Raw genomic sequence first — 72,089 nt, forward strand, 5'->3', positions numbered from 1 at the left:
TTCTATGTTCTAGTTGTAGATTGCTGCTCTGATTGCTGAGGCATGGGCATGGAAGCTGGCTGCCATTGTTTTAATCCCCATGAACTGCAGTGATTTCCAGGATATTTAAAGGGCTATTGGACATTTAAAAACAATTATGAATGTAGGGAAATTTAGAAACCATCACATATGCTCAGAGAAATACATAGACTCAGAAAATATCTGAAAAGGCATTCAACTTTCACTTTAGGCTGATCCTGGCATAGAGACACCCTATAAGAATCAGAAAGACAGCAAACTCTGGGACAGGAGGAGAATCTAGTTTTCATAGTTACCACCTTTTAAGGTTCAAATATTTACTTTACAAGAAAAATTCATAAGGCATACAAAGAAATAAGAAAGTATAGTCCATTCGAAGGAACAAAATAAGTTTACGGAAAAGGTACCCAAGGAAGTACAGATATCAGACTTACTAGGCAAAGCCTTTAAGTCAACTTTTAAGTCTGCTCAAAGAACTAAAGAAAGTCACAGAAAAAGACAAGAAACAATGTGTGAACAAAAGGAGAATATTAATAAGGAGATAAAAATTGTAAAAAGGAACCAAAAAGAAATTCTGGAGCTGAAAAATAGAATAACCAAAATGAAAAGTACAATGGAAGAGTTTAAAAGCAGATATGAAATAGCAAAAGAAGCAGTGATTTTAAAGATAGCACAACTGAAATGATCTTCTGAACAGAAAGAAGAAAAAGTGAAGAAAATTGAGCAGAGTATCAGAAACCTGTGGGACACCACCAAGTGGACCAACATACACATTATGGGAGTCCCAGGAGAAAAAGAGAGAGAGAAAGTGGCAGAAAGAACATTTGAAGAACTAATGGCTAAAAGATCCCCAAATTTGATGCAAACTATAAATCTACAAATCCAAGAAGCTCATAAATTCCAAGTAGAATAAACTCAAAGAAACCTATACTGAAAGACGTAACCAAATTGTCAAAAGTCAAAGACAAAGAGAGAAGCTTGACATCAACAAGAGACAAATGATTCAGCAAATACAAAGTGTCCTCAATAAGATTATCAGCCAAATTCTCTTCATAAACCTTGGGTGCCAGAAGGTAGTGGGTCAATATGTTTAAAGTTCTGAAAGAAAAAAAAAAGCTCAACTAGGTACTCTATAACTGGCTAACTGTCCTTCAAAAATGAGGGAGAAATTCCTAGATAAAGACATTCCCTGCTAAACAAAAGCTGGAGTTCATTCCCACTACACCTGCCTTGCAAGAAAGGCTGACGGAAGTTGTTCAGGTTGAAATAAAAGGAAACTAGATAGTAATTTGAAGCCATATGAAGAAATAAAGATCTCTGGTAAAGGTAAATACATGGGAAATTGTAAAAGCTAGTGTTGCCTGGCTGGTGTGCTCAGTGGTTGAGCATCAACCTATGATCCAGGAGGTTGCAATTCGATTCCTAGTCAGGGCACATGGCCAGGTTGCAGGCTTGATCCCCAGCAGGAGTCATGCAGGAGGCAGCTGATCAATGACTCATCATTGACGTTTCTATCTCTCTCTTTCTCTCCCTTCCTCTCTCTGAAATCAATAAAAATATATTTTAAAAAAAAGAGTATATTGTAATTTTGTTCTGCAACTCCACTTTTTACTTTGTACATGATTTAAAAGAAAAATGCATAAAAATTATCAATTCATGTTATTGGGCATGTAATGTATAAAGATGTAAACTATGAAATCAATAACAGAAAGATGGGGACAAAGCTGTATAGTAGCAGAGTTTTTGTATGCTAATGAAGTTAAATTGGTATACATTCAAATTAGATTGTTATAACTTTAGGGTGCTAAATGTGATGCCCATGGCAACCATAAAAATATTTATAGAATATACAAATAAGAAAATGAGAATGGAACCAATTTTTTCTCACTGGAAAAAATTAATCAAACACAAAAGAAGACAGTAATGGAGGAAATGAGGAACAAAATGGCTATAAGGCACATAGAAAACATAGCAAAATGGCAGCAGTTTCTCCTTATTAGTAATTACTTTATTTTTTTTATTTTTTATTTATATTTTAAAATTTTATTTTTGTTTAAAATATTACAGATGTCCCTCTTTCTCCCCAATGACCCATTCCACCCCGTCCCATCCCACTCCCCAGTCCCTCTCCCCACCATTGTCCGTGTCCTTGGGTTGTGCATATATGCATATAAATTCTTTGGTTACTCTCTCCCCCTCCACCCACCCACCCTCCTCCATCCCTCTGACATTCCTCAGTCTCATCTATGCTTCCATGTCATTGAGTCTATTCTGTTCATCAGTTTATTAAGTTCTTTAGATTCCATGTATAAGTGAGATGATGTGATGTTTGTCTTTCTCTGCCTGGCTTATTTCACTTAGCATAATTTTCTCCAGGTCCATCCATACTGTCCCAAAGGGTACGAGATCCTTCTTCTTTACAGCTGCATAGTATTCCATGGTGTAAATGTCCCACAGCTTTTTTATCCGCTCATCTACCGATGGGCACTTGGGCTGTTTCCAGATCTTAGCTATTGTAAACTGTGCTGCTATGAACATTGGGGTGCATATATCCTTTCTGATTAGTGTTTCAGGATTCTTTGGAAATATTCCTAGGAGTGGAATCACTGGGTCAAAAGGCAGCTCCATTTTTAATTTTTTGAGGAACCTCCATGCTGTTTTCCATAGTGGTCGCCCCAGTCTGCATCCCCACCAGCAGCGTACCAGGGTTCCCCTTTCTCCACACCCTCGCCAGCACAGGTTGTTTGTTGATTTGTTGATGGTGCCATTCTGACAGGTGTGAAGTGACACCTCATTTGGTTTTAGTTTGCATCTTTCTGATGATTAGCGACGTTGAGCATTATCTCATGTGTCTCTTGGCCACCTGTATGTCCTCTTTGGAGAAGTGTCTATTCAAGTCCTTTGCCCATTTTTTAATTGGGTTGTTTGTCTTCCTCTTGCTGAATAATATGAGTTCTTTGTACACTTTGGAGATTAGCCCCCTATCAGACACATCCTTGGCAAATGTTTTCCCAGACTGTGGGGTTCCTTTGTATTTGGAGGCTGTTTTCTTTTGCTGTGCAGAAGCTTTTTGGTTTGATGTAGTCCCATATGTTTATTTTTTCTTTTGTTTCTCTTGCCCTAGGAGATGTATCAGTGAAAAGTCCACTACATGGGGTGTCTGTGACTTTACTGCCTATTTTTTCTTCCAGGATTTTTATGGTTTCATGACTTCCATTAAAGTCTTTTATCCATTTTGAGTTTATTTTTGTGTATGGTGAAAGTTGGTGGTTTAGTTTCATTTTTTTTGCATGTATCTGTCCAATTTTCCCAGCAGCACTTATTGAAGAGACTGTCTTTACTCCATTGGATGCTCTTCCCTCCTTTGTCAAATATTAACTGACCATAATGGCGTGAGTCTATGTCTGGGGTCTTTGTTCTGTCCCATTGTTCTATATGCCTGTTGTTGTACCAATACCAGGCCATTTTGATTACCGTGGCTTTGTAATACAGTTTGAAGTCTGGTAATGTGATCCCTCCCACTCAGTTCTTTTTTCTCAAGATGGCTGCAGCTATTCAGGGTCTTTTTTGGTTCCATATAAATTTTCAAAATGTTTGCTCTAGGTTTGTGAAATATGCTGTTGGTATTTTAATAGGAATTGCATTGAATTTATAAATTGCTTTAGGTAGTATGGACATTTTAATGATATTAATTCTTCCAATCCATGAGCATGGTATATTTTTCCACTTGTTTAAATCTTCCTCTATTTCTTTTTTCAGTGTCACGTAGCTTTCTGAGTACAGGTCTTTTACATCCTTGGTTAAGTTTATTTCTAGGTATCTTATTTTTTTAGTTGCAATGGTATTGCTTTTTTAGCTTCTCTCTCTGAAAGTTCATTGTTGGTATATAAGAATGCCATTGATTTCTGGTTGTTGATTTTGTATCCAGCTACCTTGCCAAATTTGTTTATCAAATCTAGTAGTACTTTGATGGAGTCTTTAGGGTTTTCTATGTACAGTATCATGTCATCTGCAAATAATGACAGTTTTACTTCCTCCTTTCCAATTTGGATACCTTTTATGTTTTCTTCCTGTCTGATGGCTGTGGCTAGGACTTCCAGTACTATGTTGAATAAGAGTGGTGTAAGTGGACATCCTTGTCTTATTCCTGTTTTTAATGGAAATGGTTTTAGTTTTTGCCCATTGAGTATGATGTTGGCTGTAGGTCTCCCATATATGGCCTTTATTATGTTGAGGTATGATCCCTCTATTCCCACTTTGCTGAGAGTTTTTATCAGAAATGGGTGCTGGATTTTGTCGAATACTTTTTCTGTGTCTATTGATATGATCATATGATTTTTGTCCTTCATTTTGTTTATGTGATGTATCACATTTATTGATTTGTGGCTGTTGTACCAGCCTTGCATCCCTGGAATAAATCCCACTTGGTCATGATGTATGATCTTTTTAATGTATTGCTGGATCTGGTTTGCTAGTATTTTAGTGAGGATTTTAGCATCTATGTTCATCAGGGATACTGGCCTGTAATTTTTTTTCTTTGTAGTGTCTTTATCTGTTTTTGGGATTAGGATGATGCTGGCCTCATAATAAGAGTTTGGGAGTTTTCCCTCCTCTTGAATTTTCTGGAATAGTTTGAATAGAATAGGTGTTAATTCTTCTTTGAATGTTTGGTAAAACTTGCCTGTAAATCTATCTGGTCCAGGGCTTTTGTTTGCTGGGAATTTTTTGATTACTGCTTCAATTTCATTAGTTGTTATTGGCCTATTCAGGTTTTCTGCCTCTTCTTGATTCAGCTTTGGAAGGTTGTATGCTTCTAGGAATTTATCCATTTCCCCCATGTTGTCCAATTTGTTGGCATATAGTTGCTTATAATATTTTCTTACAATCGTTTGTATTTCTGTTGAGTCAGTTGTTATATGGCCTCTTTCATTTCTGATTTTATTTATTTGGGTCCTCTCTTTGTTTCTTAGTGGGTCTGGCTAAAGGTGCATCAATCTTATTTACCCTTTCAAAGAACCAGCTCTTGGTTTCATTGATTTTTTTGTATTTTTTTTTTTAGTCTCTATGTCATTAATTTCTGCTCTGATTTTTATTATTTCCTTCCTTCTACTTCCTCGGGGCTTTTCTTGCTGTTCTTGTTCTAGTTCTTTTAGTTGTTGTGTTAGATGGTCCATTAGATCTTTTTCTTGTTTCTTGAGATAGGCCTGTAATGCTATGCATTTTCCTCTCAGGACTGCTTTTCCGAGTCCCATAGATTTTGGGTTGTTTTCTGTTCATTTTAGTTACTTTCCATGAAGTGTTTGATATCTTCCTTGATCTCATCGGTAACCTATTCATTGTTTAATAACATGTTATTTAGCCTCCATGTGTTTGAATACTTTTGGTTTTTTTTATAGTGTTTGATTTCTAGTTTCATGGCATTGTGATCTGAGAAGATACTTGATATGACTTCAATCTTCTTATATTTGTAGAGACTTGCCTTGTGCCCTAACATGTGGTCTATTTCTGAGAATGTTCCATATGCACTTGAGAAGAATGTGTATTCTGCTGCTTTGGGGTGAAATGTTCAGTAAATGTCAATTAAATCCATTAGGTCTAGTGATTCATTTAAGGTCTGTGTTTCCCTGTTGATTTTTTGTCTTGATGATCTGTCCAATGCTGACAGTGTGGTGTTAAATTCCCCCACTATGATTGTGTTGCTGTCGATCTCCTCTTTAAAGCCCCCCCCCCCAATTTTAAAAATATATTTAGGTGCTCCTATATTGGGTGCATAAATGTTTATAAGGGTTATTTCCTCCTTTTGGATTGATCTCTTTAGTATTATGTAGTGACCATCTTTGTCTCTTGTTATGGTCTTTATTTTGAAGTCTGTTTTGTCAGAAATAAGAATTGCTACTCCAGCTTTCTTTTCCTTTCCATTTGCATGGAATATTTTACTCTATCCCTTCACTTTTAGCCTGTGTGAGTCTTTTGCTCTCAGGTGGGTCTTTTGTAGACAGCATATATTTGGGTCCTCCCATATATCCATTCAGCTACCCTATGTCTTTTGATTGGACCATTTATTCTGCTTACATTTAAGATTACTATTGATATCAACTTATTTCATGCCATTTCCCCCCTTTATGCTGATGTACCTTTCTCTCACTGTTCCTTCTTTTTCTTAAAGCAGTCTTTTTAGCATTTTTTGCAATGCTGGTTTGGTGGTACTGGACTCCTTTAGCCTTTTTTGTTGTTGTTGTCTGGGAAGCTCTTTATTTCACCTTCAATTTTAAATGATAGCCTTGCTGGATAAAGCAATCTTGGTTGCATGTTCTTGCTTTTCATTACTTGCAGAACTTCATGCCACTCCCTTCTGGCCTGAAGAGTCTCTGTTGAGAAATCAGCTTTCAGCCTTATGGGGCTTCCCTTGTAGGTCACTGCTTGTCTCTCTCTTGCAGCCCTTAATATTTTCTCTTTGTCCTTGACATTTGCCATTTTAATTATGATGTGTCTTGGAGTGGGTCTCTTTGGGTCCCTCTTGTTTGGAACCCTCCGTGCTTCCTGAACTTGTGTGGCTTTCTCCTCTGCCAGCCTAGGGAAGTTTTCTATAATTATTTCCTCCACCAAGTTCTCTATCCCTTGCTCTCTTTCCTCCCCCTCTGACTCTCCTATAATGCAAATCTTGTTTTGCTTCATGTTGTCCCAAAGCTCCCTTAGACTGTCCGCATGCTTTTTAAGTGTTTTTTCTTTTTGCTGCTCTGATTGTGATTTTTTTCTACCTTGTCTTCTAAGTCATTTATTCTATCCTCTGCTTCATTGAGCCTGCTTTTAATTCCTTCCAGTGCATTCTTGATATAAGATACAGCATTCTTTATCTCTGTCTGAGTTTTGTTTATGGTATGTATCTCTTTTTTCATATTTTCACTAAGGTCCTCGATCTTATCACCTAGTGTCTTCTTAAGTTCCTTGAACATCTTCATAATCAATACTCTGAACTCCGTTTCTGATAACTTGCTTAACTCCATCTCATCCAAGTCTTTTTCTGGAGATTTTTCCTTTCCTTTAATTTGGGGGTTGTTTCTTTGTCTTCCCATTTTGGTAGGTCTTAGTGTTTGTATCTATATATTAGATATATTTGCTGTCTCCTAGTCTTGTGTGATGGGATTTTGTCTTGTGGGTCCAGATGAGCCCAGAGGTGTGTTTTCCTTATACTTCTGAGCTCTTTGCTCTAGGCGTGTCCCTCTTGTGGGTGTCCCTTTTGTGGTTTCTTTATGTTCTCCTTTTGTGGTTGGGTCTAGATTGTCGTTGATCAGTCCTTGGGAGGATCCTCCTCTCAGGTTGGCTGTGTCTCAGCCCCAACCTCGTCGTGTAAGCTGTTGTACGGGTGCTGGCAAGGCAGGACAATACACAACTAAACTTCCAGGAAACAAGAGGTATCTTACAAAATATCTTGACAGTCACAATGAAAACAACCCATGTGAAAATAGAACTGGGAGAGTGAAGGGAGAACACACACACACACACAAATGCTTAAAAAAAAGAGAGAAAGAAAAGTAATGCTTAGAGAGAGAAAGATGTATATTGTTAATACTGGTGAAAATTTAGAAAATAATAATAAACTGTAAAAAATAATAATAAAATGTAAAAAATTGAGAAGCTACTGGGAGATAACAGAAGCAGAGAAAAGATTCTGAAAGAAGGGCCAGCAAAAAATTAGGTGAGAGAATAGGAATAGAATAATAGTTGAAAATGAGAAAACAAAAATACAATAAAGAGAATAAGAGAAACTAACAGTTGAACAAAAGGACAGGAAGACAGAAGGGAGGATAACAAAAGAACGAAAGAAAAGTAGAAAAAGAAAAAAGAAAAAGAAAAATAGTTATGCCAATGGATCGAGAGGGAGGGAGTCCAGTAAGAGATTTAGGGGAAACTATAGAGGAAAGCAGTAAACTTGGTTATAATGATAAAGTCCCAGTCGTTAAGCAGGGATATCAAGAAAGTCTTGATAGTAGAAACAAGGATAAAACAAAACAAAGCAAATAAAACTAAAAACAAGCTAAGCAAGACAAAATTCTTTTATAAACAAGAGAAAAAAATTTAGTTAAAAAATGTTTTTAAAAAAAATTATTGTAAAATTTAAAAAAGAAGAAAAAACAAATTTTCTCCCCTTTCTTCCTAAGGAAAAAAGAGAAAAAAACAAACACACAAACAAAAAACAAACAAACAAAAGCAAAAAAACCAAAAACCAAACCAAACCAAACCAAAAAAATAGAAGAAAAAAAAAAGTCAATCAGGTGAGTTTCTTCTGGGCAACTTATGTTGTCTGAGGGTCACTGTTTTGTGTGCTGATTCCCGCTGTCCTGGGAGCTGCTTGTGTATCTCCCAATGTTAGGAGCCGTCTAGGTTTGGCTCTGGTGTCCTTAGGTAGGTGGTCAGTCTGAGGCTCTCTGTGGACCACCTCCTCTTGTCAACTACTTTGCAACCTTGTAGTTGCCTGGTCTTGCTCCAGAGTCTTCTGTAGAGTCTTTAGGGTGCAGGGTGGCTAGTGTAGCTCAGGGTATCACTCCCCTTACTTAGAGGTTTCGCTGTCAGGCAATCACTCTGCGGGAGTTAGTCTCTGCTCCACAGCCAGCTCCTCAGTCCCTCCCCTGTCCTCTGATTCTAGTTCCCCATGCTCTGGCCTGCTGCAGTTCCAGACTCACTTCAGTCTGTTGCCTTTTCTGTATGGTCCGTTTCAGCAGCCTGGGCTGAGTGGGTTTGATTAAAGAACATTCCAGTGAGCTCTTTGCCTGCCCAGCCCCCAGCAGGGGTTTTCAGCGTTTCCTCCAGTTCCCAAACAACAGTCCCTGAGAGTCTTGTTCTTGTAAAGTCCTCTTGTGAGCTGCCCTCCCTTCCCCCTCAGGACTGTGCCCTGCGGGGTGTCTGGGGCCTCAGTGAGCGGGACCCACCCCTTTCCTATTGGGGGCGGTGCTCTCGGCTGCAGGAGAGGCCGGTGGGCTCCGCCCCTCCCTGCTCAGCTCTGGTTGGCCGGTGGCACCAGGCCCGCCCCTCAGACCGTCCACTGTGCAGACCCCAATCCCAGCCTCCTCTGGTTGGTCCTCGCAGTGCACGCCGGGAAGGTGGGGAACAGTTTCACGAGCAGACTCACAAACGCACAAAGAAACACACAGGCCGAGAGTCCGCCCCGCAAGGTCCCGCTGCCCACGCACCAAGGCCCCCAGCGGGAGGGGACCCAAAGTCAGCTCCACGCAGCTCTCCACACCGCTGGTCTCAGCAAAGCAGGGGCGGCTTCACACACTACCAGGGCACCCTCAAAGCTGGTCACAAATCCCAGACGCTCCTCACTGGGAGCTCAGGGCCACCACAGCAACCCCTCCGGCTGGTCACAGGTCCCAGCCTCTCCGCACAGGGAGCTCAGGGAGGGAGGGCTCCTCCCCCGCGCCCCGCAGAGTCAGTGCTTCCTGGGGCTCAACACAGTGCCCCACAGGGAGGCAGAGGGCCCCCGTGTGCGGCTGCTCAGCGCAGTCCCCTGGTCCCTCACCACTTGGGTGCCACAGACCTTCGGCCAGCCTTCCCTATGGTCGGCACCCCGAGCATTAGACGCCGGTCAGAGCCGTTACTAGAAGCTTTGTTTCGCTTGGAAGGCGCCGTCCGCCATTAGAGGCCCAGTTTCCCAGGAAGGCGCCGATCCCTCCGGGACTCACCGCTTCCCCGGGTCCTTTTGCCCTGTGCGCGGGGCGCTCCTTCCCCTCTCGTCGCTCCGGGCGTGAGATCCCCGCTTTTGGATGCCGGCCGCACTCCCGAGGGGAGGGAGCTTTGTGGCCTCCAAGCCTCCGAGCCTGGAGTCCAGCACAGGCTTCAGGGGCCTCCCCCTTCCTATGCCCCCCCTTACTGGACTCCGTGACGTGTCTTCAGTGCTCCCCACTCGCGCTCCGTCCACTCAGGTATGTCTCTCTGGTTTTTCCAAGCTGGCTACGTAGGATTTTAGGAGTAAAGCGAGTCCATGGCTGGGAGCAGGGGCCTTGGCTGCTTCTCACAGGGCCCCCATCTTCCCCTCTCCCCCTAATCCTTTTGAATAGTTCTTTCCCTGGCCTCAGGAAGTCTTTCCAGAAGCATGTGCCGATCAGTATTCTGCTGAAAACTCAACGGGGACCTGATGCAGATCTCCAGAGTTTTCCCCCTGTGCAGCTCCCTCCTTTCGGATATTCTGTCCTATGAATCTTAACCACCTTGGGCAGCTTAGTTTTCTCAGTTCAGCGAGTCCCCTGGGCTCTGTCAAGTTGCCCCTCCCCTCATGCTGTGACCTGGAAACCCCCTTAAGGCAGTATCCTGGGGCCATGGTGGGGCTAACCTCATTTGTTCCCCATCTTTCAGGAATCACTGTCCTTCACCACCTGATGTCCAATTGCTTGAAAACTTATATTCATATTCTGTCTTTTTGTTTGGTTTGGTTTGAGTGTTTCAGGCAGGAGGCTAAATCTGGTCTTCGTTACTCTGTGTTGGATGGAGGCTGAACACCATTTTGATCACTTGTTAAATACTTGCACATAATACAGAATTAAAGAAGATATACTGCAAATAAGCAAAAACATCTGGGATTGCATTTAGCCCTTAGGTCATCAGTTTGTGATCTCTGAAGAAGAGCATCACATGGACAGGCAAAAATGGCACTTTTTATACAATATGGTAAAAGCTAAGATAGAAGTTGCTGTGGGAGCTCATAAGTGAGGCTATTCACCCACACTGGGCATTGAACTACGCCTTCTTAGAAGAAGTGACGCTTGAGTGAGCCTTGAAGACTGGGCAGGTGTTACCCAATAAAGCAGACATGGTGGGGAAAGCGGATGGTTCAGGCCAGAGGTCCTCATGACTAAAGGCATGCTAGTGTGGAATCGCATGACATAAGTTGTGAACGACAAGTAGTTTGATTTTACAAAAGCGTAATAGACAAGGTAGGAAATGGTAGAGTGAGACTAGAGAAATAGGCTGCCACGTCATGACAAGATTCATATGTCGTGCTAAAGCGCTTAAACTTCATCTGGTAAGCCATGGAGAGCCACTCAAGTATTTTAAGGGGGGAATTATACGTCATGTTAGCATCTTACAGAGGTCACTGTGGTGGCAACGTGGAGGGTAGAATTGAGGTGTGAAGATTGACTTCGGGGAGGTCATTACATTAGCCCAGAGAGGAGACAGTGGGGCCTGAACTATGGTGTGTGGCCAGGGGAGGATATTCAGGGAGAGATGTGAGAATTCTTTAGGGTGTAAAATGTCTGGACATCTTGACTTACTGTGTGTGAGGGAGTGAGGAAATGGGTGTGGATATAAAATAAGTTCCAGGCCTTTGACTAGAATTGCCAATGCTGAGATGAACTGTTAGGAGGTGTTATGGGAGAGGAAGAGTTCTGGTATGAGAGTTCGGGATGCTGAGCAGGACATGGCTCTGAGAGGATACTGTTTTTATGACCTTTGACCCTTGCTCTTACTCTCTCTCCTCCTGCCCCCATTCATCCCTTTTGAAGTTAAGCCTGCCATAGTGGTAGGGCAAAAAAAAAAAAAGTGGATTTACTACCTGGTTCAGTTCAACTTTGTCCCCAAATCAGTTTCCTGGTTGTAGAACTCTGGTCCTTGGTACTTTCATCCATAGCCTCTGGGGAAGCATTCTAGGGCTGCCAGGCTAGACTATGAAGATCGTCTGCGGCTCTTCTCTGGAGCCATCATTCATATTGCAGTTCAGTGACTGATGCTCCCTGGAATCGGACAGGCCGCGCTCTAAGCAGCTGTACACGGCGGCACATTGCTGTGTCATAGAGACAGCCTGATCTTGGCTCTAGCTGCATCACTTACGTACACAATGGGAGACCTTCGTCAACTCGCTTATATTTATGACTTTCAGTTTCCTTGTTTTACAGGGCTGACTGTGAAGATGAAACATGTTGCAAATTCTCAAAGTGCTCCCCATTATTCATATTTTCATCCCATCTTTTAAACCTTTGATGACAAGCTTTGGATCACATATTTGCTCCATGGCAAAGGTGGCTGCAGCCAAAGTAAAAGGGGAGGAAAGAACAAATCAAGATGCAAAACCTGAGGACAGAAGTGCAACAAATCTTATTTCTTTTTGCTGCCTTCCCTCCTTTCCCCAGCCACCTGATTTCTAAATCTCTCTAAAGCTTCTGCAGGGGCTTGGGCTTGCTCTGAAAACGGTCTGTAAAGGCTGACAGTTGTTTTTAACTCTGGAAGCATATTAAAGCACATGGAGAGCTTTAAGAACCACTGATGTAGGAGAATCACCCCAAGTGACTGTGATGTGATCGGTCTGGGGTGTGGCCTGATTATTTGAATATTCAAATGATTCATGAGTTTAATGTGCATCTGGGAAGCCAGGGTTAAAGTTGATGCTGGAGCAGGGAAGGGCTCTATTTGTTTTCTTTTTGTTTTGAGGTGACTGTTTGCTATTTGGAGAGCCTGGGGTGGAATCTGGGTATGAAGATAAGAAGGGGGGCTGGAGAGTGAGGCTTTTCTAAGCTCTGAGCTTTTTACCTTAGGAGTCTTGTTCTGAGAAAAACACTGGACTGTGTTTATGAAATAAACACATAAATAAAAAGACACCCTATGTTTTTAAGAAGAATAAAATTAGCAGCTGATGTCTCCCTGTTCTAATGTTGGAATCAAAAGTCATATTTTGACTGTAATCATAAATGGGTTGTCATTGGCTTAGGTTTTGGGATTAGTCTGGCTCTGAAAGAAAGAACTGAGTACTAAGTAGCCCGCAAAGCTGTTTTAATAACATGATCTCTTACATTGATATAATACATATGCTTTTCCAAAGTACGTTCACAATGCATTCTTTCATGTTTTCCTCCAAACCACCAGAAGTTTAGCTCCCATTAGCCATAGTTTAACAGTGGAAAAACCCAAGGGCTAGAGAAGAGAGGCTACACTGAAGTCCCCAAATGGGTTGGTATTAAATAAAGATCTAGGTTGGTATTATATATATATATATATATATATATATATATATATATATATATATATATATATATATATAAACATTTCCTGCTTGTAGCCCATAGTCATCTCTAGATGAGGCATTAACAGTCTTAAAGTAGAGGTGCCAGGGTTCAGACTGTGTATGTGTGTGTGTGTGTGTTTGTGTACACGAATGTGTGTGCCTCTGTGTGTGTGTGTGTGTGTGCGCGTGTGTATGTACATGGGCAAGTAATTGTTACTGTGTTGACATTCCTAGCAAGAGAGGAATAACCTGCTTACTAAGTGCCTAATCCTGTGAGTTTAAGCCAGGCTACCCTCCCCACTCCACACTTCATAGCTGAGAACGGAATAGAAGTCAGCTTTGGGCATCACAGCTCTGGCAGAGGCATTTCTCTCTGCCATGCTCACCTCACTTCAGGTCTTGTTTCCCCCTCTGTCACTGCCTCTCTTTGCCTCCCAGCTCTTGGGTTTATCTCCCATATCTGGACCCACAAAGTCAGATTTCAGGTTCCCGGGTTTCATCGCCAACATCCTCTCGCTGCAGCCTGACTTGCTCTCACCCTCCGGTATTTGCTGTTTATGCATCTTGACTGAGCTCCAACACGACGCTGGAGGGGAAGCCAGCCTGCTGGTGACTTGGTGAGCTGACACTCCAGCCAGGGCAGGGCGTTTGAAAGAAGTAGGTGGGTAATAATCTTGATCTATGAGGGGGTGCTTTGGCAGCAGCCAGTTAGCTAGAGATCCTCTGAAACTGGTCTGTTGGCCATTTCTGGGCCTTGTCGCCGCCCACCTATCAGCAGGGAGTGCTGTAGCACAGTGCAAACCCCCGAAGGCAGGAGCGTCCTGCGACTGGCTCTAAGTGTTTACTTAGCCCAGGGTCATGTACATAAGATCCCTAAAGTTTACTTCTTCAGCTGCCAGCAAATGTTTAATAGACATTTTATTTTATTAATTTGTTTTCCTTCTCTTTCTCCCCTGTTCTCTTTTTGCCCTCTTTCCCCCCTTTCTCTCTCTGCCTCTCTTCCCTACCTTTCTCTTTTCCTCTCTCCAATCTTGAGTCATTTGGATGGAAATAGGGAGCATACTACAGCATGGAAGGTACAGTTCCATCCAGCAATATTTTTTACTTTTCCCCACTTCATATCCATTATGCCCCAAACTCAAGTACTCAGCCAAACCTGGAGATGTCTCTACTAGCTATGCATTTTATCAACTGCTTTGAGCTAAAGGGTAGAATAAAATGGTTGCTTGCATTGGAAATGCGTACTGACCCTAATACTAAGGAAAAGCAAAAGGTAAATGGGGGTTGTGAAGTAATCATTTGTATACTGGTCAAAGAAACTCCTGTATTTACTCCCAAGTCTAAAACTATTAGGAGAAAACCATACACAGGAGCCCAAATTCTCTTGGTACCAAGTAACTTTGGAGTTGGAAAGGGTATTGTAGACCCTGAGATATTAAATGAGGTATAGTCAGGACACATTCAAAGCCCCTGGGCTTTATGACCATCTGCTGTTACAATATACTTCTTTTTATTTTCTGAATTTTTAATTTCACTCTGTGAGGTTAAGAAATTTCAAAATAATGTGGTGGAGTTAGATTAGGGGGGACATTCCAGCTAAGAGTCCATCTCTGCCTGCCTTTAGGATTTTGTACTGTAGGGCAAATTCCAAACTCCTTGCTTGGCCATTTAATGTCCTCCAGGGGTGAGCTCTACCTGCTGTTTCTTCTAAACTCCTGATGAATGTCATCTGCTTATGCAGATTGGTTCCCTTGCTGGCCACTGAATACTCCTCATGCTTTGCCTCCCCTGGATCTACCTGTATTTCTGGAATGGGCTCCTCTCTCCATACTCTACATCCTTTACCATCTCAAAGCCCAGCTCAGAGGTCACCTTCTCTATGAAACATTTCTGACATCCTCTAATCTCCTAGGACATTTTTGTCTGCACCATTCTTTGAAGATTTATTATATACCAGGAATGACATTCAAGATAGTAGGCACTGATTGATCAAAAGGACACAGCTCAGGGCTCTAAATGCTCTCCTTGTACGTCAGATACTTCCCCTTAATTGCTAGGAGCTGAGGAAGTCTTTAGGAACTGGGAGACGGGCCAGAATGGCCAGAGTAACAGGAGCACAGAGATGGTAGGGCTTTGGGAAAGATGACATTTAACATCCAGAGTAGAGACATTTCAAGATTTTAATAGTAAGCTATACAATAAGGCCATAGTGATCAAAACAGCAGGGTACTGGCATAAAAACAGGCATATAGATCAATGGAACAAAATAGATAACCCAGAAACAAACCCACGCCTTTATGGTCAATTAATATTTGACAAAGGAGGCAAGAACCTACAATGGGGTAAAGACAGACTATTCAGTAAGTGGTGTTGGGAAAATTGGACAGATATATGCCAAAGGAATAAAAAAGATTTTAATAGTTGGCATAGACTCAACAGTATATAAGAAATGAATATCATTCTCCACATATTATCTGATTTTCTTAACCTGCTTTATCTGTGTATATTTTACATAGTTTTAGAACTAAAAATTTATTTCAGAAATCATCCAGTCAAGGGGTTCTTAGCCTAGGGTCTGTACTGTAGACTCAAAGGGAGTTAATAGCTTTCATCAGATTTTCAAAGGTATGTGTAACACAGAAAAGGTTAGGAACCAATGGTCTGTTCCAACACTCCCATTTATGGATAAAAAACTATAGTTGAGTGAGGTTGAGCATAAGTGCTCTGCATGCAATAGTTTTCAGGGGGATGTTTGCTGCCTGTAGTCCAAGTGCTGGTGGAGGCACCACCTCTCACCTAAAGCAATAGGTGAGGCTTGCACTGAAGTGGTGTGGAGACTACCCAGCCTATGGGGAGATGCATTCAGAGACCCAGAGCAAAGAGTCTAAAGTGGGTTGGTAGGCCATGGAAGGGGTTGAATGCAGATATTAATAGTTTATATCTTTTCTATTATATGGAGCTGCTTATGCTTTGTGACAACCTTATGAGGTGGGAACTGCCATCTACCCTCCTACAGATGAAGGATTTGAGGCTCAGAGAGGATATGTAACTTACCCAAATTCATACAACTGGGAGCACTAGGATTGGAGCTGACATAGTCTGGTTCTAGCGTCTTCACTTCCAACTACACCACCAGCTACTGCCACTCCCCCCTTCTCTCTTTTATTGATTGTTGTCAGTATTACAGATGTCCCCCATTCCCCCCCTTTGCTCCCCTCTACCCAGCCCCCACCCTACCCCAGGCCTTCCCCGCACTATTGTCTGTGTCCATGGGCTATGCACATACGTGTCTATGTTCTTTGGTTAATCTCTTCCTGTCCCCCCCCCCCCCCGAGATCTGTCAGGCTGTTCCATGTATCCATGCCTCTGGGCTTATTTTCTTTGTCAGTTTACTTTGTTCATTAGATTCCACATATGAGTGAGATCATATGATATTTGTCTTTCTCTGTCTGGCTTATTTTGCTGAGCATAATCATCTCCAGGCCCATCCATGCTCTTGTAAAGGGTAAGAGCTGCTTTTTTTTAGCTGCATAGTATTCTATTGTGTAAATGCACTACACCAGCTACTGCCTCTTGAGCCGGGATGTGGAGCCAGGGAATGAAAAGCAAGGAAGTATAGGTTTAAGTGGCTGGTCTAGTGGAGGTTGGGGTGGGGACGGGGGGACTGGCAGATGCCTCCATCAAGTGCTGTTGCCCACACCAGCTTTCACGTGGTGTGGTGCTGGGATGCTGGCCAGGTGTAAAGGGCAGTGATGGGGTGGATGGAGTCTTTTGAGTCTGAGAGCAAATGGTATTCACTTATTCATCCATGTAGGTCTTGTGCACATGAGATGCATCTACTGCCTGAAAGAACTTGTGGTTCTTTCCAAAGGGATAGAGAACTGAGAATCTGACAGTTTAACTTGGGGTTACACCATCCCCTTTCTGGGGCTGTCCTGCCTCTTGATACCTTTCTCTTTGCTATCCTCCATGGCTCGGTGCCCTCACCTTGGCTTCTCCTCTGCTAAACATCCTGCTCTCAGCAAAGGTAGGGAAACCCTGAGGCGTATGTAACTGAGGGAGCACGAACTATTATACTTCCTGGATATTATTTTAAGCATGTTCTGCCCAGCTCTTCACTTTGAATGTCTGTGCCTCCCTAAAGAACCATGTGCTCATTCCCACTATAGCTAAGCTACAAACACCCCTGCCTCATTCCCAACCCAAGCCGTAGGCCCTCCTCCAGCACTGTGTCTGGCCTTACCTCCCCTTTCTGTTCCTGCACTCCTCTTGGATCTGATGACAGCATCTATTTCTTTCCTGGCACTGCTTGGCTGCTGTCCTTGTACCCCCAACCTGCCCTAGCTGTGTCAGGATGAACCTGGCTGGGAATGGGAACTGGGCTGGGCTGACTTGTGCCAGGGCCGCTACCTAAAATGCCTGGGATTGGGAGCAGCTAGGGGATGAGTTGGACCATTTCTGAGGTCCATCCAGCCTCTGGAATTTACATACTTGATCTTATCTTTCCAATAAGACTACGTGGCCACTGTTAGTGATCTGATGAAGGAACTGAAGATAGCTCGTTTAAGCTTACATAGTGAACAAATGGCAGAGCTGGGACTCCACCATTCTCTGTCCAATTGCAAAGAAGAATCCCATTGTCTAGTCCCAGGTGGTAAGGACCAGAAATGAAAAAGAAAAGTGAAAGGGTTAGAAGTTGAGTGGATGCTGAAATGGAGCAGCTAGGAAAAACCAGTGAGGGCAAGGACAGAACTAGAAAGTCCAAGACAATTACAGTGAATGGAGCTAGAGTGTCTGAGGCTTTATACATTTGGGCCCCATGGTTTGTGGGAAGGGCGGCCTGGCATGGGGGCACAGGACAGGGTGAGAACTCCTCCACCATGCTTTCACCCTCACTCCTGGGCCTGTTCTGCTTACAATGATCATTTCCCCTGACTCAGCTCCAGCCCCCAGGACAGTGCAGTAAGATAGGACAAAATGGGAACAAGGACTGTAAGCCCACGAGTAGACCTGGCATCCCGGGATTTTAGACATTAGCAAGTTTGTAGGGAAGATATTCTTTTTCATTGTGGTTGGGGGGAGCCCTTCTCAGTATCCCTAAAACCCTACACTGGGTGGGCAGCTCCCTGTTTTCCATAAGCTTGAGGCTGGCCTCAGCTAAAGTTATGGAGGTGACATTGGCTCTGTGGATGGCCACATTTTGGTTTTCTGACTCTATAGTTCCTTTCTAGGGAGAATGATAGCCTCCCCTTTCCTCCCCAACACTATATACTTCCTGGCTGAGCCATGCAATGGAGTCTACAGATGGCCTGGAGGAGCCCCAGTGGTCTCCTGGCTTGGCTCTTGAGGCTGGAAGAGGAGGATTCCGGCTCTGCTCTGAGAGGCAGACTACACTCATCTCCACTTACAGGGCTCAGGGTTGTGCTGTTCTCTGCTTTTGGGCTTTAGGCAGTGTCTTGAGAACCACATGGCTGAGAGAGAGGAAACAGGTGGACACCACGTGGGCTGGAGGAAGCTTGAGGTCACCAACTCCCCCTGGGCCAGGAGGTGATTGCTCCCTTTGGAGAATGGTGTGTTAATCATCAAATCTGGGAGATGTCAGGCTGCAGAGAGAGGAAAGTTAGAGTCAGGGCTTGTTAGGTTTGCGATCAGGAACCAATTTAGCACCGGCCAGAGTCACTTTCAGTTCCTCTTGTCCTCAGCAGTGAGTTAGATGTTGGAAAGAAATGAACATTGTAATTTACATCAGGCAAATTGCAATGCACTCTATAGTTCCAAGGTGCTTTCCTAGAGCTGTAGAACTTGAAAGCTGCAGAGGCTGCCTGGTCCAGTGCCGGGTACGGAGTGGCTCTCTATCAATGTTTATTGAATCATAATTTTCTGGAGAAGGGAAGTGACCTTCCCAAGGGTGGATAGCATATTAGGGTTTGAGGAGGCGGGTCTCGGGCAGGGATGCCCTTCTCCACAGGGGCTCATTGAAATCCAAACCCAGGGAGACATCTGTCATAAATAGGCTTACCAGAGTGAACTGAGTGGAAGGGCAAATGCAAATAAGAATTTCACACAGCACGTGTTTTTTCCTATGGACTTGTTAATGTTACAGCTAATTTATCTCATTTATTATTTTTAGCATTACTAGGCATTTAGACTTCTAATCCTCCCTTAGCTGCGCTGCCAGGTTTGTTTGTTCGGCATTTAATACTCAACAAACATCACATGTTCTATGGGGGTTACATATTAGTTGGGGAAGCAGTATGGCTTAATGGGAAGAGAACTGGGTAAGGAACTAGGCAGTCCTGGGGTTCAGATCCTGTCTCCACTACGAAATTTCTGGCTAGTTTCTTAATTTCTCAGCATTTCTGTTTTTTTTTTTGTCTGTGAAATGGTAGATAGTAAGAACCCTTTCAACGGGTTACTGTGAGGATTAAATGAGATAATACATGCTAGGTATGACACCTAGCACATAGTAAGCCCTCAATAAAGGTTACTGATATTTAAATTTAAAACGGAGTCTTTAGCATTAATTTTCAGGAACTTACAGAAAATCTTGTTTTCAGTGTGGAAGCCTCCCTGCCCCCGCCCCCCTTTTTAAAAATAACCATATAGTCATTGCTTTGTAAAGCTGAATGTTCTTATATTGGCTCACATGAATGGAAATACACATCTGTATTTTAAATAAGATCACCTGGTGTTTATAGCATCTCTAGGGTATACAAAGAACTTTTACATCAGTTTTGTTTAGTTTTTTTAATAAGGTCATTAATTTTCACAGCATTCTTATGAGACAGAGATTAGACATATTGTTCACGAGTTAATGAAAGGACAGAGAGGTTTCGGCACTTGTCCAGCATCACAGAAAAACCAGTGACAGCCGGGAAGATCATGGCCATCTCCAGGTTGCGAACTCAGTGCTGGCTTACTGTGAACTCACGGTCTTCTCTCCTGCACTCGGGCTGTGCGTATGTATGCTAGGCCCTCTGTGGTGGCACCCAGGGTGTGAAGGTACAGTGTAGCCTCTATCAGATACTGACCAATGACCCCCGCCCTTCTGGAGCATGTTCTCCTTCCTCTCACACTCTATTCCTGGGGAAGGCATTCTCTGTTCCTCCCTCTCTCTTACTAGTGTCTTAAGAATCATCGTTTATGAAAGCCATGAAGTTCTGTTTCACAACCAAAGGTATTTCAGGCATTGGTGTGGTGGTGGTGGCAGAGATTTTGGGGACGAGCAGTACCATTCTCTGTGTTCCTAAAATCATGTTGTCAAGATGGGGACCTTCTTGCCCCTGGGTGAGGGGTGCTGGTTGAAATCATGGCATCAAATACTGGGCTTTTTGTTTTGAGGGTGGACACAAGCTTCCCTGTGGCAGAAGAGGTCTGGTTCTCACAGGCAGCCTTAGAATTGACTCTGAAATGACCAGGTCACCACCTGCCCGCATACTTGGTCTCTCTGTCAGTGCTGGCATCTCAAACCCTGGGGCTGACTCGTGGGCTCTTCCTCCTCAATGTTTTCTGCAGCTCTATTGTCCTTTGTTGCCTTGCCTGCTTGTTAGACTTGGGACTGGCCCTAGCTCTATTTTGCCTGCTTTAACTGTGTTTTGATTCCCTTATTCTAGTTTCCTGGCAGTCTAGACTTGCACCATTCCTGCTTTTGGCCTCAAACACCCCTCTTGGTGTTGACTGCTTGGTCTTGCCTCTCCTGGCTATAAGATTAGAAGGAATCACAGCCGATGATTCACATGAGGTTTCCTGTATGAGGTAGGAATTGAACTGGGTCTTGAAGTTTGAGTAACATCCCAACAAGCGGAGGGTGTTGGGGAGGTGTCTTCAGGCAGAAGGAACACGAGTGAGGCAGTGTGGCAGGTGTTGTAACAAAAGCTTGGGTTGTTGGATAGAACTGGGCCCAGAGTGTGAGTGGGACATGTATGCAGACATTATGTATGTTCTAATCACAGTAGTTTTCTTTCAGAGTTTGGGTCAAACAAGTTTGGGTGCACCAAAGAAAAGGCCACAGGAAATTATTTACTCTTCCTTCAAACTAAATACAAGATTGAGGCCGTGGTTTTACATGTTTGTATATGCATGTGTGTATATAGCTTCTGTAGCCCATTTTTTCATCTAATGAAGTCTTTACATAATTTGTTTTTTTACTGTAAAAGAAGTGGCTTCTGAAAAATGCACCACTAGAGCTTTGAGTGTGAGAAATTGTTAGAAAGATTCTTGGGAAGATCTCTTAACTTCTCTGGACCTTGGTTTTTTAATCTGTAAAATGGGGTAAAACAACTCACTTCTAAGTGTTGTTGGGACTATTGAATAGTACATGTGAAAACAGCTAGCTCAGTGCCCCAGTAGGTTCACAAAACATGTGTATTTTATGTTATATCATGCTGCCTGAAATGCTGACTTACTTGGGCAGGCTGGAGAAAACCAGAGAGAGGGAAAAGCTCCTGTTTCTGCTTCACTCTCTTGCCTGGCCAATTTTTCAATGCTGAGCAATGAGAATGTTTCCTCTACAGATGTGCCTGTTCCCTGGCCCAGGCTTGAGTGTCTTGATTGCTAGAACTTGTACACTGGGATAATGATGGGTTATCCTGCCCTTGTTAAAACTCAGCCTGGGGATGTAAAGTGATGTCAGCTCCTTCCTCTCCCAAGTGCCCGTGTCCCTGTCTTCTCTTCCTGTGATGATAAATTGTAACTATCGATGACCTTGTTCCTTTAATGCAAGGTATAGTTGTAGAAACTCCTGATTTCATTGAGTTCACGGTGACCTGATGTTGGGAGTAGCCTGGACTCTTACTACTCATTTGCTCTTGTTAAGTAGACGTGCTTGTGTGCTTATGGGGACACATCTTGTCCCAGCTCCAGAACCATGGTGTTTGGTTACAAGTCCCTTCCTCAGCAGACCATCGTGTCCAGCTTGCTGCTAACTACAGCTCTTTCTGTATTTATTGATCACCTTTTCTCTTGCTGGGTTCCAATTTTTGCTCTAGGATTTCTGTCTTTGGACTTGAACCTCTGCTAACAAGATGTAGTCATTGTTCATGGTCTTCAATTCCTAACTTTTTATTCTTACATTTGATCTAGAAGCTCATCGGGCCCCATCTTTTCTCTTTAATAACTGAAAGTGCTACTGATCACTGTCCAGGTACCAACACTTGGGGCTCTGATACTGGATGCCCAGGATTCTTCAATTCTGTTTTTTCAGATGAGTTCCTGGATCCAAGCCTTTTATAGGTCAAAGTCAATCTGACCACCTATATCCATCCAGTTGTCCGGAAATGCTCGAAGTGCTTCTGCACTCCAAACTCTAAGCCCCAGCACAGATTCTGATTCTGATTCTGAAGGTTGGTTAGAGAAGGGGCTGGGGTGATGGAGAACTAAAGGGAAGTGGAGCCTAGACCTGCCTGGAACTCCAGGTGCTTCTGATGCAGGTGGTTAATGGATCATTCACTCTGAGCAATACCGACCAATTTCAAACTTTCTAGAAGTCTGACTTTCATATCAAGGGACATGTCATGTTGGCCAACTGTGGTTGAAAGTGACAGGTAAGAATGGCTTGCTTTAAATGAGAGTTTCCTTGGGGACCGAAAACAGTTTGATTTCCTAAGTAAGCTAAACCTTCTCTCCATCAGTTTGTCTATTGGAGGCATTCTGTTCGATCGCTCTTTTCTTCAGAGGAAACTAAGGGAGGTGAATTTCAGGCTGTGCTTTGTTCAAATAACTTTAAAATTTGAATTTGTTCAAGTGTTTATTTATGAATTGTGCCTGGGCTTACAAGCTAGAAAGTGCATTCAGAGGTACTATTGTCACCCCCCCCCCAATCCTTGCCCTTAACCTGCCCCATACTCTAGCTGGCTCCCACTAAATGTTAATAATGTCTTTTTGATAAGTGCTTCATGGGTGATCTTTCTCTGAGCCATATTTTTAGAGGAAGAGATGAAAGGAGACTGAAAAATTAAAATCAAGATAAGCGGTCTCTCCCTTGGAATGTTATTAAGAGGATGTGGTCATTTAAAAAGTATTTTTCCCTCTTCTCCTCAGCATTTGAGAGCTGAAGTCATGGAAGATGCTATCACACCTGGCTTTATTAACATAGCTAGAGTCACCTGTTTCAAGAAGCCCGGGAACATTAACCTTAAATGAAAAGAAAGTGGAACGAAAGGAAAGATAAAGGGAAACTAGGTTTTGGCAGCGGGAGACGCAGGCTCTCCGCCAGGCCCCTGCAGCTACTCTGTTAAATGGCCCCATGAATTTATTTTACAGGGAGATAATTTCCACTATCTGAGTGTACTGAGTCTGCCATTGTTCAAGCAAGATTAAAAAACCCGGTTAAGCTGTATAATGTGTTGGTCTTCCAGGAGAATGGGGAGGGAGTTAGTGAGTTAGGAAAGGAAATAGATGGTGGGGATGGTCAAGATTGGCCTTGTTTGGAGCCCAGCAGGCCTTGCCGAGAAGGGTCAGAGGGTTCAAGAGAGGTTGGATAGAGGATTATATACACTATGCCACAGCCACTGAGCCTGAGGCCAAGGGCGTGTGCTGGCAGAGCAGGGCTTTGGCAGGAAAGGCAAAGTGCTGAGCTGGGAATGTGGGCGCTACCACAGCTGGCAGGAGCCTCAGAGCCAGCACGGTGCTAATTCTATTTCTTTGAATGTTCCTAAAAGATGGCTGGTGTAGGGACGGGGTATGAACCATCATTTGGGGTGTGACAAACCTTATAGCCCAGATTTTATGAGATTTGCAGATTCCCAATGTCCTCTTTACTGACTTCATACCCCACCTGTCAAACTATATGCCCTGATTTGGGGGTTGGAGACCCCCATGCTTTGTTTCCCTGACAGTTTGGGACACAGTGGCTTTGGGACCTGTAAAACTTCACTTCCAGGTCTGCTGTTTCCCCCATAGAGTCTAACAGGGCAAGTGATTTTAGTACATTAGAATATTAAAATAGTTATTCAGCAGAATAATGCAGACTGAGGGATGTTTCGATCACAGGTGGGACAGTTGGTTTTGCTGTTTCCTGAGCACAGGCATAGCCTCCCTAAAGCCAGCTGCCTTTGTCATAGCCAAAGATAGGGTGAGGAGGGGCAAAGATCAGGTGTGGATCTGTTTTCCCTTTTGGGAAAACAGCTTCATCATCATGTGGAAAGGAAGCAGATTTTAATTCATACGAATTAAGAAAAAAGTATGAACTGTTATTATTTTATTGAGTGAAGGGGGTTATTATTCCTGGACATTGATGAGCACAGAGCCCAGCACTTAGAAGGATCTGGATACTGATGTTGCATGATGTGTAAATTACCTTGACCTTGAGTTGTGTGACTCAGCGCTTTTCTTGAAAAACAAACATCTCTCTTAAATGTTAAAAATCATTAGATTTATATATGAACAGCTGGTAATTAAATATGTCAAGGGAGTTGGCTATGTTATAGAGGCCATTTATAGAAATATATATGGTGAGAACATGGTATCAATATTTTGGATCCTTTAAGGTCAAAATAGAGTAGTTTTACAGCAATAAGTGACTTATTTGTTTAAGGTCTGCTTTTTAATTTTTATTAAAAAAAATAAATAATGTCTTATAAAAATAAGGCATTGTAAAAATACTGAAAATTATTTTACACTCCCCAGAAAGCCTAATGGCAAGTAACTCTATGGAACAAAAACAATCACTATCAACATTTTATTATGTAACCTTTTAGCCTTACATATGCATAGATATATGTGTATATATACTATATGTGTATATTTTAACAAAAATGAGATCATATTTTATATACATTTTGCTATTCTCTTTTCACTTATATTTTTAAACCTTATGCCTATAAATATTCTTTGTATCCTTTTTAGTGATGAAATATTTCATGACTAAATATTCTTTAATCAGTCTATTGTATATATAGTTTTTGTTTATTTGGTAACAGAAAAGCTTTTGTGATAAATATCTCCATAGTAAAATGTTATATAAGGATATTTTCTTATACTACATTTCTATATGTGGAACTTGTAGTTTAAAGGCTTTGTACAACTTTAAGACATTGTACGGTATTGATAGAATATTCCCCAAAAAGTACTCCATTTTGTATTCCTGTCAGTAGTATTGGACAGTTTTTTTCCCTTCAATCACTGATCAACACTGGAAATTATTATTATTCATTAAAGCCTCAGCCAAGGATATGTTTTATTAATTTTAGAGAGAGAGGAAGGGAGAGAGAGAGAGAGAGAGAGAGAAAAACATCGATGTAAGAGAGAACCATGGATTGGTTGCCTCCTGTATGCACGCCCCACCCCAGGCTGGGGATCAAACTTGCAACCTAGGTATGCACCCTAACTGGGAATCGAACCTGCAGCCTTTTGGTGTATAGGACAGTGTTTCATCCAACTGAGCCACCCAGCTGGGGTGGAAATTATTATTTACAAAATCTTTCCAGTTAGATAGGTGAAAATGTACATATCTTAAGCCTTTTCATCTGCAGTAGCCTATTGTACTTGCTCTTTTGGAACCTGCTTTCTTATTTCCTTTGCCACTTTTCCTACCAGAGTGTTTATGCTTATAGATGCTAAGAGCAATCTGTGTGTCTCACATATGTCTTCCTGTTGTCCTAGAACAAAATCTTTTGGAAAGATAAAGACCACCTTTTAAAATTAATTTAACCTATCCATGGTTCTCTCTTACAACAATGTTTCTCTCCCCCCCCTCCTCCTTCCTCTCTCTCTAAAATTCTCTCTATGACACACTGTCATTCAATTAAATCCAACAAGTATTGAAAACCTATTATGTGCCAGGCACTGTGCTAGCCAATAGGCATACAATTTTGAAAAAAGACATTGACCTGGCTCTCAAAGAACACATAGTTTAGTGAGGGAAGAAAAACATGTCAATAGGCAATTTAAACTCTCTAATAGAGGAGTAAGTACTAGAAGCTCTAATGGCAGAGAGCTCAGTTTTAGGTAGTCATAGAAGGCTTCTTGGAGGAAGTGATAATTTCACTGAGTCTCAAAGGATGACTAGCCATTAGCCAGACATGGAAACATGTGTGTGTGATAGACTAGTACTAGCAAAGTATTATTGCATTGTTAATACGAGAGGTCAGGGAAGCAAGGTAGGTGTATGGAACTGCGCAACCTACACGGCTGGAGCTCAGGGTGAGAGGAGGACAGGGGTCGAATTGGTTAGCAAGAGATGAGGCTGAAAAGTAAGAAATGGTCAGATTACCTAGGATCTTACATTACATACTGAGCAGGGCGCATCTTTTCATTACATACATACTAAGCAGGGCGCATCTTTTCCTGATGTTTTCGAGTGGCCATCGATGGTTTGCAAGCAGTGGAGCCACAGAATCAGACTGACCCTCTGGAAAGTGTTTTCCAAAGCAGGGAATGGATGTGCAGGAAAGGGCAGGATGTTCCTAGAATATGAGAAAGGATCTGGGAGACTTTTGAGAATGGGTTCAAATCAAGATAGTAGCAATGTGAATGTGGATAAGTAGACAAATTAGAGAGACAATTAGGGGGAAAACCAATGATTATTATTTGCCAACAGGGCCAAAGAGAGAGGAGGCAAAGATGGTACCTATATTTCCGGTGGACGGAGATGCCGTTCAGTGAATTTGGGAAGACAGAAGAGGAACACATCTCTTTGCGAATGAAGGCGTTTGAAGAGTTCAGTTTTGGATATGTTATGATCTTGGTGGCTGTCATACATCAGAGTGGAAGTATTCAGCTGGATATGTGTTGGATATGTGGATCTGAAGCTCAGTAGTTTTCAAGGAAAATACAGAGTTTTGGAGTTATTAACACACAAACAGGAATTGCAATCTGGGAGTAGGGGATAGTTCCAAAGAAGAGTATGTAAAGTGAGAAGAAAAGAGGGGCCTGCGCAGAGAGCTGAGGAACTTCAGTATTTAAGGGGTGGGAAGAGGAAGTAGAGACTGAGATGGAGCATTTACAGGGAAAACAAAACATTGTCATGGAAAGTCATTTAAGGAGGACATGTTTTTCAGTGCCAAATGGTGCAGGTTAATCACATAAGATAAGGATTTTGGATTTAACAACAAGAGGTATTTTGGCCTAGTTTAGAATCATTTCAGTAAAGGTGGATGTCAGATTCTAAAGAGTTAAAGATAGAATGGAAGGTGAGGAAATGCAGGAAATAAATGTAGACATCTCTTTAAAGAAGACTGGTTGTGAAGCAATGAGAAAAATAGGGTGGCAGCTGAAACACGAGATGACTCTGAGAGGAAGCAGAGAGGGAGAGGCTGCCGATGTAGGAGAGAAACACCTGAAGGCCAGCCTGCATGATGGGGAAAATGATTGGGATGGAGAACTCAAGTGACTTCATTATCCTGAGACAGGGAGAGAAATTCTGCCCCTTTTGTGGCAGGAACAATAAGAGAGGATAGGTGTGGACAGGTATGGTGGCAGAGTATTGAGGGAGTTTCCATGTGATAGTTTCTATTTTGTCTGCAGTAGAAGGCTTTAGAGGCAGTAGGGAGATGGGTTTGAATGGATTGGAGAAGATTTTAATTGTTGCTGTGATGAGTGGAAAAGGTAACTGAACAGGGATGGATGAGAAGATTCCCAAGCATCACTGAAGGTCCTGTTGAGCTTGAAGCTGACAAACTTTAAGTGACACCAGATCTGTGTATGACTTTATGATTTTTTTTTCTCTAGCTGAGAAGGCAGACTCCAGGGTTGAGATTTTTCCAGTTGAGTGTGACAGAAGATTAATGGGGCAAGCTATTTGAGGGCAATGCAATTGCATGGTTGAAATGATTAACCATGGGTTCAAGGCTGGGCAGGGAGAAGATGATGAGGAGGGGTTTGAAGGGTCAGGAGGTCCCTGGCTATGTAGCTCTGTGGGTTAGAGTGTCATCCTGCTACACCAAGGTTTTGGGTTTGATCTGGGTCAGGACACATACAAGAAGCAACCAATGAATGCATAAATAAGTGGAACAACAAATCAGTGTTTTTTTCCTCTATCTCTCCCCCTTCCTCTCTCTCTAAAAATCAATAAATAAAAATTTAAAAATAGATGAAAATGTAGAAAGGTCAAGGGCATGGAGGCTGGAGTAATGTTAAAGAACTGGTGTAGTACAAATGAATGAATCTGAGAGCTATGAGAGAAAGAATGTTGCACGCAGAAGGAATTTTGGATATAAGATTTCAGAATTGTACTGGTTTCAGAAAAGGGTAATACTCAACATATTTAACTGGTCTGATACGGACAATGACCAGTCAGAGTACACCAGGCAGTCAGAGTAAACCAGGCACAGCCATATCGGTGTGTACCTGCTGATTCCAGGGCGTGCATTTGGGGTGGGTCTGAGGAAGGATTAAGAGTTTGAGACATGGATGAAGCATTTGCATGAATGTTGAATTTGTTCAGACTGATGACGTGACTTGAGATGATGAGAGAAACCATAAGTCTATTCCCAACATCATCAATAAATGAGAGGCAATGCCTGTCAATATCATTCCAAGGTAATTTTGGGCTAGACAACAGTGATAAAGATAGGAGGAAACTGGTATAGTCAGATGGCCTATGTCTTAGTCCCCTGGGACCACTATAACAAAATACCATGGACTGGGTGGCTTATAAACAGCAGAAATTTATTTATCACAGTTCTGGAATCTGGAAGATGCTGGCAGACTTGGTGTCTGGTAAAGGGCCACTTTTTGGTTCATAGATGGCAATCTTCTCACAGGGTATTTATATGGTGGAAGAGGTAAGGAAACTCTCTGTAATCTCTCTTATAAGGACATTAATCCCATGCATGAAGGCTCTACCCTCATGACCTAATCACCTCTCAAAGGCCACACCTCTTGATTCCATCACCTTAGGAGTTACTGTTTCAGCCTATAAATGTTTTTTAGGGAATACAAACATTCAGATCATAATAGCCTAAGCCTCAGTTTATAGGACAGTGGCAGAACCTGGAGAAACATTGGGAGAAAGAAGCATGTGAACCCCACTTACCAACTTGAGATTTGGAAAAGTGAGCAACCATTTGGGAAGACTTGCAGGGGACAGTGTTTTCTGAGGAACCAGGGTTCACTTCAGACATGAAACTGAAGGGGATATTAAAAGAGAGGGTGAAGATACAGTGGGCTGTATTTACCCTGGGACGGGCAGAGTTTGGAAGAATGAGAACAGTAGGAGGTTGATGCAGGGAGGAGGGACAGAAAGCAAAGGAATATGAGAGCATGTGGACAGGAGGGGCTCGATGTCGGAGAGGCTTAGATCTTGAGTGGTGACTTTGGATAACCAGGATATAATGCATGAAGGGATTAGCAAGCTGCAAGGTTTCCAAATAATTAGGCCTAGCAGTCTTCTGATGGATAGGGGATGGAGTGGAGAGGAGCTCAGTCAGTGTGGAGGGAGTGAACCGTGGGCTGGAGTTATTGTACTCTCAAGAAATCCCAAGACAGGTGAGCAGACTGTCATTAGAATTGGTTCCAAGGTTTTGACCAAATGTTGGAATCACCCACAGTCTCTTGTGGGGCCTATACTGTATCTGGTTTTTCTACAGCAGATTACACCTGCAGTGTGACTTAATTGTGTTGGAGTTGAGATTAGCATCCTGTCCTCAACTGGAAGCTGCAAATCCCTTAGTACAGAGTGGGGAGCAGAGATGCATTTAATTGGCAAGCAAAGGTTTGAATTAGTGAGTTCTCAGCTTAGCCTTCTGCATGCTGCCTCTAGCTACAGTGTCAGGTAGCACATGGGCCCTCAGTTGATACTTATTCAATAATTGGGCTTCGATTAGTTATTTGCAAGATGGAGTGATGTGTGTAGCTCTTTGTAATTCGCAGTAGAGTGGTAGGGTGAGCTTAGCCAATAATTCACTCTGGCCCTCAAGTTCTTTGTTGGGGTAAAAGAATCAAAAGACCAGTCCTGGCTGGGTAGCTCAGTTGGTTAGAGCATTGTTCTGATACGCCAAAGTTGTGGATTTGATTCCTGGGCAGGGCACATACAAGAATCAACCAATGGATGCATAAATAAATGAAACAACAAGTCGATGTTTCTCTCTCTCTCAAATCAATAAAAAAATTTAAAAATCTTTAAAAAAATCAAAGGATCATAGGGAATGCAGTTCATGGTGGGGCTTGAGTATAGGGATGAAGAATTAGAGAATTCGGGAGTATTATAACAGTAACTACATGAACAATCACTAAGGACATAAGAAAACATGAAGTAGCTTGACTTGCAGATGGTCATATTCCTTCTAGGTTCAGCTCTCTAGTCTGATGCCTTGCACAGACTTAGCAAATACCTAACCATGTTTGTTAATGACTCTTTTGTTGCTCAGGTTACAAGGAGAAAGTAACAGCAAGTGTACAGATTTATCAGGGCTAGTGCTGGAAAGAAATATAGTTAACATGGTCTTATTACAAGCTGGCAGACTTAAGGATACTGAAATGGCACCTGGAGTTAGTTTCTCTACTCACCATGGCAACATGCCCTTCATTCCCCAGCATCCTACTGGAGGAAAAGTCATGGATTAGTTGTTGGTGGTGGAAAGATTTCCTCCCTCCCTCCCTCCCTCCCTCCCTCCCTCCCTCCCTCCCTCCCTCCCTCCCCTCCCCTCCCCTCCCCTCCCCTCCCCTCCCCTCCCCTCCCTCCCATGCTTAGTGTGTGACAGCTTCGTGTTAAGCACGGGGCATACAAGGATGACTAAATCCTGTCTCCTTGCAAGCAGTCTGCAGTGCGACTTGCTATAAGCTAGGCCATGCTAGGTAAGGCTGCCCAGGTGATGTGGGCTTTGGTGAATGAAAAGGGGTTGGGCAGAATAATATTTAGAGGAAATGATAAGTGTGAAGACAATATGTGAAGGTAATTAGGCAGAAACAGTCATGGTGTCTTTGGGGGAAAAATGAGAAGTTAGCATTAACCGAATCGAAAGCACATGATGTAGAGAATGGCCCAGATTTTCAGGGGCTTACATTTGAAGTCCGCATGCTTGATTTTTGTCTTCTAGGCAATGACACTTTGCTTAGTTTTTGCCACTAAAGCAAGGAAGTGAAATGACCATAGTTGCACTTTAGCAACAGTCTTGTAGGGGCTGCGTGGAGGTCTCTAGGATGGAGAAACTGGTTCAGTCATGCTGGGACAGCTGAGGCCTTGCTACCCAAAGCATCCTCCATGGAGCATCAGCATCAGCATGTTAGAAATGCAGACTCTTGGGCCCCAACCAGAGGTACCAAGTCATTTCAAGGAGATTCCCAGGTGATTTGTATGCTCAGTAAATCTGAGTATCTCTGATTCAGTGGCTCTTATGGCATTGCTGTGGGCCCCTGGGAAGGATGACCTGACCACTTTTCCTTCTCTTATGTCACAGATTCACAGACCATTAGTCATGGACTGTTAATATGTGAATGGGTTCCGGGAGGTGCACACAGAGAATCTCCCATCTGTACTATTGTATTTCTTAAGCTTGGTGATGGGATGCAGGTGTTCATGTATTATAATTTGCCGTTTTTGGTAGATTGTAATATTTTATCATTCAAATCCATAAAATCTTGATTAAAAAGTAGTTTAGTGACCTACAAAAGGAAAAAGAGGAAAGCCCTTCATCCAAAATAGGACTTCCAAGACCCATGTCAGGGGTGAGAGTAGAATATAAACGATGGTGACAGTATTCATGTAAATGGTAAGAGTTACATTTGTTAAGTGCTCAATAAATACTATTTGTGGGCACTTGTTATATGCTAGACACTGTTTTAAGTGCCGTATATAGAACTTACTCAATGCTTACCATCCTTCTAGGAGGTAGGGCCTATTATTTATCTCTATTTCAAGGAGATATTTTCATAGATAAAATAAAACACTAATGCCTGAAGATATCAGGCACTTGGCACAAGGCCACAGAGATAGTTGAGGAATGAGGATTTGAACTCAGTTCATGGAAATCCCAGGTCTACATTCTTAACCACCACACTGTAGCGTAATATACAGCCTCTCTGCATAAATAGACATCAGTAGAAGATGATTGAGAATGAAGGGTCTTAATGAAATAAATGTACTGTTTTCCTTGGTCAGGTCAGAGAAAAGTAAATGCAATACATTTTTAGCCTCTGAGTGACATCTCTTGCAGTATTCGTTAACTGTCCTATGTATATCTGAACTTGGGAAAATGCAGTTTGGAGCTAGGAATGAATGATAGTGAGAAAAATGTCCCTGTTTGAATTTAAAATATGGGGAAAATCCACACAATTATGATCCACTAATTAATCCACTAATTAAAAAAAACCTTAAGTGAAAAACTGCACCACAGAAGGTCCCCCATTTTCTGTGACTGAACTTGTAACCATCCTTCAAGACCCAGGTAAACGTCATTCTGTTGTGAACCCTCTTTCCATTCCCCCCCTGCTCTCATCCCCTCTACTTGTGATGATAATAGCCAACTTATTGAGCATTACAGCTTATTGGACTTGTTATAAGCACTTATTTTATCTCCTTCTAATAGCCTTTGGATGGTTATCACTATCCTCATTTTTACAGAGGAAGAAACTGATGTATTATTTTAAGATTAAGTAGTTATCTGACATCATGTAGTTAATAAGTGGCAGAGCCAGAATTCAAATTCCAGAAGTCTGACCCTGGAGCTGGATCCTTGTCATCACTGAGCTGTCTGCCTCCCTGGTCACCCTGATTCAAGTGTCCCTTCTTTCAACTCTTTCTGAATCACTCCTTTAGAGCACTGAGGGTATCCTGCGATCTGGGCGCTGTTTCAGTGCTGGGACCACATTGGTGAACAGGCAAAGGTGCTTCCAGTCTAGGCGAAGCGTGTAGGACAAGGTTCTCTAGAAAGTGAGAAGCATCAATAAAGGCTTGGAAGGAGTGAATCCTTTCTAGACCTGCACGGCTAGAGTGTAGAGTCCAGTAAACGGAGGAAAGGTGAGTCTTGAGGCTGGTGAGCTGAGCAGTGTCCAGACCATAAAGCTTCTTCTGAGCTTGTAAAGAATTTGGGCTGCAATTTTACTAAATGATATTAAGGAAATTTGGAAAATGTTGATTTTAACTATGTTCATTTACATATTGATACTTTAAATTAGGGTCAATTAGTGACTTAAGAAACTAATCAGCCATTAAGTTCATATTCAGAAAGTCTCATTCAAGAAGTTTTTAAAGAATAACAATGAAAGACATTGGGGGGAAAAAACAATAAAACGTAACACTTTATTATTATTATTTTTATCTCAGAAGGAATTCACCAAAGGTTTCATATTATGCTATGGCATCTTTAATTATAAAAATAAGCAAATAAAATAACTTGCATCTGTCATTACCATGATATGTTTCATAACCTTTATATGCACATGGAGCTTAAAAATGTAATTTAACAATAAATAATGACATATACCAGATATGCTCACTGTTTATTCCAGTACTCAGCCAAAAACCTAAATATCATTTAAATTATAAATACATAATGCAAATATAATGGCACAAAAATGTCTAAAGTGCAACCAAATCACAATAGAAGAATCATGCAAACTGGTCTAGGTCAGCCCGAATCACTCTGTGCAGGAAACACAAGATGAAGCTCTGGAGGTTTCAGGGCGAGTTGGGGGGAGCGGGATGGGCAAAGAGAAGCAAAAAACTAGCAACATTGTGAGAACTGCTTCTTTCTGGATGTGTAGATATATGTATTATAAATACATATATAAATATCACTGCGGGGGGGAAAAGGGGTGGGTACCACGGCGTGAAGAGGTCACAGCAAAAAAAGAGAATCTACTGGACTGAAGAGAGAATTTTGCTAGGAATACTCATGTACTACTGTCGCATTGGGGTCCTGGTTTCGTGGGTTTGCGAAATGGACACAACACACACACTTTAATAGCTTTTCTGGTTTGGAGAAGTCAGCGTTGCCTGGGGCTAGGGGGTGGGGCTGGGCGGAAGGGGGAGAGTCAACTTAGAGTATGGTCTACCTGATTTCCAAGAGGCTAAGGCAGTGTCCATATGTCTGGGGACCTGGGGATAGGGCAGTTCTGAGTATAAAAATGCTCTTAACAACCTGATGTCAGCACGCTTAGAGGCGGTGTGGGGACAAAGGCAGCAATGCTTGTGCTGCTGCTGCTGGGTCTGCTGCAGTCGTTCTTGGTCCTTGAGCAGCACGTTACTGGTTTTAAAGGCTTTATGGTAAAGTTGTATTGCTTTTCATTTTTCTGGAGATGTGCCCTCCCTTCTCCCACCAGGATCCCTATCACTCGATTTGGTCAAATCTTGAGTTTAGCCTAGTGAGAGTCAAGCACCAATAGTTTCTACCTAAGCGAGTTTGGAGCGGCCCCTACAGTCCTACCCCTCCTCCCTCCTCTTCTTTTGACATTGACCTTTGGTGGGCAGTGACGCTCATAAGGGACTGTTGGGTTCAAGGACAGTGACCCTGAGAAACTACTGTTGTTCATAGATAGTTTAATCATTTGGCTTTGGTGGTCGCCATCTTGTAAACATCACGGCAGAAATGATCCAACCACCAGCTCTTTTTTTCCCTCCCTCTCTCTCTCTCACTCTCTTTCTCTCTCTCTTTTTTTGGCAATCCTACAGAGATGGCCCAGCTGCCAGGACTACTTTGGCAGGCAGCGTGCTATAGGACAAAAATGTAAGAGGAGTCTATTAAGGCTGGACAGCCCAGGGTTATTTATACCCCCTCAGCCCCAAGTCCCCCAAACTAAAGACCCAAAGGCTCATTGACTCATTCCTGATCGATTTCATGGAAAGTCTCCCACCCCATCATCAGTTTGCCAGAGCACTAGGCACCGATGAAAGGTGGCGAGTCAAGAACTGCCACGTCCCAAGGTATTGTAGGCCTTCTCGCACTCTTAGTGGTTCAAGCCAAAGGGATGCTCTTTTTGGTTCCTGTCATTCCCAGTTGGATGTGACAGAGCTGTTTCAGGATAGGTCTAAGTCAAGAGTAGCCTCTGGGTTGAGGTGGGCTGGGAGATTAACATCTTACCTGGGGTCCTTCAGATAAACCTGTTGGTTTTTCCTATCTCATACAGGCCCATCTTAAGTTTTGATGTTGACTAAAACTACTTCTACCCCCTTAGTTATAAAAAAGGCCACAAGGAGCATTTATGTGGATATCTGGAAGTGAGATAGTTATTCCATTCCCAGGAAAAGAAAAATAAAGCTAAGTTACAAAACTAAATCTATATGCAATAAAGTTATTATATACTGCTTTGTTTAAGCAGAGTCCTCTGGAAATTTATGTACAGTACATTAGTTTTCAGCTATTTATATTCCACAGTTAGACCTTAAGATTCTCTGGTTTTAAGACAATTGTTAAAGATACTTTAAAGCTCTGAGCAGTTACAGTACATAAAGATGTTAGCTTTTTGTTTTTCATTAGATGCAAGAAGAGGCAAGCTCAAAGCCTGGTTGGAGAGCCAGGCTTGAGCAATTTGGTAAATGTGTTGGAAAGGAAATTAGACATTGGAAGATTAAGACCATAAGACACTAGCTCATGAGAGATCAAGAATTCAGACATGACATTCATATTCGTCCATGGCCAGCACAGATTCATAACACGAATTCCATTTAACATCTTTATGAGCATTTAAGACATGCATTTAAATTAAGTTGCTTCTTATCAGCTAACTCTACTGGGGTAACCATTCTAAAGGGCTCCACATCTTCAAATTACAATGACTGGGGAATTACATGAACGTTTTGCATTTGAGAGTAGTTTTGAGGGGAGACATGGTAGAGGAAAGTGATAAAAGAGGGTGTTTTTCTCCTGAGGAGAGGCAGAAAGATCACACATATTTTGTTGGTGGGAATGCTGCCGTCGCGGAATGTTGGAATATTGGTTACAGAAGCCTAGTTTCATGCAACTTTTCTTTAAGGGGACTAGAAAATAGGAACTACTTAAAAAAAAAAATCAAACCAGGCACAGTACACTCAAAGTTGGTGTGTGAACACCCTTAAATGACACTAGTTTGGTGAGGTTGTGAACACCTCTCCCTGGTTATGCACTCTCGTGGGAGGCGCGTTTGCTGTGGGAGGGAGAGGCCACCTCACCTCGGAGGTTCCTGAGCAGGACTTTCAGCTTCTGTGGCTCATTGGTGCGCCTCCTGTTGAAGTCAGCTCCCGGGTGTGTTTGGGCACAGTGATCTGTCTGCAGGATGTGAAAGAGGCTGGCCATGTTGGGCCCGATTTTCTCCATCAGGCTGTCTCTGATTGTGCTGACGGTGTCTCCGTCACATTCCAGTAGGCTGCGGACAAGTATGTTATAGTATCTGCATTGGGAAAGAGGACAACGGGAGACAGTCATTCAGTGAGAACAAGGCAAGACCGGGCTTTCATCCAACACCCATCCGGAATGGCCAGACTGCTCGAACCCAAATGGTTTACTGCCTGACAGTCACTGGATTCTAATCTTTGTGCAGTGTCTTCTTAGTTTGAGTGCTTCCTGGATTTATGACACAATGCAAGACAGGCCTGTCTTCATGCTTCGAGCTCAGGGAATTTACTTTGGATAGTAGGCTGATGACAGTGCGTAAAAGTTTTAGAAATAATTATAGAGCTAGATGGGGTTGTAGAGATCATTTAGTGATGATTTCGTCATCTCATTTTGCAGAGAAGAAACTAAGGTGGGACAGCCAAAGTGACTTGTCTAAGGTCACACACTGGGTTAGTGGTAGAAGCAGGACTTAGTCAAATATCATGAGTCGAGCCCAACACTCGACACATTAATAGTCACTGCACATCCCTTCACCTTTTGCACCTAACCCCGCAACCCACTCCCCTCTGACAGCTGTCAGCCTGCTCTCTATGAGTCTGTTTTTATTTTGTTTGTTAGCTTATTTTGTTCATTAGAGTCAACATATGAGTGAAATCTTATGGTACTTGTCTTTCTCTGATTGGCTTATTTCACTTAGCATAGTACTTTCCAGGTCCAGCAATGCTGTTGCAAAGGTGAAGGGAATTAAGCAAACAAACAAACAAAAACCACAAAAAACCCTCAAGGACACAGACAACAGCATGGCGATTAGCAAATAGGGGAGGGGTATTGGAGCATGTGGAGATAGAAGAGGGTAAAGGGGGGATTAATGGTGATGGAAGGAGACTTGACAAGGGGTGGTGAATGCCCAATACGGTGTATAGATGATGTGCTATAGAATTGTACACCTGAAACCGCTATAACTTTATTATCCAATATCACCCCAATAAATTCAACAAGAAATAAAAATAAAAAATAAATTTAAAAAATAGTCATTATACATAAATTTGCAACTGTTTTGATGCCTCTTTGCAATTTCCCTTTTTCTTGGTGGTGGGCATATGAGCACATATTCAGACTAAACTCTAAAGGAATCTTCCGTTTTCAGCGTCAGTGCTCTCCAAAGGTATATTGTAATGAGAGGGCCAAATACCAGACAATGAGGATATTGAAATGGAAAGATTAGTGGTCTTTAATGGTTCATGCGTCACTCATTCCAGGAAGTCTTCTCTCACTGGTCTAGCTTTAGCTGGCCTCTTCTTTATTGGACTGTTTTATAGATATTTGGTTAGCATCATACAGGTCAGCATTTGGTGGTTTTGTTTTCCTGGTTAGACTCTAACCTCATTGAAGGCAGGGTTTGAGTCCTTGTTTTCTACACCCTTCATGTGCCAGTATCACAGGGCAATATTGCCCACTCACTGTTGATTTGTGATTTAATTTTGTGGCCACAGAGGAAATGGAGCTTTAAAAATATAATCGTTTCCCATAAGTCATGATTCTCACACGAAAAATTATCTGTAGGTCTGGTGAGTTTTACCCCAAACCTTGTGCTTGGTATAAATTACCTTCATCTTTGGTGCAAGCCCTTTAAGCATCTCCAACACTGCAGCTGAGTGTTATGGCTCAGAAAGGATTAAACTGTCTAATATTTACAACGTATAAATTATTTATCCTGTTCTTTGGGAAGACAGTTCAGGAATTTTCAAATTTGAGTTGGGATGCATTTGCTCCATTTTGAGGTGGTGACACTTGTCAAAACCCATTAGCTCTGTGTTCACTAATAAGAGACTGTCCTGATGAGAGTGATCTGTAGTATTTATGTGGAGAGACCCTTTCCTCAGAGGAACGTGAGGATCGCTGGGGCCACAAGATCTTCTGTGAAAAGAAACCTGTTTATTTTTAACTCACCTCACAGAGCACAGGATCAAACATCTTTCCAGAATAACTTAACCCCCCAGAGAGGTCCTTTCAAGGATGTACAGTAACTAGGATGGAATGTGGGTAATGAAGCAAAGCGGTCACCCTTCTGTGAGTGAGCAGAATGAATTTGGGGACCGAAGAGGTGTCCTGTCTGGGTCTCAGACACTGTCCTGGCCCCACCCTACCCACAAGGCGGGGTTATATCCAGCTGTGGTTAAAATTGGGATTCTCTGGCACAGAAACACATTTTCTACCCTTTGGAATGATAAAGCACACGAGTCAAAGCAGATCTCACTTGGATGGGAAAGTGGGGAGAGAAATGGTTTTGGAAAAACCGAGAATAGCTTCAGAAGTCTACAGCCCACATAGACCCCCAGGCATCTCTTTACTTGTGAGTTCTGCTAGGTCATGGGTCCCCTGGATCTCTGTGTCTAGTTCACAGGGTGATTAGATCCTAGAGAAAGAGGTGTCTGACTCTCACTCCCCTGTCCCCCGGCGAGGACTTTATAACTTAGAAGTTAACCCGTCCACTTCTAGAAAGAACTGTTCACACCAGATGACCTCCCACATGGACCGGAGAAGATGGCCTTTCCTTAGATGAACACTGAAAGCTCTTGTCTGGCTGAGGAAATCTAACACCAGTGAGGAAACATCACTTCCGTAGCTGGCCTTGCCTCCTTGAGGCCAGGTGAGTCCCTCTGGCTCCACCTTGTCAAGCCCACTCTCCTCTCTGAGGGCTGCTGCCTTTACTGTTGCTTTCTCTGCTAGCACAGATGAGACGCCTGTGCTTGGTGTTTCTTGGTGATGGCCCCTGCCAGCCTGATTGCTTTTAGTGACTCCCCCTAAATCTACCCTTAGTTTCTCTCATGGAGCTTTATTAGTTCAACAAGGGCAGGCTAAGAGAGCTCCTTGGAACAGAAAATGCTCATGGCTCTATTAGCAGCACTTCCAAGTGTGGGAAGTCTGTTAGGCTCTACATTTGCTGGAGCAAGCAGTAGGTCAATCCTGACCACCTCCATTTAGGGCTGGACTATGGCATTGACCTCTGGGATTGCGTGAGTTAATGAGATAGACCTTTCCTATCTAAGCCACTAAGTGAGATTATCGAAGAGATTGGGTCTCCAGGAAAAGTTGACTTAGTAATTGTCACATATTTACTGTGCACTGTCTTGTATCAAATAAGATGTGTCTTCTCTTTGTGGAGAGAATGTATGCAAATCTAATTGTTGATCACCCTAGGGCACATTTATTCACTTCTGCTTGATATTCTATTTTTAGATTGTGGATGTATCCTGCAGGGTTTACTGGCTGCCATTTTTGAAATAGGAATCAAATAGCTTGGCTCAAGGCCACGTGAGTTCTAGGCCCAACTCTGTCATTTACCAGCTGTGTGACCTTCAGCAGGTCACTCCCTTCTCTGGGCCTCTGTTCTTTAATCAGTTAGTCTAGATAACCTCTATGGTCATCTTCAGCTGTGACATGCTATGTTTCTAGTGATTTGATCCATACATCCCTTCTCAACTTAATAAAAACAGTGCAGCTCTGTCTAAGGCCCATCCTTTGCAGGAAGAATTAGAACAAATCAAGATTTCTTTCTTCATCTTGATGGGGGTGGGGTGGAGAATCTGCCACAAAGACTTGAGAGGCTAAGTGTTCGGATCACCCTGCCTAGAAGGACTTTTTAAAGCATGCTTCTTCCTTCCTACTTTAAAAATTCCACCACTAACTTTTTTTTTCCTTGGTAAAGAGTAAGATCAGATATTCTCCATAGCTACTGTTTCAGCCATGCTTACCCAAATACACACACACTGCCTAGGAACGTTCTGTGTGAGGGTTTATAAATAGTCCTTTGTTTCCCTGATCAATATTATTCTTCTGTTTCCTGTTCCCTATCCATGCCCTAGAGAGCTGGAAGCGCCGTCAGTTTTCCCACTCTGGACGCGGATCGCTCTAGCTCCTTCCCAAGCCTCGCACGCGCTGTCCAACCTGCCTGGTCAGTGTCGCTAGCTTCTCTCATGGTTGAAAGGATAGTCTGCACATTCAGCCAGGGGGGCGCTCCAGCTATCCTTTCTCTTCTAGTGCATTTCTCTCACGGAAAACTTCCCTGTTCTGGTTCCTGCTTCAGCCACAGGCTTTTGGATTCTCTCAGGCCCAACTCTCAGGCTAGATAAGTCACAGGAAGGTGGAATGAACCTGTAACTACTTCCTTTCGCAGCTCTGTGCCAATTGGCACAAGTTAGCGTGTATCTATGGTGGGACAGAGGCTGGGAAAGCAGGATGTTTCAGGAGGGTGAGGAGCTTAAATAGAGCAAATCAAGCCCAGAATGGAACCGGAAATTTCTACAGTTCTCAGCAGGAACAATATTAGCAGCTGAAGTGAAATAATTGGAGAAAGGTAAGAGTTGCATGGAAGGTTCTGGTCTTTCAGAGGTGGCTATTTCCCCCACTTTCCTAGTACTCGTGATTCCCCTAAGATTAAAAGAAGAGATGTGACCATTTTCTGAAGGTGGTGAGAAGAAGGCACTAATTGAAAGTAATAATGGCCCGATTAAAACAATTTCTAGTCTCTTCTCAGATAGTTAGGATCACCAGTCCAGAATCAGTACCTCCTTTCCATAGACCTCTCCCTTCATAACGGAGGGGCTGCCTCACTTAAAATAGATTAGTATTGCCTCACATTGGTTACATGCCACATAATAGATCATGAATTTTCACCAGATCCTTAAAGATCAACGCTTATAATAATGGCTTTTCTAACATACCTCTGCCCCCCGCCCAGCTGCTACACAAACAGCATCCTTTATCCCTGGCCCCATGTCAGACTAAGAATTCTTTATTTCTCCTCTTTATGGTAAAGGGCATCTCCAACAATTAGCGAGGTGTTTTTTTTTCTTCCCAGATGTAGTAAGAATCTTCCTAGGAGCATTTAAAGACCAAGGTCAATATAAAGAGACAGGCCATTTGAGATAAATGCTGGATTTGATTTTCCTGTTCTGAGGAAATCAGTTAGGACCCACGGCAAAGTGGCTTTTAAGGACTGAACAGATGATGTTTATAAATTGACACCAGGCTCTGAAGAGCACTGACCTGTAGTTAAGAGCGAATCAGAAATTTTACAAAGTTTTAATGTCGGGGGTGGTGGTGGTTAACCTTTCCCGAGGGAGGAGCTGCTTTCCTCTTCTTCCAGTTGCCTCTATGGACATGCCTAAATCACTGGGAAGCCCCAGAAGGGGCTGTCGCCACTGTCTGAAGAAGGGTGGCAGCACCTGGCTAGGAAGCTCATCAGGTTAAGTCTGCATTAGCTCCCAGGTGGTCGGAGTAACATGCACAGGACTGATCTTGGTGAACATGTGCGGATTTGGTTGGAGAGACAAAGAGTCAGAGCACTTCAGGACAGGGAGTCAAGTTTTAGTCCAGGGGAGCATCACAGCAGGCTGAACTTGACCTGCCAGTACTGCCCTTGCCATACCTCCATGCCAGCCCCATCAGCATCTCTCTTAACATGATCACGGATGGGGAAGCCCAGGTCGTTCTGGGAACCTTTCTAGACCATGGAACGAGGGTGTCAGCTCTCTCATGGGGTAGATGTTCACTCCTGGCTGGTAGGGACTGAGTCAGGGGCACAGATAAACAGGATCCTTTGATATTACCAGCTCAGTGGCTTTGGGTTGCACTAGACTGCTAAGGTGAGAACGTGATCTGGGCAGTCACTGGAACGTCATTCCAGGAAATCTAGGACTAGAGGAATGGGGTAACACTGGCCTGGAAGGGAACATGAGAATCACCTAGATTAGCCATTTCACCTTCCCCAGAGCAAATGTCAGTCCCAGTGAAGTGAGATGGCTTGCTCTGGGCTACCTAGTGAAGTGTCTGATTGGGCTTGGGGCTGACTCAAAATACGCGCAGGCTTAAAAGACTGCATTATGACATTTGACCAGGGTTTTTATAATGGCCAAGTGTACTGTGCACAGTCATTCAGCCAAATTTGATGTCTCAAAAGCTTGTTTCCATAAACTTCATAATTCCCTTCAGACTTATGGCAAGAGTCTGACCATGAAAATGTATCCAGGGATGCTGCAAATGAAGCTTTCTATTAGCTACATGGGAAGACTTTTCCTAAAGCAGTAAAAAAAAAAAAAAAAAAAAAAAAATCTAGCCTGCTTAAGCTGTCACAACCAATCACAAACACATTTTTTTTCCTGCAAAAGCTGGGAAGACTGCAAGCTAAAATAAGAGCATGACTGTGGCAATTTAAACCCCCTTCTGTGTCTGGCTCTGCCAGCCAACCACTCCCTCTTCCACCCTAATTGCGAAAAAGTGGATTCATTTTGTACCTGTTGGAGAAGTGATTGGGGAGCTGGACGACTTCGGTAATGGCTTCGGGGTTCCGCTTGGCAATGCTGCACACGTTCAGCTTGCTGTAGCACTCCTCCTGCACCTCAGCAATCATCCTCTGGAAAGTGGAGCACCTCCGAATGGCGAGGAAGACCTTGGCTGTGACCCCGTTGGCGATGCACTTCAAGCTCTCTTTGACAAATGCTTTTCCCTGCCAAGGAAAGGGGTAGGAGGAAAAGCTTTAGCTTGAGCTGACAAGAGAGGACAGGGCATACAGTGTGTGGAACTTAAGGGGGCTCTTGGCACTGTGCTGTGGCCATCTGCATGTCCTTGCTATGAGAAAACTGTATGCATGGCCAGGATAAAAAAAAGGTCCCTACTCCCTGAGACTACCTTGAGAACTGAGCTCCACAGAAATAATATGAGACAAGAGAGAAATAAGGGAGGAACCATAAACAACCACGGTGCAGCTTAAACATAGCCATAATATGGCTTTGGATACCTGGGATTGAGACTTTGATAACTCAAATCACAAGCTAGCAGCTAGTATGCTGGATCATACAGTGAGAATTCCTCTGTTAGAAGAATATTTTTATTTCCCCTTGAAGAGGCAAAGTTTCCTTCTCATCAGCCCTGCCTTATAAGACAGCCTCTGTCAGCTGTCTTTGGGAGTGTCTTCTACAGAACCCATGTCCAGGCCAAACATGTGTGTGTGTGTGCACACTGGAGATGAGAATTTAGAGTGGGGAGGCTAGGAAGGAGAGCGGGCTCCCTATAAGACTGGTTCCTAAGAACAATAGTCTAACACACTGTAAAAGACAGGCAGCCAGTGGGAGTAAGGGTCAAGGTCTTATTACCTGAGTGTCAAATTTAGCAGCGCTGTACAAGAAGGATTTACAGATGTCATACATCCCATCTGTGTCGCAGGTGGAGTTTTCCAGGCATGCAAAAGCCCCACAGCCAACCTGCAGAGCACTGTTGAGGCAGCGAACCACTTCAGCTGAAAGACACAAGTCCATCCAATCTGGGTCAGACAGTGGGGGTGGTTCCAAGGGGCCAAGTTGTTGTGGTGGGAAAATTCAAGGACATGGGGTCAGAAGAACCTACAGTAGATGTGTGTGATGGGGCCAGTAGATAGACTCATTCAGAGGGGTTGGGGGTGAGAAAGTCAGGGGCCAGGCAGGTCCCTTTGGCCTGGAAGAGCCGGGGCACGTGGAGGAGAGGGAACATGTTTTCGTTCTGAGCTACATGCTCTGGCCTCACCGTTACCACGCAGTTTGGGTGGCTGGAGAGGAAGGCTGGAGTCCGTGGGATGCACGATGCTGGAAACAGCTCTGCAGTGCCAAAGGGCATCACTTAGTCTTAGAGGCTGAAAGTATGGGAGGCAAAGCAGAGGCTGGTGGTCAGGGTTAGGAGGTGGAAGGGCCAGGGAGTCCATTTGGCTCCTGAAAATACACTCCAGGGTAATAAGGATGGGATTTTAGTCTAAATGGCAGAGAAGAAACTGCCAGGAGTCTCTTCCGAATTAGGGCTTTTAACTTACCTTCATATTGGCAGAAAGGAATCTGATCCGTTCATGTTTCACCCCTACCCCCCACCCTAGGACAGTGTTAGAGGTGTGCATAATGTGTCTCATATTAAAAGCCATTTTTTAAAAAAGAGAGAGGGAAACACAGGTAAGGAATAAAAAGGCCGAGGTACCCCTTGCGCAAGACTGGAAGAAAACCGCAAAGAACTTGCACGAGGCCTTCTACATTCTGGATAAGATCTCCCATAAAAGTAATTTCTCTCCTACAGAAGGGGGGTGTTCTGGCAGGCAGCTCGGCGAGAAATGATCTGCGGCCTTCATACCATAGGATTCTCCTCTGAGATCAAAAGCGTGGTTCGGTTAGGCTTCCCCTCCCCCTCCCACCACCCGCAGCCTCTGGGATGTTACAAGTCATTTCCCTAATTATATATTTTCACGGGTTCAAATTATAACTTTGCTTTAAGCAGTTTTAATATGCATTAGGGTTGCTATTGTTTTAGGCAAGCTCGAATTGTGAATCACTGCATCTCTATAGCAACTAAGTACAAAAGGAAGTGAAGCAGAGCCCTTCTCCCGGCAGGGACCTGCTCTTGCGAGGGGAGCGTCATCTGCAGCATTTGGACACCTGCGATCCCATCTCTGCTGACAGTTGGGGGAGCGAGGGCAGCAAAGGATGAGAGAGAGAGGCAGACGAGCAAAGTCAAAAGGCAGAGGTGTCAGCGCCGGCGTCCTAAGGACTCTGTTCCTTTAGAGGCCAAGCTATACACAGTTAACTGCTCCAGGAGTCAGGACTGGAGCGAGACCTTCCCCTTGGAGAAACAGCTGCTACGTTTCCCAAATACTCCTTTTCCAGGGGCTCTCTGGCCAGGAGCTGCATGGGCGATTGAATGGAGCCCAAGAGAGAGCCAGGAGGAAGAGGGGGAGCGGCGTTGGGGGTGGGATGGTTAGGGTGGTCCCTGAATCTGCTCTGGATTTGTCGGACTTGAGGGCTATGGTTCTGTAAATCGGTCTGCAGAGGGGGATTTCGGCGTGCTCTCCGAAGGGGTGGGGAAGTCAAGTTATAGGGTCTTCGGGGTGAAGAAAGAGGGGCATCGGCCAAATCATGTCTCACCTTAGGATCGGCTTCAGCTTCTGGAAAGTATAGAGAGCGCTTTGAAGCATGCCAACATTCAAGCCTTCCCCTGCCCCCTCCCCCCCAAGAGGGTACGTGCCAGATTTCAGGCAATCAGGCTAGGCTTATGCAATGAAATACCCTCAGCAGAGCGCCCAGCTTCTTCGTCAGTTGCGTGCAATTTATTAAACAAAGGAGCTCCACTTCCTAAGGCTATTGGATTACACTGGCAGTTTATTGCCATCAGGCATGAAGCACATTTATTATCAAGATCAGCCGTCACAGACACAGTTGCAAAAGGGAGAGGCAAATGAGGACAGCTCTTTGGGGGAGAAACCGGTCCTGGGTTTGCCGCTTACCTGAGTTCTGAGCTGCCACCCGGGATTTCCTGGGGCTCACAGAATCATTCTGCTCCGCCTCATGGGTTGCAGAAGCACTGATCACCAGCACCAGGAGCACTGCTGAGTTTTGGAGCATTCTCTGAGAAGTTTCCGCTAAGTTGTTGGGTTTTTTTTTTCCTCCCCCCCTCTCCTCTTTCCCTCTCCCGGCTTGAGGGAAGATGTGGATCTGGATACACTAAGAGCCTAGGTGAGGATTTGATGAGGATTTTTTTGTTGCTGCTGATGCTGCTCCTGCTGACGCTTCCGCTGCTGCTGCTGTGGCTGCAGTCGCTGCTTCTTGCACCTCTGGCTTTTGCAAACTGGGGGCCCAAGAGCTGCACCCAGGGGTTTTATAGCCGTTCTTATCGGTCCTTAGGATCAGGGACCAATCAGGTCCTTCAACTGGTCTGTCTAGCCAATGGGAGGGCAAGCTCATTGGGCTGGAGCTGTTTGACTTCTTAGAAATATTTTCCAGCAAATTAAAAGTACCTGCTGCCAATGTTTCATATGTGTGTGTGACTGTGTGTGCATAGATGTGTGAAAAAGCTATTTTCATGGAATTAAAGGACAATTATGTATTGCTCGAACCAAAGGAAAATCATATGACAGTCTCAACAAGGGGCTTTGGAAGTCTGTCCATCTTTTTAAAAAAAAAATGAGCTGGGGGTTGGGGATGGGTATGGAGAGCAGGATGGGGGAGTGCGGTGTCTTTGGATTTTCAGTCAACCTCATTAGAGCAGTTTTACGCTAATTTTAGTGGCACATTCTCTGTGTTGTAAGCTACATACACATTACCTCCCCATCTTCTCAGCATGTGCATGTTCACAGGTCTGTGATGCATTTTGATTGTGTGAGAGTATTCTGAGTTCTCACTCACATATAGGAGCCCTCAAGGAGGGACATATATGAATGGAAGGGCCCTGATGAACAGGGGCGTGACAGCTCTGAGCCGTGACTCCAAATTCCCTATGGCTTAGCTCTATGACCCTGGTCAAGTCTTTTTACCTTGCTCTACCTTTGTTTTTCTAGCTGTGAAATGTCAAGTTTGGAGTCTGGCATTCCTTAGGCCTCTAACACTATGATTCTCTAGTCACACAAATGAACCTTGACTCCATCTCTTTAGGTACACACATGCACTCCTACATACACTACACCCAGCAAGGAGACATCATGAATGCCTGGAAAATTAGTAAACTGTGTGTTCAAGCCCAGCAACTTCATAATCGCTTTGAAACAATAAACTGGCCAACGTAAGACTAAACCTGCTGGGGAAACAAGTTCATTTCTTGGGATGGGGAAGGGGAGGGGGTGGAGCAGCAGGACTGGGAGGAAGGGGTAGGAAAAGCCCAGAATGTGTAGGAGAGAAGACTGATAAGCTCTAGACTTAATGGGAAAATTACAGTGGCATCACAAATCATGCCTAGGTAGAAGCTCGTATTTTCTTATAAGTAGGCTGCAGGCAACACTGAATCTTGTCCCTAACTTGTGAAGGTGGTTAATAATTTAGGAGGGGACTTAATCAGGGTGGAGAAGTGGTCATTAGGACTGGGGTGAAGTGAAGGAATTAAGCAAAAAATCTGTTAAAAATTTTCAGGGGTTAAATGAGAAAGGGCCGTTGGAGATTCATACAGACACAGGCAGGATGATCTTGCAAAGAAACAGAGCCAGCCAGTGGTTTCAGTTTAAATCCTAAAATCTTCAGGCAAATGTAGAAGAAAGAGTACCAACTTTATGAACTACAAACCAAGAATCAGCTCTATATGTGTGTGGGGAGTGGACTTGCTGAGTGATTATAGCCCCCCTTGCAAAAAAGAGGGTTGTTTGGGAAGCATGAAGAGACAGAGGAAATGAAAGAAAAAGGAAATATCTAAGGAAAAGAAAGACATTTTTAAATTTCCATGAAATAAGAAGTACATTTCAATGATATGAACTAACCTGATCGATATTTCTCAAGTATGGTCGAGGTTGAATGCTAGGGGTTGAGTAGAGAGGGTAAAAGAGATGAGATACAGAGGAAGGAAAAGTAATGATTCTTGTCGTCGAGGCGCTTGCAGTCAAGCTGGGCAGATGACCAACCTCAGTCATATCTCCTGAAGGTTCAGGATGTCAGAACCCGGCGTGCTAAGAGAAGGGTATAGTCAACACCGGCTAGAGACGTGGGGGAGGATGTGAACTGCTGTTATTTATTGCTTTTCAAGAATTTAGGAAAAAGCTATAATATTTCCTTTTTAAAAAGGTCGTGTTCTGGAAGTCTCAGAGATTGATTTTATTGGTTTTAGGCAGGAGTGGTAGATGTGTGGCTATATCTAGTTGAATGTTCTGTTGTAGAAGAAGAAGACAGATGCATGCATTTCCCCCCCAAGGATCTTGATTTCTGTTCCTCAGCATGCTCTACCTCCTTAGCCTCTCTCCATTGTTAAATGCAGTGCTGTTGGTTTCTCTTGTTGGACTTGCCCTGTGTTGATCTCCTGGCTTAATATGACTTTCTTCCCACCATCCACATTTTTTCTGTCTGGTGCTCGCAGCAGAACACATTGTCCTACAAGAGTCAGGATGTGGTTTGTGTTTTCTCTGATGTTGATTTACTGTTCCTCCTTATTTCACTCCCTACTGTCACGTGCCTGGATGCTCATCGCTGGGTGTGCGAAGTGTCTCACAATAACAGACAGAGAAGTTGTCATCTGAAGAAATCCAATAGTGGTCAGCTGTACTGGTTTATGTATAACTAATTTCAGTGCATTTCAGGACCTCAAAGGACTGAGGTGGAGTCTAAGTAGAAACACCCAATGTCAAGTTTCTCCCCAGGAGTTTATGGATGTTTGAATGTCCATAGTCACTGAGTTCCTGGTTTGAACTTTAATATAGCAATGATAGGAGAGTCTTCGGAACTCTGCAGGTGACATCAGCTCTTTTGCAGCTTCTCCTGGGGGGTGGGGGGTGGGGTATGAGGGATTTTAGAGGAATCTGAATATCAGATTTCAGAGTTCAGATCTTATCCTGCAAGCAACAGGAGTCAGGAAGGGTTCTTGAGTAAGAATTGTTAAGTGATGTGTTGAGATTAGTGTTTGGGGAAGATCTTTTGATCACACTTATGATGGTTTGAGGGAAGAAAAGAGCAAAGGTTATAAGACTAGCTAGAAATATCAGTTTGTGTCGATGAGGTCCTGGACAATGATGTAGCAGTAGGAAAGGAAGAGAAGAAAAATATGAGAAATATTTTAAATAAAATGGAAATTGTCAATTAACCTAAGAACTCTATTGGGGGAAAAAAGCTTTCTCCCAGTTCAATGATAACAGAGATGATGTATACATTCCTTCTTCATTTATTGGTTATGATTTTTAGTTGACAAGACTATCTGGCATCTCCATTAGGCGGGCACTTTCTGGCATTCTGTTAAGGTAGTAGACTTGCCTAACAAAAGACTTGGCTGGGCTGTAGATAGATGAACTTTCCCAAGCCTGGCTCTGTGAGTTGGAGGTGCCCTCAGGTGCAGCAGTGGGAGGGGAGGAGAGCCTTTACCATTGCTTTCAGGCAGGAAATTTGCAAAGAAGCGGGTGGGAGAAGCTGCCAACACCTAAGGCTGGGTGATGATGCCCTGGCTGGCTGTGCCCATGCAAGGCTAGTATGAGTTCGGTGAGAATATTGAGCCAAAAAATAAAAATCTCTGGAGCTTTGTTGGATTTGGCTGGCTTAAAGCTAAGCAGTGAAGAGCTTCTTGCCTTTCTACTGAGAGGAGCCCAGGAGCATGGTTTCTTGGTAAATGTTTCTTTTGCTGAGAAACCCATCAAGGTTGTTCTGACATGGAGACCAAGGTTGGAGTGTCATTGCCATTCTGTTTTTGGGAATTCTGGACTGACTGCACTGTTGGACTGTTGCAAACTCTCCCCAACCCCCCAGTGTATGGAGGGTTACTGAGTGCCTGGCGCGAGGTCAGGTGTTGTGGGAAATGCAGGGAAGTGTTTGACCTTTTTCCTGTGCTCCATGGATTCCCAAGCTATTTCTTAATGCATGAATGTTGTATTTGAGGAAGAATGTCTGTTTTCTGGAAATATAATACAGCAAGTGGGCTGCAGTAGAGTTTACAGGTTTGGATTCAATTAACGTTTACTGGGTGTCTATCTCCTCGATGCCAGGCATTACTACAGATGTTTCTTATCTGTGAGAGAAGAAATGCTACCCTCTCTCCCCACAGGAAGGGGAGCCAGGTCTCCTGAGATTTGCTTATTATAGGAGTAGCTTGGGCCTTTCAGTTGTGCGAGCATCACAGCGGAGGAGGGGGTTTGTACGCTGAGAGCACTGCCCCTGGGGGTGGAGGTATGTCAGGAGGAAAAAGACATAGACAGGATGACCTTACATGTTAAACCAGAACAAGTAAGTTGAAATTAGCCTCTACTCCTGTGAACATGGGCTTCTCATTTTTTTTCTAGATCTAAGTTACGATGTCACTTTATGTCAGGGAAGACAAATTCATAGTTCCAGGGCAGCCTGCAAATCTTCAATTGCACACAAGGCTCCTGAAACAAGTACAAAGAGGATATGCTATGTGTCGTTGAATCTGCCATTACCAACAGCCCTTTGGCAGAGCTAAGGTGACATTATGCTGTGGAGACACATGAGGGCGCTCGAATCAACCGACCATGATAAGTTCCTTTTATGTTAAAAAAAAAAAAAAAAAAAAAGTGAATCCTGGCTGTGTTAGATTGGCCATTGTGATGCTTTTTAGGGAGATAACGTACATTTATTGTCTAGGTCACTCACCAGTAACCTAGCCGGTGAGCTTACCAGCTGGCCCGGCACATTTGGGAGCTTTGGAGTATATAACACTCTATACGCCAGCCCCGCATTGCCTAAGAGGCAGCCAGCCTGCAGAATACTTGCTTAAGTTTTGTACCCTAGCTAAGGGAAGGATGGTATCTGTACCTACCTCTTCAGGGCAGATAAGATGATGCATCAGATAACACCCATGTGTTACTTTAAAATCCTTGGTTTCAAACAGGGATTGTCTTTCTAGGTGGTAGTGAGAATTGCTCCTCACTAGTGAAGAAAATGTTTCTGACCCGTGTTTCTACTTAGCAGTCTTTCTCCCAGTGGTCTGCAGGCAGAGGCCAAGGCTGAATATTTATTCACTCTATTTCTGACACTTTTTTTGTGCGCCTATCCTACTGCTTGGCAGTCTTCCAGGGGAGCCTGGGAGGGGACGCGGGGGCATATCCTTGCACGAATACTCTCCTGCTTCTCGGGCCTGCCCGCAGGCACCTTTGCGAAGAAGACATCTGCGCTCTGGTTGATGCGGGGACTGGTTTGCCACGCCTGAGAGATGGGGCAGGCCTGTCGCACGGCACACGCGTCAGAAAGCCTTTCACCCAGCGCTTCATGCAGATCCCTCCAGTCAGAGATCAGGGCCCACCACTTGCAGCCAACCAATCCATCCGTCGGTGTGCACTCCTTAAGCCCTCTGTTCCTGCCCTGGTGTCAGCGCTGTGAAATTATGGGCAGTGCAGTGTGGCAGGGATATGGTGGCACGGACCTGAATTCAAGGCAGCAGATACAGTGTTCAACTGAGCTGTGGCGAGCGAGACCGACGGATGATGCAGAAGAGTTAGTGAAAGAGAACTAAAAACCCCAAAATCCACTCCAACAACCGTGCTGAGGCATCATCCTGACGTATTTATCCTAAAGCCAGCTTGTCATTTGCAAATGCTGTTCAAGTATAAAGAAATGTCTTGCAGCCATTCCCGAGTGCTAGACAAATCTAATATTACTAGTTTATTGGCTGAGAATGGGGGATGTGGAGAGGGAGCAGCTTTTATACAAAGTTACCTGGCAAGTCAGCAAAGGGGCCAGAGTAAGGGATTATAGATTTTTTTACTTGATGTTTGGAAATCTTGCCAAGAACTTTATTATGGCAATTGAAATGCATTTTATAATCAAGTTGCATTTAATATGCTTTAGGCTAAAGTGCAATTAAGATAAACCAGTTCCCGGCTCTGGATGGGTATCATGGCAGTATCAACATATTCTGATTACTCTATCGGAGTAATAAAGGGCAGAATGCAAAGTCAGAATGTAAACTGCAAGGCTTTTACGATGGTAGCAAAATGGTCACCGAGTGCCATTTTGTTTGCTTTCACGGAACATGTTTTTTTGTCAGCTGTTTGGGAAATGGACTCTCTCAGCCCTTTTAAAAATTAATTGTAAGGAAATTTAGTGGAATAAATGGAAATCCAAGTGCAAAGGAAACACGCTCTCTGGCCTCAAGGCAAGCATTTTCTTTAACATGTCACTCTGCATTCTCCAGTGACAATGATAGGAAGGGGGAGGAAGAGAGAGAAAAAATTGCAGCTTCAGAGGAAGTGGTGAAATCCTTAAGGGCAAAAATGTCATCGGGGAGTCACTGTGCTAAGACAGGGACATTTAGCTCAAAAGATCGTGGAGCAGTGGAATATTCTTCTTCTCAGACAGCACATTTTAATAATAGTTCATCGCTTCTTTTTATATTTGTACTTATAATAATTTTATAATAATTTTTTTGCACAGTTGTAATTCATTGTCATTACTTTTTCTCCTGTTAGATTAACAAAGGAAGGGCAGTTTCCTCTCTCTCTGTGTGTGTGTGTGTGTGTGTTGTGTGTTGGGAGGGGCTTTATTCTTCATTTGGTGTTTAAATCACTCACAGCAGACTTTGGAATATGGGAAACAATGAGAAATGAGCCTCACTGTTAAAGTCAAACATTAGAAGTGAGATATTAAACAGACCTTGAAAAACAGATTGATTTGAAAGAAGGGTCAATGCCTTGGTCTTTTTTAGTCATAGCTTCTCTCTCTCTCTCTTTTCTTCCTCCAAAGAAGTGGAGAAATGGGCTGATAGTTTAGACTTATTGTATGAGTCTCGACCACAGAGAAAGGCACGCAGATACAGAATCCTTTCTCTTAGGATTCATTTGTTCTCATGCTCAAGTTCCTTATCTCAACCCAGGCTGACCCTGAGCTGGACGTGAGGTACCCTGAACCAGATGTCTCTGTCCACAGGCTCTGAGAATTTGTACCTCTCCTAGTGTGTCTCCTTTCAAACAAATGAAATCTCTTTAGGAGACCTTTAGAAGCTCTAAGATTTTCTTTCAGTCCCTCTCACGCCCCCTCCCCCCATACTCCTTGAACTATTGCCTTTTGCCATGAACTGGAGAGAACCACTGAAAGCCCAATGTTCCTTTCAAAAGCCACTAATGCAAAGCCATCAGCTGGAAAATAGGTGCCTTGAATGGCTTTTCACAGGGTGGGATAGGATTCACCCAGAAGAAGCTGTGCCCTGCTGCCGGATTCTGTGACTATTGCCAAAAAGGATTTGGTACATGGTTAAGAATTCAAACCCACTGACTCATTGGGCACTGTGGGCTTGTGGAAGGTGGGGGTGGGGACCCCCAACCCACCTCACTGTTAAGTGACTGAATCCAACTGCTGTGCTCATGCCAGGGACTTGGGTTATAATTTTGGTTCTTGAAACTTCTCCAGCCCCAGGGTGTGTGTGTGTGTGTGTGTGTGTGTGTGTGTGTGTGTGTGTGTGTGTGTGTGTGTGATTTAAAGGTATGGCCCTTATCAAGGTAACCAACAGGCTTTTAAATTGCTAGGCTCTTGTCCTAATGGAGCCCCTGAATCACAGCATGGCAAACATGTGACGATGCACGTACATTCCATGAAAAGTATATTTTTATGCAATTATATATGATGTGTTGAACAACAGTTGACTAGTTGACATGTTAGATGTTGTATATGTTTACTAAAATATCCATTTCAAATTTCTTATTGTATTTTTTCTTTTGGAATCAGCAAATTTTCTCCTCAGTTCTCAATCATCTTTAAGAGCTTGAAGAGCTCATAGTCACTGGGCACCATCCTGTGGGGCCATGTACTGAACCTGACAAGCTCAGAAGATACCAGCATGGTGAACCCTACGAACTGAGACTGAACATAACCACAGACGATGGTCTGAACATGAAAAATCCTAACTACAAGTGGGTCATGGCGAGTAGTCACGTCCTAGGTCTATAGGTTCTTTGACAAAGGTCAATCTTTATCTTAAGTGAGCCAGTCTGTTGTGTTTTTGCAACTAAGATAACATAGCTTTGAAATGTCAGAGCAATCTTCTTTTCTAGACCTCTCAGGGAACAACCTCACACCAGAGCATGAAACCACAGAACCCCTCATTGTTAATTTGTCACCCCCATCTCTATGCGCTGTAAATGTTAATTGTTAACTATCCTATACCTACCAATGTAAAAGAATCATGTGTTTTTCTCTTTTGCCTTTTTATCCAGTCCCATAGATCTCCCCATTTTGCATTCTCCTGTCTCCTTAACCTACTACCAATGGATTTCATTGATATTTCTCCTTACATCTCCTTCTTTTATTCTAATGTATAAAATAGTTGCAAAACTGCCATTCTCCAGAACATTTTCTCAATCTGTTGAGATTTTGCTTCCCAGTAATTGCTGCCAGTGTGCCTCAGATATAAATATTCTCTACAGTTTTGGGTATTTCTTACATTGACAATGCTACAGTGCCTAATGCATAAGTTGGTTCTGAGCTTTTGGTTTAAGAAGGAGTTATCAGACAGGACCCAGAGATCCATTCATTTAAGCCAACAGTTCCTAGAGTGTGTTCCAAGAGGCAATAGTCCTATAAAGTGCACCAAGAAAAATGGATCCCACGCTCAAATCCATTTTGGGGGTAGTAGTGGTTTCCCATGAGTATCAGCATATTAAAATCACCTAGAAAATCCTGCAATAAGAAAGTTTTTACATTGTATAATTCAATGTTCCTCAAATGTATTATTCACAGAGCTTTTTAAAAAATGAGTACTACTTATTAATATCCTGCAGGACCAGTGTTCTTTGGAACTACCTTTGGGGAATGCTGGTTTTAAACCAGTTAACTGCCACTCATCTTCTCTAAGTTTTCCTTGGTGCTGCTGTGAACCAGCTTTATCCCTGTGACCTCAGCTATGCTCCTGGTTAGACCTCTCCCTTCTTTACTGCTATGCTCCTAGTTAGACCTACCATTAATTGAGTATCTATAGCACTTCCGGTGTTTGACCTATCTCATTTAACCTTCATAACAACGGTGTAACACAGGTATTATTATGCATACTCTACCTACAAAGAGAGTGAAGTTCAGAGAAGCACAGTTATTAAAAAGTCGTGTCTTGATTCAATATTGGGTCTGTCTGACTCTAGAGTACATGATTCTAACAAATGGTATTCTGTAGAAGAAAACTAAAGCACTTTATTCAGATATAAGTATATTTAGGAAGACAATAGAAACCATGTGTTTCTCTTTAGGTTCCTGAAAACTCTACTTCAACCAACCAAAACTTCCAAGCTGCCTGTTGAGGCAGAGTGGAAAGGGAGGGAGCACAGACTCTCCTGAATAATATTTCTCCTCCAGCTTAGTTCTTCCTGTTGCTACCAGTGATTCAGGGCTGTCAGGCCAGGCTGAACCCAGATATTGAGGAGTGCTGGTTTTTTAGAGTTTCTCTGCTGAGTTCAGCTCCTCATTGGCTGTCTCCCCACACTGCTTCTTCTAGTAATCACTGCTGAGTTTGCTACTGGCTACCCAAGATACTGCAGCCAAATGACATCATCTGGGTTTCCCTTGTCGGTGTTCCTTTTGTTGTTCTATTGAAATGGCTCTTGGCCCTTGCTAGGGAATGGTTGAACCTCTGATAGAAGGTTATTTTCTTGTCTTGAAAAAGGGGAGAAAGAGCACAATGGCTGCTTTGATGAGTCTGGGAGAGTGCATTGGTTTCATGGCTCTCTTTCTATTTAAATATCTTTGGAGTTACAGCTATTACTGCTGCTCACTTGAGGAGTCCCAAATCCTCCTTCCTCAGAACTTCTGGGGAAATTCTGAGAGTATGCCTTTCCCCATCCATATGTAATATAGTGGGTGTACACCTGGTAAAGGTTATGAAATCTAACTTTTTAAAACACCACTTTCATAGAAGGGCATCTGTGTGTCATCTAAATAGGGGATTCTGCATTAGTGAGGTTTTTGGTCTGGATTATAAGACTATGTGTAGTTATGGCCTTCTTATGCCTCTTTTTGGGAGAGTTATAGAGAGAACAGAAATTTGCACATATATACACTTCAGGCTTTATAACTCTGTGAAATGACAAATTTACAAGCCAAGTTATTGAAATTAAAAGGATTATTCTTATTATTTTCTTTTTTCTTTCACACTATGTCTAAGCCAAGAACATTAGCAGGAACAGGGAGAAAATATGTTAAATATTAAATAGGCATTTGATATGTTATGGGGGTAAAAGTCCAACCATATTCTTATGTATAACTCTATGTTCCAACCTCTGTGAATATCATTAGTGTGCTTAATGGCAGTTACAGGCTAGCATAAACAAGTAGTCATGAATGTGCTAAATGCTGCAATTCAAAAATTCAAGACAATGATCAGAATGAACCTGGGAGGGTGGTCAGAGGTTTCCTAGACAAGGAGGTGTTTAAGCTGAAATCTGAACAATAAGATGCAGTTAGGCAATAGTGGGGCTAGTGGGGGTAGGGAGGTTGGGATCACCAATCATGCCTACATGCTCTATGCATGATGCCCTCTAGTTATTCAACACTGATGTAGAAGTGTGTGAAGTGGAAGAGGTTTCTAGTAAGAAGGAATGGCCATCCTGATGCAGGATGAGATGCAGTATGATAGGGACAAGGAACTGAAAGATGCACAATATGGTAAAACTTAGGGAGAGGAAGAGTGATATTAGACGACACCATAGATGCTGGATGGGACTAGGCCAAGCATGATTTTGTGGTCTATGTTAAGATTTTTCAACTGTTTCCCAAGGCACTGAGAGACCATTAAAGGGGTGTAAGAAAGCAAGTGTTGTTGGCAAGATTTGCATTTAAAAAGTGTATATTTCATACTAAAGTTTAAGAATGGATTGGTTGGGAACTAATGTAGAATATGTACACTAATAGAAGATGAGTGATAATGAATGATGTTTGGACCACAGTGTTAGTGGGGTTGGAGGAAAATGAATGGATCCAAGAGACGTATAGAATACTGGATCAATAGGACCAGGTGATTGATTTTTGGGGTGGGCACATAGTGAGGTGAGAGAGAGTAAGAGAGGGCGGATTCAAAGATAATTTCTGGGTTTCTGTCTTGAACTGGATGGACGACAGTGACATTTTACTGAGGAACACTAGTGGGAGAGAGGTTTTTGTGTGTGAATGCAAAGTGATGATGTCAGTTTTGAACTGAATTAAAATGCTAAGATGTCTAATGGGAAGTTTTGAGTTGGTGGCTGGATATATGGATCTAGATGTCAGAAGGGGAATCTGAGCTGGGGCTATAAATTTGGCCCTTGTCAGGGCATAGAAACCATGGAAGTGTTTGAGATTATTTAAAGGTAAAGTGTTGAGTTAGAATCAAAGAAAGCCAAAAAAGAAAGATGTTTGTGGAAATCACACATGAAATGGTTGGGCAGAGAAGGAGGAGGTTACAAAGGAGATTTAAAAGGTGAATCCAGAGAGATGAGAGGGTGCAATCAGCATAAGCAAGGGAAGAGAATGTTTCATGAAGGAGGAAATAGTCAACTGTTAGGTGCTGTTGAGAGATCAAGGGTGTAGGGTAGGCCATCTTCAGCAGCACATGAACACTGATTCAAACTTACTTTAAGAAAACAAGATATGTATTGATTTTTCTAACTAGAATTTTAGAGCTATCTAAGGCTTCAGGTTCACCCTCATTATTCTGTATTCCCTTAGCTGTATCCTCCCTCGTGGGTTGGTTTTATCTTTAGACTGTTTCCCTTATGGAGACAAAATGGTCATAGTTGCTTCTGCTGTCACATTAGTACTTCCTGGTGCCAGAAGTAAGAGCTTGTCTCTTCTACTAGCTTACTGTTGAGAGTGAGTAAACAGTTTCCAGAAGCCCTTGGCACACTCCTTCTGGCTTATTGGACTGAATTGAGGTACATGCTTTATCCTGAACCAAATCCTGACCAGAAAAATACCTTGTATTGAATGCCTTCGATGTGAATTCCTAAAACTCTTACTGCGAAGGGGCTGAAGATAAATAGACCAATAAGGCTCACTCCAGAAAACAGGGATGGAGTTAACTTCTCTTGAGGTACAAAACTGGAGTTCTTTTGGGAATGATGAAGAAAAGAGTGGATATAAGTTGAGCAACCAACAATGTCCACTATATCAACATAAGCAAGGAATGAGAATTGTACATTGGAATTTTAAAAATTTACACATACTCATTGAGATATGGTTGATATGCATTACATAGTATATATCTAACCATGACCACAATCAATATAAAGAGCATACCCACAAACATGGAAGTCCTCTCATGACCCTTTGTAATGATTTCCCCTTCTATCTCCCCATGATACCCTTCTCTCCTTGTCCAGTCCTCAGGCAATCACTGTTTGTGTCTTCTGAGTGATTTATTCCTTTTGTCTAAGTTGTCTCACTCATCAAATTGGGAAAATTTCAGCCATAATTTCTTCAAATAATTATTCTGTCTCATCTGGCTTTATTATTCTCCTGAAATTCCCATTACATATGTTAGACCATTTTATATTTTCCCACAGCTCCCTAAAGATGTCTTCCTTTTTCTCCAATTATTTTTTAAATTATCTTTCCCATAGATTAAATAATTTCTATTATTCTGTCTTCAGACAGACTGGGATAAACATTCAAGATGACCCTTTCACATGACTAGTAGTAATTAATGCTGGCTGTCAGCTGGAAGCTCAGTTAGAGTGGCCAAATATACCTACATGTGTCCTCTCCATGTATCCTAAACACTCATACCATGGCAATTGCATGAGTGTTCCAAGATAGAAGCTGTAGGGCTTCTTATAACTTTGCCTAAGAAGTCCCCATGATGTCACTTCCACTGCATCCTATTGGTCAAAGTGTTCTAAGTTCAGACCATGAGAGAGTGGCAGAGTCACCTTAAAGAAGAGCATATAGGATGGAGATATTGTTGTAGCCATCTTTAGAAAAGAAAATCTGTCACAACTTCTTCAGAGTCTTTGCTAAATATACCATGTGGGCCATCTTGGTTTTGATTTCTACAGATTACTTTTTCCTTGGTGATAGGGTACATTTTCTTGTTTCCTTGTGTGTTTAGTAGTTTTAAGTCGAATACTAGACATTTGGAACAGTACACTGTAGTGACTCTGTATTCCGTTAGCTTTCTCTGATGATTATGGAGGCATGTTTTAGCAGACAGTGAAATTACTGGCTGATTGTTTTGAATTTGTGTAAACTCCATTTTATCCTTTATTTGGGTGGATATTTCTCAACAAATCTTGGCAGTCCCCTATAACAGGATGGATTTCAACTTCCAAACTCTCTCTTCCAAAAAGATATTGTGAGAGTTTTGTTTAAGGCATTGTTTGCTGTAGGAAGGCCTAGAATAAATCTCACACTAGGGTCTTATCCTTGTTCCTAAGGAAAGCTTCTCTGGTAATTCAGTCTGATGTTGGGGTATAAATGAGGACTCTTCACTCCAGCAGAGTTAGAATCGCCCGGTGCTGCTGTTTTCTCAGCAAAACCCATCTCTCAGTTCCGTCCTCAACCTGAAGCACTTGCTATCTGGTGAGCCTTGAATGGAACTGTCCTGTGCAGGTACAACCTTGCCTTTAACACAGAGGTACCCAACACAGGTTTTTGGAGCCCCCCACTCTGAATATCTTTCTCTCTCTCTCATCCCTTTTCCTGTAGAATCCATCATTTCAGCTGCTCTGAAGTTGGATTTTTGCCTTCTCAGTTCAGCAGGCCTGCCAAGTTCTGCTTATCTCCCGAGTTTCCTTTTTCCTAGAAATTACAGTCTTGTCCTACCTGTTATGTAAGAACCTTGAAAGAATTGCTTTGTATATGCTGCCCAGTTCTGTAGTTGTTAACGGTAAGGAGACTAATGTAGTACCAACTGTGCCATCATGGCCAGAAGCAGAGATTCTATCAATCTTGTTATTTATGACTTCTCAATTTTATGTTATATTTAGAAAAAATGTCTCCATTCTGAGATTACAATAAAAAATTCTCCCACATTTTTTTCTGGTACTATTTATGGTTTTAATTTTTAAAGATTTTAATCTCTGATCTAAGATTTATTTTTATGATATATACTATGAAATATGGAGCCAATTTTCTTTCCCCTCAAGATGGTTGTCCTCAAACCATTTATTTAAAAGAATCCTCAATTTTTAACCACTTCCTTGAAAGACCTCTTATATAATTTATTGTATTTTAATACTTGAATATATTTTTTCACTTTCTAGTCTGTTACATTGGACTGTCTGTTCATATACAAACATCACTGTTTAATTGTAACTTTATACTGCATTTCAATCTATGGTAAAGCTATTTCCTCCTCAGTAACCTTCTTTTTCACAATTACAATAGCTCTTCTGGATTATTTTCCATATCAATGTGCACTTTTGAAAAATCCCATTGTTATTCATTCAGTTTATAAATTAATTTAGCAAGAAGTGTCATCCTTGTGATATCATTCTCTTCAAGAATGCATATTGCCATCTTAGTTAAGTATTCTTTTGCATCACCCAGTAGCACATTTCTCATTATATTCACATATGGGTACATCTTTGATGTGTTGTTTTCATATAGGTCATTTTCCCACTGTACCTTCTAATTGGTTGTTGTGTATATGAAAGCCTTTGGCTGAATAATATGCCATTGTACATATCTACCACATTTTCTTTATTCATTCATCTGTAGATGAATATTTAGATTGTTTCTACATTTTGAGTACTGTGAATAGTCTTGCAGTCAACATAGAACTGCTAACATCTCTTTGAGATCCTGATTTCAATTCTTTTGGATAAATACCCAGAAATGGGATTGCTGGATCATATAGTGGTTCTATTGTTAATGTTTTGAGGAACCTCCTACTGTTTTCTATGGCAGCAGCACCATTTTGCATTCCCACCAACAGTGTACAGGGTTCTAATTTTTCCATATCCTGCCAAAACTTGTGTAAAGTTTCACTTTAACAAGCTGAATAAATTCTAGAGATCTGATGCATACAACATTATAACTATAGCTAACAATACTACATTATATGATTAAAATTTTATTAAGAGGGTAGATCTTACATTTATTCTTACTACAATAAAATAAAATTAAAAAAAGAGAAAGTTTTTGGGTAAAATGTGGGTATTGGTTCCTCATTTTCAACTAGTTTTTAACAACTCCCTGTGATGATATAAATGGTACCATTTTAATCCAGCAATATCACATTTGCAAAATTAAAAAGAAATCCACAAACAATAACAAGTGATATTTATCATAATGTAATCCATCCACTTTGAAAAGTGAATAAATAAAACAAATTCCCTCTTAGCTCATGAGACACTTGGGGTTTGTGGATGCTTTTTACTTCATATTTCTCAGTTGATGAGATTGTTGTCATTTGGTTTGTCTCTGCCAGGACTTTCAATTTTTCTTCCTGAACAGTTTTCTCTTAATGGGATTCAAGCCAAAAACCTGTTACTTGGAGCTCAATTCACCTGAATATATCATCGAGCACCAAGGGTCATAATCATGGGCCATCAGCAATGGGATTGGCAGATATATTCAGCATGGCCAGTGCATTCCTTTTATCCATAGCCACATATGGATCTCTAGGAAACAACCTATATGCCTTCAACCTCTTTCCCAGTCTTTCAGTGTAATTTGGACCCATTGCCTCTCTGAGTGCTTTGTGTTCACCTCTAGCTACTTGATCAGCTCAGTAGCAGATGCCATAGCTGAGCTACACACTCCCACCTCCCCTGTCTGGGCCTCTGAGACATCCCTCCTACCTTCATTTTTATCCAGGGAAGGTAAGAACCTGGCTGCCAGCATTTCTGGAAATATTGGGGAAGAGGGCTAGAGTCTCATATTCTATCCCTTTGTGGGAGGTTGCTTTCTAGAACCCTCTGCATCCACACTGAGCGTGATGCATAAAAAAAGATAATGGGAGACCCTCGTGTAAGAACGGAAGGTGCTTAGCTCTAGAAACATTGTTCTAGGAGGCAAGTTTCCTCTCTTCGATGCTAATGATATCAGTGACACAATTTTCTCTACCTACTGCTACTATTCCTGTCACACTTTTATGACTTCAGACCTGAGAATGTAGTGGATGCTAAAAGGGTCAGAACCTGGAATAACTCATGTACCTGAAGTTAAGGGGTCATTGTGATGCAGTTTTGGATGCAATGCTTTTCTCCATGTGCCTGTGGGCCACGTGTCTCCTCAGCCATTGCCAGGCTCACCCCACACCATGGCCTTCCACCACCTCAACTGGTGTCCTTTCTCCTATGCTTTAAAAAGGACTTGTATATCATTCAAGTTTGAGAAGTGCTGGAGTAAAGCATTGTCTCTAGACAGTCCTAGTAAAAATGCCAATATGTTCCATGGCAGGATCAAAGGTTAATGTACCTCCTTCCAACATTCACCAATGAATCTGCAGATAGCTAGTTATTCTGTATCACAGCCTAAACAGGGAGTTTAACATGGGGACAGCTGAATGTTAATGAAGGGTCAGAAATTACCAATCCAAACCATGTGGTGTTTGTCTTAGTCTGTTTGAGCTGCTATAACAAAATACCACAGACTGGGTGGCTTATGAAAAATAGAAATTTATTTCTCACAGTTCTGAAGTCTGGAAGTCCAAGATGAAGGTGCCAGCATGGTTACGTTCTCTGAGGGCCCTCTTTCTAGCTCAGCCAGCTCCTTCTGTGCCCGCACATGACGGGACTGTCTAGCGATCACTCTGGAACCTCTTCGATATGGCACTACTCCCATTCCTGAGGGATTAAGCACTTCCCAAAGTCCCACTGACTAATATTATTACTTTCAGCATTAGGATTTTAATGTTTGAATTTTGAGGAGACACAAACATTCAGACCACGGCAGTGCTCAAGAGGAGAAATGAAAGAATAGCAAAAGGCAGGGAAAAGCCTTCTCTTAATCCACATTTTGCCTTTGTATGGGCCTAATTTAGCAAACATTTAATCAATATAAGAATTTACATGGCTGTAGATAGCCCTTTGTTGGCGAGGCCAATTTTTATCCCTTCACACCCACTTTCGTCTTTACCTGTTCCTCAGGTGAGCCTCAGTTTCCCTCTTCTTTGTACTCTCCACAGCATTGCATTGGGACCACTAACCTGGTTACCGCATCATGTTATATTGGAGGAAATTCAGTTCAATTTATCTCCAGCTGACTTTCCCAAGACCTTTTCATGACCTGCCCAAGATCTCTTACCTGGTAGCATAGAATAGTCTCTGGCTCCCTTAAAAACACTAAACTCCTGTCCTCTAAGGCCCTAAAGGACAGATTCCCTTGTGAGGATTCTCTTTCTAAGACTAGCTTCAGGGAACCAAAGCACAACTTTACAAAAGTTGCTGGTGAGCTTTCATGCATGTGTTTTGTATTTTTTTTTTGGAACTTTTGGAATTAACTTTAGATAGAGCCATGGCGACAGTGAGAGCTTTTGACAGTGACAGTCTTGGGTTTAAGGGGACTCATATGAAGTAAAAAGAGATTTACTAGTGGCGAATGTAAGAAACTGTTAGGTAGCTAGATGAGCTGATGCCAGGTGTATATGCAGGGAATAGAGATTTGTATTTGTTTACCCAGTATCTCAGGGTGAATGTTGTCTTGAGAATATTGGGAGAAAAGCACACTATGGAAGGAAAAAAAGCTTCCTAGAGAAAGACCTTAACTAAAGTAAGAATAAAGTCATGATTTGTTGGCTTCCCCATGGCCTTTTCTTCTTTCTTCTTTGATTACCAACAGTTGCTTTAACTTTGTGTTGGATTCTCTATCTTTTCTTTTCTAACAGAGGTAATTTTCAAGCCATTTACCTATCTACTTATCTATTCACCTATCTGTCACTGGTGAAGGGATTCTTGTCCCCCCTGCCCCTTCACCCCCCAGGGTAGAAACCAAGAGAGGAGGTGAAACAGATGCAGAAAGAAAGAGGTTTACTATAAAACAGGTGAGATGAAAAGGGAGGGAGAGGGAGCTTGATGCATCAAAGGAGCGCACACTGACAGAGTCTGGCTCCCTGAACTGCTGCTGGGGTCTGGCTTGTAGAGCACTGGGGTTCTTTGTGCAGAGTGGATCTCTTTGTTTTCCGGGTTCCTCCCTTGGGCTGGATTGACTTGTCTAATATTATTTCGGACGGCCTCAAGAAGGGACCGAAGGACATCTCATTCATCTAGGAGAGTCTCCGTCTGCCTTATATCCATCATCTAGTATTACACTTTGGGCTGCATGACATTTTTTTATGGGTTCATTTCTTTTTCATATTATACTATAATTGTCAGATTATATGTATTTTTTTAAACACTAGACTGAATTCTTTGAGGAAAGGGTCCTTGTCTTATTTGAATTCTATATCCCTGGGGCCTAGCAGAGAGAACTATTGGATGAAGGAATGAGCTCATAATATAGAGAATGGAGACTACACACCTTCACTTAAATTTTTTTTTGGTGTGTATATAAATTAAACAGTTAAAAGTGACACCAATATAAACTAGTAGAAGAGTTGAGAAGAATGAGAGAGGAAGAAGGTGTTACAGGGATTAGGCACTCAGGTAGTCCTTGAAAGATGGAGAGGAAGTGGGTCAATGAAGATGCCAGAAGATGTTTGAGGAAGGGAAAAAAATGTGAACTAAGGCTTGGAGCCAAGAAAGTATAAGTGTATTTGGGGAATGGTTTGGATCGGTGTGCTCAAGGTGGGTGATTTGTGTTGGGAGACAATGGGCAGAAGGCCCGAAGTTTGGTTTGGTCTGTGAGCATCTTGAATGTCTAAGATATTCTAACTTTAACTTATAACCACAAGCGAGAATGGTGGGCTATGAAGTGGGATGGAGAGAACTGTCCCAGTGAAAACAGAGATAAGAAAGGATTTGAAAACACTTTGTTCATTTCATACAATCTTCTATGCCATGCACAATGCTAGCCTCTGGGGGATGCAACATTGAATGAGAATCATGAAAGTCAGTGAGTATCCACCCTCAAGAGCTATAGAAGAGGAAAACAGACATTTCTAATACACGTGATAAGTTGTTAAGGGGTCCATATGAGATAATTGGCCATTAGAAGGAACATCTGACATATCCTTGGAGGATGGGTGGGGAAGGTTTCCCAGAAAAAATGACATCTCAGCTGAGCAGTAAAGGATTAAATACAGAGTTGCCAAGTAAAGCAGGGTTTCTGAAAGGAAAATCCAGAGTGCCATAGAAAAGAGTGTGGCATTTCCAGGGCATTCCAAATAGTTTAGCCTAGTTTGAGCACGGGGAAAAGAAGGTGGGGGTAGGGAGAATGTGGGGACCAGGAAGTGGTGACTGATGGAATTAGAACAGTGAGAATAAAGGGCCTGGCTTACAAACCTAACCAATTAGAGACTGCATTATTAATATTTAAAATATTTTCTTCCTTATACTCCCTCCGGGATATTTATCAGATTACTGTTGTTTTTTTTAATGAGATGTCATCTAAATTCATTGCATTCTCTTTTCCCCTTAGAGTAAGGGCTTTATCTAGGTACTCAAGTCAAAACCACTATCAGAGGCTCTAATTTTCTCCACTGATAGTCTAAATTCTTTTAATAGATTTTTTAATATTATTATCATTCTTGAGTTCCTGGAATAAAACTCATTTTATTAAAAAAGTATTTTTCTGATAATTGGTAGATTCATATATTACTACCCTATTCAAGATTTTTGCTTATATATTTTATCAAAGAGTTTTTCAGATGTGATTTTTGAGTGCTCAGATGTCAGGGAGAATAAGTAGAACTTGGTGAAATAAATCACCAAGTAACTTTCCATTATTTTCTATGGCCTGGTACATATTAAACAGTATAGGAGTGATCTTTCCCTGAAATTTCTAAAGCTTTGTTATTTAGTAAGAAAAGCTTCTAATGGAGTCTTTAGGATTTTCTGTATATAAAAATTGTATCATCTGCAGATAGAGAAAATTTCACTTCTTTCTAATTTTGATACCTTTTTTTTCTTTTCTTTTTCTTGCCTGATTGCTCTGGCTAGGACTTCCAGTACTATGTTGAATAGGAGTGGTGAGGGTGGGCACCTCTGTTTTGTTCCTGACTTTAGAGGAAAGCTTTTAACCTTTTACCATTGAGTATGATGTTAGTGATTGGCTTATCATATATAGTCTTTATTATTTTGAGGTACCATTCCTTCTATACCTAATTTGTTGAGAATTTTTATCCTGACTGAATGTTGAATTTTTTCAGATGCTTTTCTGGTACCTGTTGAGATGATCATATGATTTTTTTCATTCTATTATTGTGATATATCACATTTATTGATTTGTGTACGTTTAGTGTTAGTGCCTGACAGTTGGCTTTTTTCATGGTAATGCAAGGTCATGACATTACGTTTTTGATTGCTGAGGCATCCATTTCAAAGACAGCTGTCTTAAATAAACATGTTGCCAACCACAAGACTAGACAGAGAGCCAGGCTACCCCGCCCTGACATTTTCTTTGTTTTAGAGATCTCTGGCTGATTTAGACAACAATGTTTGACTGCTTATTTTTCCCTTCCTGTGCTTTAATTCCTGTTCTTATGTTTTAAATTCACTAATAAAGAGTGAACCTGTGAAACACTAGACACTCCACCCTTGACCTCAAAAAAAGCAGAACTGTAGACCCATTCTCTTTCTCTTTTTTTCTCTCTCTTTCTCCCCTCCCTCCCTCCCCTCCCTCCCTCCCTCCCCTCCCTCCCTCTTGCTCTCTGCCCTACCCTTTCTCCCTACATGACCTCACTGTGTGGCCTGAGGCTTGCTGTATACCCTCTAGGACCTGTGAGCAATAAACCTGATTTTTTTCCAAAGTTCCTTGATGGTTATTGCTGAAGTGTGTCTTGCAATCATAATAAGAACCATAGGGCTGGTCCAGCCACAATATTGGTTCCAAAAGGGAAAATGTCTGTGGGGGCTTGCCGTGGGCCCAGGTGAGTGCCCTCAGAAATTTCTAGCTGATACCTCTACTCTGGATAGGCCGATACCAGTACAAAACATTATATTGAACCATCCTTGCACCCCAGGAATAAATCCCACTTAATCATGGTGAATGATCTCTTTAATGTGCTATTGAATTTGGTTTGCTAGCATTTTATTGAGAATTTTGGCCTGTAGTTTTCTTTTCTTGTAGTATCCTTATCTGGTTTTTGTATCAGAGTAATGCTAGCCTCATACAATGAATTTGGAAGTGTTCCCTCCTCTTGGATTTTTTTGAAAAGTTGGAGAAGGATTAGTGTTAATTCTTCTTTAAATGTTTGGTAAAATCACCAGCAAAGCCATCTGGTCCTGGGCTTTTCCTCTTTGAGAGATTTAAAATTACTGATCCAATCTCCTTACTGGTAATTGATTTTTCAGATTTTCTATTTCTTCCTGATTCAGTCTTGGTGGGTTGCATGTTTCTAAGAATTTATCCATTTTTTTCTAGGCTGTCCAATTTGTTGGCATATAATTGTTTATAATAGTCTCTATGATCCTTTGTTTATCTTTGGTATCAGTTGTAATGTTTCCTCTTTCATTCATGATTTTGTTGATTTGGGTTCTCTCAGAAAAGCTTTCAGTGATACGAATTTTACTCTGAGGACAACTTTAACCTCCAAATTTTGTTCATTTGTATAGTGCTTGTACCTTATTTTTCCCCCAAATAATTTTCAGTTGGCAGTTGTATTTCCAATTTCATACAAAAGTTGCTTGAAAGTGATTTCTAGTTTTTAAATTTGTTTTCCCCCATGAATTAAAAATGGTTGCTGTAATTGTCTTTCTTTTTTAGAAATAATATTGTGAAAATATATTTTGGTCTAGATTGAGATAAGCAAATTTTTGTGAAGGGCCAGATAGTATGGCTTTGCAGGTATATAGTCTCTCTGTTGCAACTGTTCAATTCTGCCATTGTAGCAGGAAAGCAGTCATAGAGAGTATGTAAAAAAAATTATCTGTGTTCTAAATGGTTATGTTCTAATAAAACTTTACTTGCAAATGATAAGCTGAATTTTGTCTGTGGGTTATAGTTTGCTGACCATTGGTCTAGACTACTTTTGATTTTTGCCATTTAGTGACTTAAAAAACCTTCATGCATGATTAACTTTTATAAATATTCCCTGATATTTCAGCAAGAAGGTGTAGTCTAAATATGTATGGTAAAGTGTTGATCTTTTAAATCTTATTACATATAATTTAAGCTATTTTAACCTCTTTTTAGGGGTCAAGTTGCTCAGATTTTGACAAATCAGTTAATTTCTATCAATTATAACAATTTTATTTAGCACAAATAAAATTTTTTCCAGTTGTCCTCCAAAAATTTTCAGGAGAACATCAAAATGTCTTTTTAAAACAGACTGTGAATTGGTAACTCATTCATCCATTCTGTTATTTTTGTTTGGCCTTCACAGTGGCTTTTTTCTTTCTTTGTTTTTTGCTTGAATTAGTTGCCAACATTTAGATATCTGGAGATTTCATATCCCATACTCTATTAAATCTAAGATACCAGGATTCACTTTAATATATACCATTATTTTATATAGCAAGAAGGGAGAAAAAAATTGCTGTCAATTAAAAAAATGTTAAGATGTGAAAAAATTGTGCATCTTAGTATCAAAGAGCTATCATAAAACTCTGGATTTGTGGCTTTCTTTATACATGGGAGGATCTAATAGTATTGGGATGACATTGTCATATCACAGTGATGACGCTGGAGTTGAGTACTAGCTGCTCCTTTTGAGGGCTCTGAGCTTTGTCCGTTCCACAGTCCCCATCTGGCTCACTAATTTATGTAAGTTACCTGCAGGTGTGACCTCTGCTCTATGATGATAGACCCGATCCAGAGGCACATTCTCCCCCATGGAAATAGATGGCTCCTTGCGATATTGGAGAGAATATTTCACATCTCATCCTGCAGCATTTGAATTGCAATGACTTCACTAGTATCTGGAGCTTCCTTGGTGAAAGAATAGGTACTTTAATAAAGTACATCTGTATGATGAAGGGGCTCACCTTGAGGTGCCTCCGGAACAAAATTTGTCTGCCCTTTGTCTTTAGATATATCCTAGTTTGTCAAACTAAGAATCACAGAAAGCATGGCTCTTGCTCTCTTAGGATAATGACTTGGTCCCTATTTCCTGCTACTAAAAGGTCAGAAACAGTGAGGTCCTTTCTCAGTGTAAGGATGGAATATTTCTTTAAATAATTAAAGAAATGGACATTTATGTGTCTAGTAAGCTTTATTTTTAAAGTAAAGACAAGAAGCTAAAATATTTTACTGTTCAGCTTAATACTAAACATCTAGCAATCAATTTACATATTCATTGTGAAGAATTCCCTTTAGCACTGTAACATAATCCTCTTTGGAAAGTTTTATGCTTTTGTCTTTGAATTCTAATTTGCTATAAATATAGCTATCCCTAGTTTATAAATGGCATATCTTTGCTTGTTCTTTTATTTCAGAAATTTCTGGGCCACTGTGTTTTAGGTCTGTACCTAGAACTGATAGAGGATGGAAAGCGTGGCTCTTCCCAGCATGCTCTGCTAGTAGGGTTGGTCTTGACTCCAGCATACAGTGCTTTGGGCTCAGTCCTGGATGGCATGACTTGCTGCCTTTCTTCTTTCAGCCACTTACTTCTGTAAGATGTCTTTTCTTGCTTGTTTCAAAGTGCAAAACCTGGTTTTGCCATGAGGAGAAGTCTTGATTGGGTGTTTCCAATCCATCGCATCTTTGCAGAAATTCCCAAGAGTCTGATATTACGTTGTCTCTAAGCATATGTTTTGGCGTAGTAAGTTTTCACATTTCTCTGTACTCTCAGGGATGTTTTAGTGTGAATTTGGTAGAGATAGGCACCATTTTAGCCAAGAAATTTCAAGGTTGTTTTTCAATACTGATCCTGCCTCAGCTAGAAAGGGAGCTACAAGGTGTGGCTTAATGTTTCTGACTTAAATCTTTTTTTTTGTTTCAGCATGAATAATTTTGGGGAAAACAACTTTATTTATTTTTTTTGCTTAGCATTTCCCTTTCCAGAAACATCAGTACATTATGGCCATTACTTAGAAACAATGCATAGTTTGTTTGGGTCTTGTGTGTTTAGTATGTGTGTTTTTCTAACCAGATGTTGAGTAAAATCTTCAGGTCATATGTGAGGCAGAATACTTAGAAGAATGCTTCAGAGCCCTGCCAACTTTAAACAACTTGTTAAATCCATTGTTTGTTAAAGTGAAACAATGGAAAAGAGGAAGTGGTGGAAGCCTGCTTGGTTAATATTAAATGAAAGTCATCCCTCTCCCCGACATAAGACATGTCAAACCACAGTGACTTATAAACTAAATGAAGTTTGGGGAGCTGGTTCAGGAATCTTTGAACCAACCAAACCAAACACAGCCTTACTGGCATAAGTTTCATGTGAAGTGTTTTGCCAGGTTGTTTTCTATAGCCGAGCGATGAACCTGTAAGAGGTGGATTCTTGGGTCAACCTTGGGACCGAATTCCAAATAGAAGAGGTATGGCTGGGACAAGTCTTGAAAGGAGTGGATTTAGGAAGACAGGGAAGATTTTCCTGTTACAACAGAAGATCTGGCACCACTTTAGACGGGCTGAGTGCTTGTTTTTTCAAGTTCTTCAAGTAAGACCAAACATCCATTCTAAGCAGGTTACGACCTCCCCAGGAAGCTGAGACAACCAGGGAGAGGAGTAAGGATTGGAGGGATAAGAACAATTCCCGGTTTCCATACTGTGATGGTTAATTGAATGTGTCAACTTCATTAGGCCAAGGTACCTAGATATTTGGTCAAACACCAACCTAAATGTCACTGGGAAGGCATCTTTTAAAAATGAGATATGCATTTAAATCGTAGACTTTGAGTAAAGCAGGTTATTTATTCTCCATAATGTGGGTGGGCCTCATCTACTCAGTTGAAGACCTAAAGACTGTGGCCCTCCTGAGGAAGAAGAAATTCTGCCTCTAGTCTGTCTTGGACCCCAGAGACCACATCAACTTGTATATAAATGAGGATTACAATATATACCTCAGAAATCAGTTGTAGGGATTAAGTGAGATCATGTAATGAGAAATGATATAGCTTTTTGCAAAGCAAATTAGCATGTTATTTTGTATTTTTTCCCCAGTAACTAGTACCATGCCCGACATATAATGGGCATAGTTTTTTTAATGTTATCTGTTGTACATATGAAGTATATAACTTGTGGCCCTGATTGGGATTCTCACAAGTTTGTTTCAGAATCAGACCAGGAAAAGAGTTTGCAAGCAGAATATCTGAGCTACATTTTCTCTCAGTGAGAATTATATTCTTTACTTCTGAAGACTAGACTCCACCCTTTCCCTTTGCCCATTAGTACACACACCTTATTTTTTAGCACCCTTTATTGTCACCTGTTGGATATAGGCAACTCAGCAATTCTTTTCTGAGGGCCTCTGACTGATGACCATGCCAACTCGAGTGGACCATGGCCAAAGAAGGCTTCTTGGATCATAGTTACCCAGCCTATGTTTTCATTGGCCTTTGGGGACTGCCCATGTTGTAGCCTCTTTCCACGTAGGAGATTCTCCCCCTGAGGCTGTGCCAGCTGTTGCAATTTCTTTCCCACAGAGAGGTCATTCCAGTATTCCTAAACCCATATCACTACTCATTTTTAAATGTTCATCTGATTTTTAAGAAATTGTCCCTCCTTTCTTGAACTACAAGAAGAGAAGGGAGTTGAGTTTAGGGATGAAAGGCTAGTATTCAGAGGGTAACAATGAGATGAAGATAAGGTCAAAGCCCATCCTTCTGCATGAGCCCTTGGACAGCACAGAAAGGACCCCACACTGAACTCAGCCACCCTATCTTGGGCATGTGCCACTTTGCCCCATCTCCCTGCTGGCTAGTGGTCTTTCAGAGCCAGTATCTCCTGAATATGCCTTGGACAATGGTAATTAGCAGACCCACAGACTGTAGATGGATAGTCGCATTGAGGGGATCTCTTCAGGAAGGAAGCGATCCTACAAAACATTGTTGCAGATGCCAGGGTGTGCTGGATATTTGGTACTTTGTCTGTGTAATTGAGTAGCATGTGGTATGGTTGGTCCCCTGGCATGATGATTAATTTCATGTATCAACCTGAGTCGTGGGGTGACCAGATATTTGGTCTTACATTATTCTGGGTGTTCCTGTGAGGGTGTTTTTGGATGAGATTAACACTTAAATTGTCTGAATCAAGCAAGTTGTTGACTGTACAGTGGTGGGTCTTATCCAATCAGTTGAAGGCCTGGATAAATAGAACAAAAAAAGCTGACCTTTCCCTGGATAAGAGAGAATTCTTCCTGCCTGACTGTTGTTAATCAGGACTGGACTAAAACTGAAACATCGGCTCTCCTGGTTCTTGAGCCTGCTGGCATTTGGACTGGATCTGCGATCATGCTCTACTTCTTAGGCCTTCTGACTCAGACTGGAACTAAGCCATCAGCTCTCCTGGGTCTCTGGCTTGGCAGCTCACCCT

At 42.2% G+C, this 72,089-nt stretch overlaps 1 protein-coding gene across 1 annotated transcript; it reads right to left on the bottom strand.

Annotated features, from left to right (window-relative positions):
* Positions 1-33,174: 33,174 nt before the first annotated feature.
* Positions 33,175-45,822, bottom strand: STC1 (stanniocalcin 1). Its single transcript, XM_016211723.2, has 4 exons — positions 45,494-45,822; positions 43,353-43,495; positions 42,495-42,706; positions 33,175-36,253 (listed from the first exon to the last, which is right to left on the bottom strand). The coding sequence occupies exons 1-4, from the start codon at positions 45,609-45,611 to the stop codon at positions 35,983-35,985; spliced, it is 744 nt and encodes a 247-aa protein (XP_016067209.2). The 5' UTR covers positions 45,612-45,822; the 3' UTR covers positions 33,175-35,982.
* Between the last annotated feature and the right edge of the window lie 26,267 nt (positions 45,823-72,089).

The sequence above is a fragment of the Miniopterus natalensis genome, chromosome 4 (genome assembly GCF_054644295.1).
Source record: "Miniopterus natalensis isolate mMinNat1 chromosome 4, mMinNat1.hap1, whole genome shotgun sequence".
NCBI classification, from domain to species: Eukaryota; Metazoa; Chordata; class Mammalia; order Chiroptera; family Miniopteridae; genus Miniopterus; species Miniopterus natalensis.

Coding starts and splice junctions, on each gene's coding strand:
- STC1 (XM_016211723.2), bottom strand. CDS start 45,611: ATGCTCCAAAACTCAGCAGTGCTCCTGGTGCTGGTGATCAGTGCTTCT. Junction 43,496..45,493: donor GGTGGCAGCTCAGAACTCAG/GTAAGCGGCAAA, acceptor TGTGTCTTTCAG/CTGAAGTGGTTCGCTGCCTC. Junction 36,254..42,494: donor CCCAATCACTTCTCCAACAG/GTACAAAATGAA, acceptor TTCCCAATGCAG/ATACTATAACATACTTGTCC.